Below are 71,864 nucleotides of genomic sequence, written 5' to 3'. Positions count from 1 at the left end.
GAAAACGCCCCTACTGACCCCTTCAGAAAACTCAACATTTCCTCCTGAATTAGCAGTTGTTTTTTACTGGTGCTAAGACATGCTTATGGCTTCATTTGTATGGTTCAGAAGCGGGGAAGGCTCTTCTTCATTCATCCTCCCCAAAGCACACTACCTTTAGAATACCATCCACTGGCTGGTTTTGGCACAGCTGTGGTATTTCTAGTTGAGGCAGAAAAGGCAGTGGCATTTGCAGGAAAAACCAAAGGAGGAATGGGCAGCCCAAACATCCTGTGTGGATTCAGGCCTGCAGCTGTGACTCAAGAGCATTTGGGTTCCTGCCACTTGGATTTGGATCCCTAAATGAAATCTCCTCGGCGTGAGGAAAGACAGGAACCCAACATGACAGGTCATAGGCCAATTTCTAGCTGTCACTGCCTGCAGGAAAAGGCTCCATCCTGCAGGACTCCAGCACTCAGCATCCTCAGCCAAACACAGCAAGTGCTGGCAACTCAGAAACTTGCACCTCTGCCTTGCACTAAAGACAGCACCTCTCACAATGGGCACTTACAGGTACAAAGTATTGTGGTGTGACCCCTCCATGCAGCTGGTGGACTCACCATTTCTGCAAGCCTTTGAAAAAAGACTGGATGTGGCTCTGGGTGCCGTACTTTAGTTGACGTGTTAAGGCATGGGTTGGACTCGATCATCTTAAAAGCATCTGTCTTCCAAGCCACTGACTGTGTGATTCTGTCACTGAGGGAGCTTTTCCTGCAGCCCTGGAAAAGGGCTGTGGGGGCCCTTGGCTGAGGATGGGGTGATCAGGGCTCATGGAAAAGAAGCAAAGGGCTCAAGGCGAAGGCCGAGAGGGCAGAGCTGCCCCACCGCGGCCCAGAGCCAGCCTCATGTCCTCCTCCTCAACCTGCGACCTCGGCGCTGCCCTTTTCGGCACCGGCGGCTCCTCTCGCTGCGGGGCTCCAGGCCGTGCTGGGGGCCGGGCCCCTCGTCCTCGGGAAGCGCCGGAGCCTCGGAGGCGAGCGGCTGCTGCTGTGGCCGGCAGGGGAGAGCTGCGGCTGCGGCCCCGAGCACGGCGAGCTGCCGCTACGGCCGGCTCCTGCCGCGGCTCCTGCCTCTGCTCCGGCCTCTGCTCCTGCCCTGTGCGCACAGACACGGCCGAGGGCTGCACGGCAGCTCCGTGCCGCTCCGCAGCGGGCCCGGCCGGGCTGCTGCTCTCTGCGGCCTCTGCCCGCCGCTGCCGGCCCCGCCGCACTCCCGCCTGCCTCTGCCACGGCCCACACGGGAGGCAGCACATTGCGGCCGGCTCGGAAAAGCCCTGCCCGCAAAGCGCTCGCCACCGCCTCAGGGCACAGGCTGTCGGCGTCCTCGCAGCTGCGAGCTGGCCCGGGCCGCCTGCCGGCCTCGGACACAGCTCCCACCCTTGTCTCCATGGCCGCAGCTGCTCGGCACAGCGGGCTGAGCACAGCCAGCGCCAGCAGCAGCTCCTCACGGGCCCAGGCTCCTGGAGCTCCAAGCCCGCCCAACCCCGAATTCCAGCCCTGAGGGGCTTGGCGTCGCAATGCATCCCCTGGGGACAGCAGAGTCGGCCGCTGAGCTCAGCCCGTGGCGACTCCACCAAGTGACCCAAGGAAAATTCACCAAATCCTCATCAGAGACAAGAAAAAACTCCCATGGTGCCTGACAGCCTGAAGCAACTGCCAATTACAGGTAATGCCATCCACGTGGGAAAAGAGCTTTTTTCATTAAAGCAGAGAAAAGTTACCTAAATGGAGGCCAGGAGCCAACAACAGTTATTTGGACTCATGCTTCTTCTGTTTGTTAAAAAGACCAAGAAATGGCAATCTTGCTCTTCTGACACAGCCCTCTGTTCATGATGTGAGACAGTGAGTGCTGATGTGCAGGAGCTGATGGAAGGGACAGGGATGAGAATGCAGGAGGCACAGTGCCAACCTGACAGAGGGATGATCTCTGGCACTGGAACTGAAGGAGAGCAGTTTGCAGGCAGGAGAGAAAATGGCTCTTTGTTTCACATCTTCTTTCAGTGCTGCTAAAAATGTAGCCTGGAGCAAGCTGGAAACACCAGAGCATGGAGCCCTTTCCAGGCAGGGCTGCATCTGCTGAAGGGGCAGAGGGAGCCCAGCAGGGATCAGACACAAAGCAGCAGTGGACTGAGGAGCCCCTGTGGCGGCAGTGAGCAGCCTCCGGTTCTGCTCACTGCTGGTGGCATTTTCTATTGAACCACCTCCAAAGACTTCTGCTTTGCTCTGTATTTTTAAGTGTTTTATCCCTTGGAGGGTTTTTTTTTTTTGGGGGGGGGTTTTTTGTTTGCTTGTTTGTTTGCTTTGATTTTTTTTTTTTTTTTTTGCTCGTCTCCTGTACCTTTATTTCTGCAAATTTTCCTAGCCTGTCAGCAGCAGCCCCTGTTCAGAACTGGCTCTAAAATATCAGCAAAGCAACTGGCAACAACACTAGGTGGAATCATGTGGTTCAGGAATACTTATGCCAGAACCCTGCCAGTGCCTTGTGATTTGTCAGGACCTCCTTTTCTGTGCAAAAACTAGGGATTAGCGGAGGTTTTTTTTCAAGGGCTCCTGAGAAGCAAATGTTGTGCTGCGATTCTCATGAGTGTACCCGGTAACTTCACTGCAGCACAACAGAAAGTATGCTCAGGGTAGCAGAGCAGCTGGGAGCTGGTCACTCCCTGCAAAGGGCTGGTGTACGATGTGGGAACACCACGTTCCAGGATGGGGCAGAAGGGTAATTGTTCTTAAGGCACTGCAGGTGAGGTTTGGGCTCACTCAGAGGGCAACCAGGGCTGGTGAGCACTGGAAGATCCAGCTGCAGTCCCCATCCATGTCCCTTTCAGCGCTGGCTTTAGAGTGTCTGCAGCCTGGATCCAGAGTGCCCTGGGAGGCTCCTGTGGCTGCCTTTGCACCCAGGCTGAGGATGCCCAGGAGCTCCTGAGGCCGGCAGTGGGGACCAGGGCTGGGGCTTGTGGCCTGGCAGGTGTGGCTCTGGGGGCTGTGACATGCCAGAGCGTGGATCACTGTCACTGTCCCCCGGAGCCCTGGCTAGCTCTGTGATGTTCCAGGGACAGCGGGAAGAATGAAGAACGGGTTAGGTTGGGATTTTGCCTGAGCCAGAACCTCCAGGCCAGCTGCCCAGCAGTAGAGAGCCCTGGAGGACCGAGTGAAGGAGGCAGAAACAGCTCTTCTACAGTGTAAAGTGCAGCTAATTTATCAGGAGAGGCGGAGGAATGGTTAACAGAAAAAATTCCCCAGACTGGAAAAAAAATAAAACAATCCCCAGCGCCCTTCTGCACAGGCTTTTAACATCTTTCAAAACGGGGGGTGGACACCATATCGTAACCAATAAGCGACTCTCGGGGTGTGGATTCAAGGGCTACAACAAATCAGAACAAGGGGAGGAGAGAGGGTTGGGATAGGGATTGGATCTTGGGGTGAGGGACAGGGAACTTTCTGGAACAAAGGGTAGGCTTTGGGCTGATGGATGGGCCCAAGGGGCCGGGTTGTCTTGACAGACAGGGAAAAATCCGGTGAGGAGGGAGGGAATTGCTTGAGGGACACTTGGGTAGGAGGGCATAATTCAGGGGAGAAACTAACTGCAAGAAGTCGGGGAACACTTGAACATACTGCAAGCTAACAGAACATTTGACTCGGAAACTAACGCACTGCAACACAGAAATTCAGGGTTTCAGCAGCCGAGAGGTGGCACGGTTAGAACCCTCAGGAGCTGGTGAAAACCATCTCTGTCCTTCAGGTTCCTGCTGTGTGGGAAGGAGCTGCGAGTTGTGGTGGCTGCACTCCCCCTTTGCTGGCAGGATGATCTGTACCAGGGGAGAGCAGAAAGCTGCCGTGGTGAGCAGAACATGCTCAGAGCATTCCAGTTCAGAGAATGGCACTGCCCCTGAAGGGCAAAAAGCTTGAAAGCATAGAATTCTGTGCAGAACCATTGCAAAAAATTTCTCCTCTAGAACATGCCCATTTTTGTATACTGTAGATGAATACCCTGGGTTTTAGAGAATACATGGGTTTTTTTCTAAGGTTTTTTGGGGGAACTCTCAAGTTTATTTCTATTTGCATTTTACATCCAGCATGTATACAGATTTTTTTTTCTTTTGTAAATACTTAGGGAAAAAATAACTAAGCATTTTTTAATCTTTTGGGATATTGTCATTAATATCCTTAGAAAGCAAAACTTGTTGAATATGTGTGAAAACATAGAGAGAGGGAAGATAGCATAAAAGTCTTTTAGAACAGGGCGTGTAATAAGGACTGCAGAACTGAGAAATTCCTCCAAGGGCAGAATTAGCAAGATATATCACCAAGAATACCTGCCAAGATACTTCCTTAAATCGAGGGAAATGTGACCTGCAGCCATACGAAGTACAGGCAAAGCAAATGAAAACGTTTGGAAAAGAAGGAATTTTGCCAGCGAGATCAGTCTGTCTGGATAACTGAGGGTTGCCCATCAACATTGCAGGGCATTCCTCAATATTTGCAGTGTCTTTTCTCCCAATTTCTGTGAAGTGAATAAGCTGCAGTTGTTTAACCATTAATTTAAGCTCATTGAGGAATTACCAAGCACCATGTATGTTTTTTTGTAGCTCAGCAGGACTTGAGTTTCCCAAGTCTTCTACAAAACAGAAGAGAACCACACAGCTCCTTGTGCTAATGTTAATGAAGGGTTTCATGAAAGCAGGTGAATGAGAGCATTGCATTATAGAACTTCCACATTCAAGAAAACAGGAGTCCACTTAGAATAAAACCTCTAAGGCTAGCATAACATCAGAACAGGATGAAATGAAATTACTAGACAGGAAGTGATGCATTAGAAATGAAGTGTATCATTTCTGATACATCTGCATGCATTTGCAAGCTAAAAGAGAAAAAGAAGGGCAGAGATAACAAGGAACGAAGATTTTAAAATTGCACTGTGCAGAAGAGACACACGAACCACCAGTGTGAACACAGCTGGGAGATTCATCTTGGAGATGGATTAGAGTGGAACCCATTCACTGAACGTTTCTGGTGCACATGAGTGCAAAGACTGAGGAAAAAAGGAGAAAAGGTTAGTTTCTGAAAGCTATTTAGATTCCTGGAAGCATTGTCTAGAGACCTAAAAATCTAAAGCCTCAAAGAATCTGAACCTAAAACATCCCCACATGGATTGATCAGGTATGATGGGCACATCTCTGCTCTTTTCAGAGTCAATGAAATTGACAATGAGTGTCTGGAAATTAGGAATGCCTGCCCAGATTTTATCTCGGTTACTTTAAGAGCACCTTAATAAGGCACTTCAGGAACTGAACTCTAAAGTTCTTCACCCTGCTCTATTTACTTTACATTTGAAAAGAGGCTGGTAGAAGGAGGGATCTGGCTTTAATTTCTCCCCAAATCACCTGTTGCACTCTCAGGTTACAAGTAGATGTAAAATTCAGCTAATCACTCTCTCTATCCATGAATATTCCACTAGTGAACTGACATATAGAAACATCCTTTTTCCCTTGGTACCTTCCTAAATGGTGCCCTGATGAACAGGAGACTTGCATAAATCTCACATAAAATCACCAAAATTGCTGAAATTAACACTCAATTCCACAATAAAAGCTTCTGGGAAAAGGCTTGACAGGATCACTGAAGAAAGTCAAACCTGGGAGAGAAACGTGCATTTTAGCGCTGATCAAGGGGAAAGAAAGAGAAATGCTGTAAAAATTCCAAGTGGAAGGTGAGGAGAAAGACAGGCAGCACAGGAAGCACAAGGCCCCGTCAGATGACCTGTGGAAGGTAACTTTGTGCCCCAGCTCTGTTAGAGGACGTTCCCTGTCATTGGTGCAAGCAGCTGGAGACATAAATACTGATTGATTTGGGAGCCACAGTCTTGGTAAATGCAGAGGTGGTTCAGTAAGGTGACATGAGGGAGTTCCCTCAGAGCAACTGGGATGCCTGAAAGAAGTGAACAGCTCACCACAGCCCGGCCCGCTCGGCTGCTTTTCCTTCTGACCCTCCTGGGGAGGCTCTGACATTTCCTCTTCCCTGATGGAAGTGCAGCTGCTGCCAAGGGAAAGGTCCCCATACTCACTCAGTGTTCCCTTTGCTTGCCAGATGCCCCATCTGCTGTCGCTGTCCAGGAGAGCTGCTCTGCACGGGAGGAGGAGCCCGAGGGAGAGGCTTTGAAGATGGGGCAGCTGGGATCCCTCTGCTTGGAGCTCTGTTTAAAGATACACGGACTTGCATGTGAACAGGGATTATTATATGGATTTGTACATAAGTAGCCAGCTATTTGTTCAGGCCTATTTCTGTACATATGGTATCAGATTTATGAATGTACTGTGTATCTATGTACGTATAGGTACCTGTATACATACAGGTTTTCAGTCACATCTTTGTGTGTATTTGTATCCAGTTTGTTATGTGTATTGTAATATCTGTGTTTAGATTTCCGTATGTATATGGTTGTGTAGGTATCTATTTCCATTGATGTAGTTTTGGTCTTTTTAAATAGCTATATTGGTATTTGTTTTGGTATTTGTGTATTTTTATATTTTTTTAGATGTGCATTGATGTATTTCTATATATATAATATTTACATATATATCCAGATATATTGCTGTATATTTGTATTGATGCAGTTGTACAGATATTTAGGTTGGTACTGCTGTTTGTCTATTTATAGATAGGTTTGTTTTATGTATCTGCTTCTTGAATGTAATAGGTAACATTTATTCTGTATTCACATCTGTATATTGTAGTGGTTATTTATGTATTCAGTTCTATTTAAATGTGTCTGGAGTGGTATAGTGGTGGAATTCTATTTGTAGAGTACTTGGTATTACAGGCAAATAGTGATATTTTCGTATTTGTATATGGGCTGTATGTTTGCCATAACATGCAATAAATTAAGTTGTTAATTTTCCCTTGATCTCTGTGTATAATGAGTGTTTTTAGAGGTTTGCAATAAATTAGTTTTTGTTACCAGAAGTTGTTATTTGTATCTTTTTAAATAGTGTGTTGTAACAAATACATAAATTACTTTTTTAAAATTTAACAAAGATCTGTATGGTTCTGTTTTGTCAGCGCTGGTGTAAGAAATGGTCAGCGCTGGTAAGAAATGCCATTTGTCAAGTGAGATGGATGTGTTGTAATTTGTGCTACCCAAAGCCATGGGCAGATGTAAATGCTGGAGGATTTTGGCCATGCAAATCTCCAGCCATGCCCAGCACGTGCCCCACCTGCACTCAGGCTGGGCAAGGGAAGCGCAGATTTGGGCTGGCAGCAGAGCCCCACGTGTGCTCAGAATTCGCTGCAAAGGCCTGCTGGCTGAGAAAAAGATCAGGGATACATTTCATAGATTCTATTTATTACAGTACATATATTAAAATATATATTATGTGGTGTATTGTAGAAATCCTTTAAATCAGAGGGTTTTGGGAAAGCTGCTCCTCAGTGAGGAGGATTTCTAGGCTAGAGGAATATAAAAATAAAAAGAAGGCCATGGACAGTGCCATTGCCAGAGGCCCAGGCTGTTCAAAGGAGGAATGGATCGTCCCCTTCGCCGCCTGTAGCTGATACCCCTGTCAGTAATCAGTAGCAACTCCAGGGGCAACGAGATGGGAAACCATCTCTCTAAACCAGAATGGGGTGTCTTTTACCAGATTGAGGCAATTTTACAGGGCAAAAGATTTTCAGACATGTCAAAACGTGAACTAAAAGACTTATTAATCTGGGTAAAAGTGAATACTCAAAATATAGACTTGAAGTCTGATTTTACCTTTGATTTCTGGGACCAGATAAAATGGAAAATTCACAATCTAGTCTCTCTCAAAAAGGAAGAGTCTTTGGTCCACCTTATGCCTGTCTCCAGAGCTTTAATGGAGAGCTTTGGTCAGAATGATTGTAACAGAGACTTTCTCCAACATCAGAACAGAACACCTGGCTCTGAGTCTTTAATTCTCAGGGGTGCTGGACCTTCATCCTTCTCTGGGGGGATCTCAGATTTTGTTCAGGGTGTTCTGGCATGTCCAGGGTTTCTCCAGGCAGTGTGGACAGCACCCCGAAGCCCGGAAAAGGGGAATCAGATCAGCTTCCAGCTTTGGTTGTGTTCTCTGCTTTTTCCAGGATTACCTGAGTCATTGACGCTGCAACCAGGCATTGTCCCAACTCCTCCGGGAAATCATCCACCCCCAGAATGCCCAAAAAAGTGTTTGGGATTTTTCTTGCATTCCAAGAGTTTGGGGGGGTCATGGGACATGTTCTATGGAGGCTGGGAACCAAACGGGTCCAGGAGATTAATGTTTGGGGAAGCTTTGCAAAAGAGGAGCTGCTGTTTCTGTGCTCTGCTGCTCTTCTGAAAAAGATGCGGCCGGATCTTATTCTGAAGTTGTGCAGGTGGGGTCAGCCAAGGGGGGGCTCTGGACCCGCTCTGCCTGGCCGAAGGGCTGCAGGGTCGCTCCTGTCACTGTTTGCCCTTCCCAGGAAGTCACCCCCTCGGATCGGGCTCAGGCTGGCAGTTGGCTTTGGAGCTCTGAGGACTCTTTTCATACAGATTCCTCTGCCAAAACTTTCCGGAATTTTCACCACTCTTGGCTCCCAAGCCTCTGGTTACAGCGGGTAGGGGGGCTTTGGATTTGGCTCTGCCTGCAGGGGAGCGGGCAGGGGAGAGGACAGAGGTGGCAGGGGGCAGCCAGGGCTTGAGCAGGGCAGGGATGGCTCTGCCCAGAGAGGTGGATGGGGTGGAGGTGGGAGAGCTCAGGAAAGTTGCTGTGGAGGCACAGACAGTTCATTCAGAAGCCTTGAAGCCTGTCTCATTGGCTGCTGGGCTCATGGGGGAAGGCATGCTGAGATTGCTCTTGGACCTGAGAGTTTTCCAGCTGTATGCCTGCGGGCAGGGATACAGTGTGGAACCTCTCACAGTCCATTGGAAAGCATCACAAAGTCGGGGTCTACAGCTGGAGAGCAGCCCGATTTGTATGAATCTAAAAAGATCCAATTTAGTGAATCCAGATGTGAGTTAGCAGGCTCTGGCTTTCTTCCTGTCACCAAGAACTTGGAGCTCTCCTCCCCAGCCCTTCCTAGCAGGGTTCCCAGGAAAGTTGCTGCGGCAACACTACTGCCAAGTGACGCCGCCCGGGGGCGATTTACAGACTTCAAACAAGACAGGGCTGCTATGGAAAGTGCCTAGAGCTGTTTATTTTTCAGCATCAGTCTAATTACATGATTATGATAATGGGAAGATGCTAGCAGCTCACAATCCAGGCAGCAGGCCAAAAATCAGAAGGTTACAACTTACCATATAATCTTCTTAACAAATCACACAAAGCAAAACATATTGACACTAGTTCTATCCAATCACCATAAGCACACGTAGCTTTGGTTAAAACAATGCTTGCTTATTTCAAATACAGTACCTGTTTGTAAGCCTTAAAACACAATGCACAGAGCTCCACTATTAAACGTCAACCTTCCTAATATCTTGCTAGATAAACTTTGTGCAGCTTAGAGAGCTATTCAGACAAGCATTAATACACAGGCTTATTGTTCTATTTGCCCTTGCTTTTTCTACAGTTTAAATAATTTTTTCTGCTGACCTATCTCATGACTGTTGCTTTAGCTCTACTCACAATTCTGCTGTATCTGAGGCCTGCCTTTTGCAGCTTTCCCAAAACCCTCTAATTTTATGGATTCCCTCAATTCCCCCTCTCTCTTCACCCAAAAAGAAACCTTACCAATTATGTCATTTATTACTTGCGTTTTGTGGCCTTACTATAATATTTTTGTTTCTTATCTGCCTAAAGCATGTTTTTGTTGGCACTAAGCATTAAATTGCTGTATTACAACACAGCAATTTAATGCTGTGAAGGTCCAGTCAGTGGAAAGGGCATAAATTATGCTTGACAATAGTTACAAGTCATTGTTCAAAAATCTCTTGTCGATTCCAGGGTCTTAACTCAAAACCTTCCTCCATTTCTATACCTTCATCCACCATCTCCGTGACATTTTGAGCACTGTCTGTGCATACATTTCCTACCTCTCTCTCTTGTGCGATAAAAACTTCTTGGACAGTTTTGTTCATCTCTCGTTGCACACACTGAAGGATGCAAGGTATTACTATTAATATCACTACCAAAACACCCAATACACTGAGACCGATTTTGCAAAGTTCCCTTAGCCAAGGTGCAAAGCTCCATTCTTAGGACAAATTATCTGACCAGGACCCACCATCTTCTTTAATTTCAGTTTTTGTGTGCTTTTGAGGATGGATTCAGAGTCATCAGACAGGTTCATGCAACACAATCCTTCAAATTCCTCACAACCTTGTCCTTGTGCCAGTTAAAAAAAATCAATTGCTGCTCTATTTGGAAGGGTAGAATGTCTAACACTATTAACATCGGTCAACATGTCACTGATTGCTGTGGATGTGCCATTAGTTTGTTTACTCAGCCAATATCCAAACCTATCTAATTGTTTCAATGCCATTGCTGAAGCCAGCTAGGGTAAAAACAAACCTTGGAACTTGGAGCTTTTTGGCAGGGTTCATGGAACAGCTGATTGCTGTGACAACACTACCTGTTCTTCTGGATCAGATACAGGAGTGATGAAAAGGAAAAAAAACACGGTCTAAATCGACAGTAGACCTTCCATTGCAACTACCTAAGTGGTCTTACATATTATTCAAATATTATTCAAAATTTAGAAAAAGTTTGGATTCAAATAAACACTTCCTTGCCTTACCTGTAAGATATGCTCATAACGATGTGAATGCACAATACATAATTCCTTCTCACCATGAGATCAAAAAACTTATAGGAAGAATGCAAAAAAAACTATTATAACTTTACCTGATCAGCCTCCAAGTGTAACAGAGATGCTAACAGCTTGCAGTAAGCTCATGTCTTCAAAATATCTTGCTAATGTGCAAATCAGTGCTTTTGGAAAGCTGATTGCAGATTCTTAAGAAAAGTTAGGAATCCAATGGGAGATAATTTGGGAAAGGCTTTGGGAGAAAATTTGGGACAAAAAATGGAAATGCTTGAAAAGGCCCTTGAAGCACAAAGAAACATTTTCTAAAAATCTGTTGGTACTGTACAGTTGGACTCTGATAAAAAGGCTTGTGGCTTTGCTTGTGGTAAAGCAGGACACATGAAAAGAGATTGTCCTACAACAACCATCAAACCTAAACCACATTCTATTTGCCCTCAGTGTAGGAAAGGGAAGCATCTTGCTAAGTACTGTCGTTCTCAATTGGACATCGATGGCAAAGCTTTGTCGTTAAACTGAAATAAGAGCGCGGATTATCACCGCACCTGGACACAAGCAGCGACCTCCTTACAGTCAAGTACCCAGTCAAATGGCATTGGTACCTCAGTCATTTATCCCTCAGTCAACCATCCCTCAAATGGTCCCAGGTCAATACCCTCACATACCAGGTTTGAATTGGCCCCCTCAAAAATTGATACACCTTTGAAATAATTTCTGGTATGAAAGTATTTCTACTGGAATTATCAGGTTTTATCAGCAAAGACAAGAGCTTTTGATTCTAGGCAGAGCTAGCACCAAAATTTTCAGACTTGCAGTCCTTCCAGCGGTTGTTTCAATAGATTTTAACAATAAACCAATATATTTAAATCTTGCATGTAACCTTCCTATAGCGACTCCACCAAAAACACCTATAGGTATTGCATTTCTTCTACCCATGAGTACAGCCAAGCAAAACAACTTTCCAGAGAATTCAATGCTGTCTGTGCCATTTGGAAGCTAAGGTCCTGAGGTCTTTTGGATGCAATTCTTGGACTGCAAGCAAGCAAAATTGACTTGCTGCTGGACTCACTGTAGTAAAGCAATTTACATTACAGGCATGCCGGATACTGGTGCAGATGTCACTGTAATCTCTCACATGTTTTGTCCCAGAGATTGGGATTTAGTAGCTCCTGCAGGTTCCCTAACAGGGACTGGAGACGCTACCGTGTGTTTGCAAAGTGCATCCATGATTAACATTACAGGTCCTGAAGGAAAGACAGCAATAGTGCGTCCTTTCCTTGTTCAGAAGCTTCTCACTGTCTGGGGGAGAGACGTCCTGTCCCAATGTGGAACAGAACTGGAGGTGGGCCTGCGATGTAAACCACGTCAAAACCTGCCACTTGAAAGCTGAACTGGAAAACTGATCCTCCTATACGGATTGATCAATGGCCTTTAACAGAGAAAATATTAAATAGCCTTAAATGATTGGTAAAGGAGCAATTACAAGAAAGTCACATCACACCCACAAAGAGTCCCTGAAATTCACCAGTATTCGTCATCCACAGGAAGACATTGGACTCCTGGAGGTTGTTTCGTGACATGAAGATCAATGTAGTGACTGAAGACATGAGACGTCTTCAACCTGGACTTCCTTCTTTATCAATGATCCCAAAACACTGGCCTCTCATTGTCATTCATTTAAAGGATTGTTTTTTCCACATCCCACTTCATCCCAATGATGCTCCAAGATTTGCCTTTTCAGTTCTACTCATCAATCAAAGAGAACCCATGCAGAGATAGCACTGGAAAACATTGCCTCTATAAATGAAGAATTCGCCTATAATTTGACAATATTTTTTCACACAAGTTTTGTCTCCAGTTCAACAGAAGTATCCAAGATCCGTGATTTCACACTACAGGGATGATTTGCTCATCGCAGCTCCAACGAAGCCAGAGATGGAGCAAGCTTGTCCTAGTGTTGTTACTGAAATCCAAAATGCTGGACTTAAAATTTCCATAGCCAAAATTCAAGAAGTTCCACCTTGGAAGTATCTGGGATGGAAGATGACTGAAAAAACAATTACACTGCAGAAGATACAGCTCCGGACCAGTGTCAACACCCTGCAAGACTTACAACAGCTTCTAGAAGAAATCAATTGGGTCAGACCTGTTTTGGGAATCAGCAACGATGAATTGGGTCCACTTTTTAATTTGTTGAGAGGAAGCTGCGCCATCGACTCTCCTGAACTCTAATACCTGAAGCTCGTGCAGCGCATGACAAGGTCATGGAGGCTCTCCAAAGACAACAAGCTCATTGCTGTATTCCAGAAAAGCCATTCTTTTCTGCAATTTTAGGAGGAAAGATGCAACTTTGTTCTGTCATTTTTCAATCAGACCCTTCTGAGAGAGATCCTTTGTTGATAATAGAATGGGGTTTTCTTCCCTCAAGGTTTCCAAAGACTATTTTCACAGTCTTAGAGAGGATAACACAAATTCTGATTAAGGCCAGAACAAGGTTATTAAGTTTAGCAGGTGAAGAATTTGCAGTTCTCTATTTACCACTGAAAAAAACTATCTTGATTGGGCAATGCAAAATTCTGCAAATTCTGATGATTTGCAACGAGAATTATTAAATTTTGCAGATATTGCTTCTCTTCATTACCCGGCTCACAAATTATTGCAGCAAAATTGAGTTTTAGAGAGAAACCTTTGTTAAGTAAAGAACCTTTAAACACAAGAACTCTCTTCACTGATGGAATCTGGCAGAGGTCACAAATCAGTCATTACTTGGTTGAACCAAACCAAGTTCCCAACTAAAACTTGGGAATCAGATATTCAAATAGTAGAGGGATCTCCTCAGATTGTTGAGCTTGCTGCTGTGGTTCAGGCTTCTCAGTTCTTCCCACAACCGTTTAATTTATTCACACATTCTGCGTTTGTTGCTAATGTGGTTAAAAGAATAGAAGGATCAGTTCTAAAGAATCCTAGTAATGACACTTGATATCATTGGCTTTCACGGCTTTTTACAACTTTACAATAACCAGCTAATCCACAGTTTGCTTCTCACATCAGGGCTCATTCTTCGCTTCCTAGATTTTTAGTGGAAGGAAACACGAGAGCGGACAAACTGACAGTGCTTATTTCCAACACTTTGCCAAACATTTTGGAACAAGCAAAACTGAGTCAGGCCTTTTTTCACCAAAATGCACAAGCACTTGTGCAAATGTTTCAAATTTCCAAAAGTCAAGCTAAAGCTATCATTAGTACTTGCCCTGACTGTCAGCTTGTGCAGCCTCCTGTTTCTAGAAAGAGTTGTTCAACCCACGGGGTTTGCAAAGCCTGCACTTATGGCAAATGGATGTCACTAAATAAATAGCCTTCCTTTGGTAAATTTACCAATACTCATGTTTCAGTGGACACATTCTCTGGTGGAGTTTTGGCTTCTCTTCACACAGGGGAAGCAGGTAATCATGCCTGTCAACATTTTTAGCAGAGCTTTTGCTTCACTGGCTGTGCCCCAAGAAGAAAAAAACTGACAATGATCCTGCATATATATCTCAAAAATTGGCCACATTTTTAAAGATTGGGGTGTTCGTCATATCCTTGGTATTCCACATTCTCCCACAACCAAGCATTTGCTGAGAGGACACATCAGACATTAAAAGGCAGTCTTGATCAAGAGAGGGGGGAGTCGAGGTCACACCACAGATGAGGTTAAACAAAGATTTCCATGTTTTAATTTCTTCAACAGCTCTGTTGCAGAACCTGATCCACCGATTTCTAGGCGTTTTTACAATAACACACAGGCAAAAGTGAAAGAAAATCCCTCTGTTTTAATTAGATACCCTGGGACAGGACCAATTGAAGGTCCTTTCTGATTAATCACTTTGGACAAAGGGTTTGCTTCTGTCTCTACAGGTGCAGGAATTAAGTGGGTCCCAGCAAAAAACGTCAAACCATATCGCACCTTTTGCCTTCTGGATCAAGGCAGGCGACCTGGTTCTAAGGATCAGCACGGCGGCCCACTCTCCAGGGCCGCTCGGGCCAATGACACACACAGACACCAATATGGTGGACGGTCAAAAGGCGTTTATTACTTCTTCTCATGGGGCCTTATAGTCTAAGGGGTCTCTACGTCAAAAGGGGGTTTGTCCTTCTTATCTATGGTTAGTAGGGAATGGAAAAGTACTGGGTAAGGAATGGAAAGTTACTGGCATTACTGTTAGTGGGGCCACATTCCTACTGTTAGTGGGGCCACATTCCTTAGGGTAATCTCTTATCTTAGAGGAACAAAGGGTCCTGGCTTTCCGTGACATCGCGTGATCTTCCGCAGCGCCTTTTCCCTATCTACCACATCTCCCCCCCCTTTTTCACAAATGAATGAGGTAGTCATATACATAGGTACTAAAATGAGGTATAAGGTTGTAACTTGACAAGGGAAAGGGGTTTTGGAAAACCTGAGTAAGCTTTTGCCAGACAAGTTCAGAAAATCTTGTGACTGGCAGTGTTCCCTGGTTGAATTCACAGCAACTGTCATCGGCCTATGAACAGGATGTTGGTCCGTTCCAGGCGGCTCTGAACGAACGAGACCAGCTTGTTCAGCAGGCATGGTCCGAAGGTAACTGTTAGAAACAGCATTGCCAATGGACCTATCAGGGCAGAAATCAGAGTGCTTAGCCAAGGTGATTGATTGAACCAGGACTCGTACCAGCCCTGTTGGGCTTCCCTGTCTTTCTGTCTCTGAGCCAGTCGGTTCCGGAGTTCTGCCATGGAGTCTCTCACTACTCCCGTGGGGTCTGCATAGAAACAACACTCCTCTTTCAAGGCGGCACACAGGCCTCCTTGCTGCATGAACAGGAGGTCCAGGCCTCGCCTGTTCTGCAAGACCACTTCTGAGAGTGAGGAGACCGACTTCTCTAGAAAGGAGATGGATTTCTCGATCCTTTGCAGGTCCTATCAATGGTCTCTTGCAGCTGGGACAGTCCTTGGTGCTGGGTCGCTAGGGCTGAGACACCCGTGGCCGTTCCGGCTGCTCCCAGGCCGAGCAGCATTGCGATTGTTATACCTGTCATTATTTCTCTTTTGTGGATCCGGCTGGGTCCCTCAAGAAGATGGTACATCTCTTCATCTGAGTGGTACAGGACTCTAGGAACAATCAGAACTTGGACACAGAAGTCGTTAGAGTCATTGAATTTGGGAAGGAACACACAAGGACTCACTCCGGATCGCTGGCAAACCCACATCCCCGATGCAGATGGGACTGCCCACTTATTGTTTCTCCTGTTAGGCTTGACAATTTTGGTGCAGACGTTGCCTTTCCGCCTAGACAGGGTTGCATTGCCAAAGCATCTGCCTCGGCCTGTGACTTGACTCAGGGGGATTCCTTTGCGAGGGGTATCCCATCTGCACTGGTGAGGGGCGTCAGCTGAGGAATAACTGAAGGGAGTGTTTAGAGCGACTCTTTCGTAAAAGGGGGGTTTGACATCGTAACAAAGCCAGCAGGACTCGGTTAGGTTAGGGTTGGATTCGTTCAGGGATACAAAGGTAGCTTCTAACATACGAAGGATTGGGTCTGAGTCTGACTCGGTTAAGCGGCTCATCTGAAAGGTTTCCGCTTGACCGGTCGGGACATTGCTGACCCCTGTGGGTCAGGTTTTGGGGTAGGTTATGTTTCTCCCTTTCGGCACGCTTTTAATCGCTTTGTTGGGTCCGACCGCTCGGGGTGCCGACGGCTGGAGCCTGATAATTTGCACGTTCACCCTCTCTTTTGACCCTTGAAAGACCACTGTCCACGATTTGCCTGTGGCCCAGCTAGGGTGATCTGGCTGCAAGACCGTCATGTTGTAATCAGTGCATGCCCGAAATCTAGGGATTTTATGCTGGTTTCGATGGAAGTTTCCATGAGAGAAGAAGGGTGTTTTGCAGACGATGGGTGCCCAGGTGAACTGTAAGAATTTTTCTGGTTCTTGTGGATCCCACCCAGGCCCCGACGGTCTGGCATCTGTAACTATGGTTTCGCAGCCCCAGTGCCCACAGTATCCCCATCCCGGGTGATTGCAGTAGCTTTTCCCAGGGTTTGAAGCTGGGCACCAGTAGGATAGGTACAAGTGTGTGACGTGTGGGGAATAGGGGTTTACCCTTGGCTGTCCTGGAAACAGGTCGGTGATGCGGAGCACGAAGGATGGGGTGTTTGGTGTGGTGATTTCTCTGAGTACTTTGCCACTACTAAGGTGTCGCATGACCCACCTGAAGGGCCGATGGGGGTAGTGGTCTGGGCTGGCTTGCCCTCTGGCAACAAGCCCCAACAGCAAAATCACACAGAAACACCCTTGGTGCTTGGGTCTCACCCGTGCGGGTCTCTCGGGTTCTGCCTGACGGCTTGGTGGTCTATCACTTTCGTCTGGAACCGGGATGTACGCGTCACGAGGACGTCCCACGAGCAGGTCCTGTAAACAAAGACTCGCAATTCTCGTCAGTCTCATTCTGCTCGCTATGAAGGTCCGGTTTAATCGACTTAAGCCGACACCACCTGATTTTGCCGTCCTTTTTGACAGCTGCGTACCCTCGCCCCGTGAGCATCAGCCTCCAACCCTGTTCCCACTCACCTAGCTCGTTTCTAATTACTACCTGTGGGCCCTCTTCTAGCGTTCGAGTGGCCCAGTGTTTTTGAACGGGACTGTTTGTTTCATCTCCCCTAGGGAATTGATTCAGTGCCAGCAAAGCGGTTGCCAGCACACGTGCCTGATCTCCTGGGGGAATGGCATTGGCAAAGCCCTCTGCTTTTGCCAACACTTCTATCTTGGTTTTCAGGGTCTGGTTTGCTCTCTCAACTATGGCCTGTCCGGTACTGTTATATGGGATGCCTTGCACTAACGTGATGCCCCATTTCGAGGCGAATTCCTGTACTTGTTTGGAGGTGAAATTGGAGCCATTGTCCATTTTGATCTGCTTGGGGATACCAAGCCAAGCCATGGCTGTCAGCCAGAGCTGAATTGTGGTTTTGGAGTTAGCTTTGGGGTGCTGTGTGGCTATGATTGTTCCGCTATAAGTGTCCACTGTCACTGCAAGCCATGCTCGGGGCTTCAGCAGTTCGCACCAGGTGAAGTCCGACTGCCAGATTTCTGAGAGCTTGAGACCTCTCGGGTTGACCCCGTAGGTCCAAAGGGGTGACTTCTGGCAATGAGGGCAGGTGGCTACCACATGTTTTGCGTCCGCTGTCGAGATTTCGCATCTCTTCGCCAGTGCTTTGACTCCGATGTGGAGTGACTCATGCAGCTGACGAGCTCTTTGCAAGGTCCAAACGCCTTTTGCTGCGGCGTCCGCTTTGTCGTTGCCGATTTGGAAGTAACCTTTGACTGGGTCATGGCTGTTGATGTGGATGACTGACACGGTGCCCTGTCGCGAGGAGAGTGCTTCTTCCAGCATTAGGGCTGCTGCTGATGTTGACACTCCTGGTCCTGCCATTGCTAGGCAGAGCCTTGCCACGAATATAGAGTCCGTTACGATGTTGAGGTGTTCGTCTTGGAAGAATCCGCACGCCAAAACCACTGCTGCTGCCTCCAATTGTTGCACTGACAGTGTGGGGTCACACGCTTTGACGCAGTGCCATTGCTCTCCTGCCTGCCACACTGCTGCTTCCCGGGTTTCGGGCACCAAATGTTGCCTTCTGGATCAAGGCAGGCGACCTGGTTCTAAGGATCAGCACGGCGGCCAAACAGAGCCAAACAGAGGGATCATGGGTCACACCTGACTTTCCTTGTGCATCGGTGGAACCTGCAAACTCTGATTTTATGTGGTTTATAAATGTGTCACTTGTTGGTTTCATAGAGCTCTAGTGGAGAAAGCGTAGGTTTTGTTTGGTTCATTTTTATTAAAGGTCAAAAGTCATGTTTTTGAATTGAGAAGGATATGGGAGGAGCTTAAGCCAACAATTAACTTATAAAAAGGATGCTGCAAAATCAAATGTTACTACGATGTCAGTATTGATTGCTTCTTCTAGTGCAGAGTTTTAGTCAATTTGTAGTGTAGATTTGTTTGTGGAACAACCAAAACCAAATGTCTGGGTAACCTTAGCCAAGGCAGCAGGCTCGGATACCATGTGTTTGTCTAATTCGGAACAGAAAAGCCTTTCTCAACCTGACTAGTCAGTGTGCCAGTAAAGAATTTGCCCTTGGTCAAAAAGCAATTCAATAGTAAGCCTGGTGAAATTGACAATGGCAGGAGCTCTGTATAGGATTGTAACATTTGGGAAAAAGAACTTCCCAAAGCAGTACCTGCACCCCAAGAATTAGAAATCCTTGGTCCTTTAACAATGGATTTTTGCCTTACATTTACAGTTAATGATTAGTGAGAAAGTGATCCTCCAAAGCACAATGTTACTCTCCATTGTTTTGCATACAGAAACTCAAGGTTTTGGTGTAATTATTAGGAATGTTGAGAGTTGCTTTCTAAAGCTGACCAATATCCACGACAGTTACCAAAAGGATGTTGGTTCACCTGTGTAGATAGGCCCTGGCAGGGCATCCCATGAAGGTGGCCCATGTAGCAATGGGATGCTAACTGTAATTGCGCCTACTGCCAAAGCGGTCATTAAGAAGAAACAAAGGGGAACAAGATCTGCTCGACATTATTGTGAAAACTGTAGAAGTGATTTCACGCCTTGGAAGGCTGCAAAAAGGGTTTCCGCAGGTTTGTTTTTACCCCGGCTGCCTTCAGCAATGGCATTGAAACAATTAGATCGGGTTGCATGTTGGCTGAATAAACAAACTAATGGCACATCCACTGCAATCAGTGACATGTTGACCGATGTTAATAGTGTTAGACATGCTGCCCTTCCAAATAGAGCAGCAATTGATTTTCTTTTACTGGCACAAGGACATGGTTGTGAGGAATTTGAAGGATTGTGTTGTATGAACCCGTCTGATCACTCTGAATCCATCCAGAAAAGCATAGAAAAGCTGAAAGATTTGACAGCTCCAATTAAAGAAGATGGTGGCTCCTGGTTAGATGATTTGTTCCAAGGATGGAGGTTTGCACCTTGGCTAAGGGGACCTTGTAGAATAGGTCTCCATATGTTGGGTGTTTTGGCAGTGATACTGGTAGTAATACCTTGCATACGTCGGTGTGTGTGACAAATGACGGACAAAACAATCTAAGAAGTTTTTATCACACAAGAGAGAGAGGCAGGAAATGGATTCACACAGAATTCCCAAAATCTCACACAGATGGTGGATGAAGGTATGGACATGGAGGAAGGTTTTGAATTAAGACCTTAGAACAGGCGAGACTTTTTTGGAACAATCACTTGTAATTGCTATCAGACATGACTTTTGTCCTTTGAACTGACTGGACTTTCACAGCATTAAAATTGCTGTGTTGGAATATAGCAAGGCTGAATGCGAGCAAGAAGGATGCTTTATGCAAGTAACAAGCAGGTATACCACAGTGAAGCTATGAAATGCAAGGTAGTTAATAAACGACACGGTTACAAAGGCTTCTATTTAGCCAAAACGTGAGGGGGAATTGTGGGAATATGTGAAATCAGAGGGTTCTGGGACAGCTGCAAAAGGCAGACCTCAGAGAAAGCAGAACTTTGGTTAGAGCTAAGCGGTAGATTTGTCAGCAGAAAATTTATATAAGTAGTAGAAAAGTAAGGACAAATAGAACAATGGTTTGTGTCTATTACTGTAGAATGCAGGACATTCATATGTCTGAGATGTAACACAAAACAGAACTCCCTTTGGTCATCAGCAAACAGCTTTGTTTATTGCCTTCAGCACCCACAGTCCATTTAGCCCAGTCAAAACTCCCAGGCCGAGACATCTCATTGGTCTATCTCTGTGCCCCCAGACTCTGAACCAATGCAATGTCTGTATCTTAGGAGAGCTCCCATTGCCTGGGAACTTCTGTCAGTCAGTCCAGAGGCTGCTCCGTGGAGCTGAATTGGGCTCCTCATTCTAATTTGATTGATACTGACCCACCAGTGTATTAACGCTTGGCTGGAATGACTCCCTAATCTACAGAAAAGTATCTCTAGCAAGATATTAGGAACTTCTAAGCTTAATAATTGTTATATTTGCCCAATTATCCCATCAAAAAAACCAAAAAACCAAACAATATTTAGGTAGCAGTAATTTTAATTGAATAGTTTAGAAAATATATAAATAAGGGATAATTTGGTTCAAATAATAGCACATAAGGAAAAGATACCGTGAGGTACGGAGGGCAGAGTTCTTGACCCTTGCCACTTCACGTACAAGCTTGCCAAGTGAAAATCACCCCTTGTATGCCATATGTCAATACCATCTCCTCCTATTTTCGGTTCGTCACTTTTCTGTCTCCGCCTTCCTCACCACCTTTACCACGCATGCGCCACCACTCGGTTTGGTGGTCGCACAAGTCTTTGGGGGTCGTCACTGATGAAGGCCCTGTAGTCTTCTTTGTTGTCCTTTACTTCACCTATGGGTTACACATGCGCATCAAGCCAGCACGTAGCCAGTACAGCCAATGTAAGCCAAGACTAACGTATCACTCCATCTACATATCAAGGCAATAAATCCCTTATAATTAGGATTTGTTGGGACCGAACCAGGTTCTTGCTCATTTTTAGCAACTGTATCTTCAGCTTCTTTCCTGTGGTCCTTGAGAACAGCTGCTGGGAAGGGGGGTGGAGCCCCTCCTCTCCCTCTCTTCTTTGGCATTACAACTTTTTAACTATTTATTATTCTCAAATATTAATTACTGTATCAGTATCAATTACTCTTTCAAATTTTATCAGCATGAATGATACCTATTTATCACAATAATGGAGCTCTGTGCATTGTGTTTTAAGGCTCAAAAGCAGGTACAGTGTTTGAAATAAGCAAGCAGTGTTTTAACAAAAGCTATGTGTGCTTATAGTGGTTGCACAGAACTACTGTCAATATGCTCTTGCTTTGTGTGAGTGGTCAAAAAACTTTTCAAGTAAGTTGTACCATTAAGTTCATAGCCTGCTGCCAGGGATGTGAGCTGCTGGCATCTTCCCACTGTAACAACCATGTAACGAGACTGATGCTGGAAAACAAACAGCTCCAGGTGCGTTCCTCAGCAGTCCCGTCCCTTTCGTGATTCGTACAGAGACCCGCGGCCAGCAATACTCAGCTGAGGACCAGAAGAGACCGGAATAGCCCGGGCAGTCCAGCTTTAGTGCAAGGCATCCGGCAGCCTTGAGGGTACAAAGCGAGCACAGGTCGCAGCTCCTCGTGTCCGGAGCGAGCCCGGAGCAGCTCTCACAGGCCGCAGCCCCTCCCAGGCCCAGCTCCGGGCGCAGCCGGGGCCGCTCCGACTGTGCGGGGCCACTGCCGGGGCGCTGTCGCGGCTCCTCCCGCGGGGCGGAGCTGACGCGGCCCCGGCGGCCCCGGCCCAGCCCTGCTGCGCTCCGAGCGCGGCCCCGGAGCGGCCCGGCCGAGGCGGCGAGGGACGGGCGGCGAGGGGCCGGGGGCATGGGGCGCTCCGGGAACGGGCGGACATCCCGGCAGAGGGGAGAGAGACCTGGCAGAGGGAGGAGTGAGCGGGAGAGGGGAGAGATGCTGGGAGGAGGGAGAAAATCCCAGGAGAGAGGGTCGAGCCCGGGAGTAGGGGAGATAACGGGACAGGGGGGGTGAGGTCCCTGGGAAAGGGTGGGTAGCCTTCCAAGACAGTAGAGAGCCCTGGGAGAGGGGGGAGATCCTGGAAGAGGGAGGAGTAATCGGGAGAAGGGGAGATCCAGGGAGACAAATAAAACCACTGGCTACAGCTAGGGAAAAGAGGGAGCTTGGGACAAGGGGTAGCTTAGGACTGGGGAAAACCCGAGAGAGGAGGGAGAACCCAGGAGATAGAGGACAACTTGTGAAGGGGGGGAGATCCGGAGTAGAGTGGAAAGGGCCTGGGAAAGACGTAGGAGAAGAAAGCCCAGGGCGGGGGTCCAGGAGCGGAGGCTCCTGCAGGTGGACTGGGAACCCAGAGAGCCCGGAATCACGGAGTCCTGCAGCCAGGCCGAGAACGGGCGCGGGTCAGTGCGGTTCGGGAGAGCGCGGCTGCGGGGCTCGCTCCAGAGGCAGAGGCGCGTGGAAAGCGCTGCTCGGCAGCCCCGGCGGCGCTGAGAGCACAGCCCTGCCCGGGGAGGCAGCGCCACGGGCGCCGATCGGCTTCCCAGCCAGGCCACGGCACCGCTCGGCTTCGCCACCAGATCCGCGGCAGCTCGGAGCATCGCTCCCTGCCCGGGCCCGAGGCTCACCTGCGCCAGGTGCACCAGAGCATCGCCTCTGCCTGGACAACCCACAGCGAGCAGTGCCCGGCAGGGACTGCAGATCCCCGTTTGGTGGCAGAGAAAAAAGAGCAAGGAATCTTCCATGGGAGAACATAGGCAATAGGATGAGGTGTCAGTGTCCAGTGTGTTCAGATGCACTCACAAGGATACTATTGCTCTTGGCTCAGAACATGGAAAAGAAGTGGGCAGACACAAATCAGAAGCTGGTTGCAATATCCAGGGATCAGTTATCAGAAGAAAATGCTACGCAACTGCTGGAATGCTTAATGGATGACTAATTACCCCTTGCCAAGTAATCTGGACTTTTTAGGGGCAGCATACTTATCTCTCAAAAATTACTCTAGAGATATTCTTAAGAAAATTTTGAAGAAAGGCTCATACACCCACATTTCAATGCAGTTGCTGTGGGTTTGATAAATGAAATCTGCTTTAATGTCTTGATTTTCCTAAAGATTTGTGGGGGTTGTTTTTAACACAGGCATGCATGCTAAATTTGAGAATCTAAGGTAAGGTCTTTTTATAGGGGATATGGAAGAGACAGGTCTTCAGCCAGCAATATGTCAGTGAGAGACAGCTGAGCGACGATTACTGAGAAGAAGAACAGCCCTGCAATAGAGGTGTGAGCTGCATTGCACAGCGCTTGCTGTGGGCCAGAGAGCACAAAGCAGGCTGGCCTGGTGGGCCTGAATATTCCTGCCAAACACTCTGCATCTCACCCCTTTGCTCGGGCTCAGTGCAGAACTGCAGGATTGCGGGCGCTTCCTCCCAGAGCTGCGTGAGGCGCTGGCTCCTGCAGATGTGCCCTGCCAAGCTGTCCCGGCCTCACGCTGGCCTCGCTTCCCCTGGCACAAGAGCCATGCCTGAAGGAGGCTGCCCTGTGCTCCAGCCTGCCGAGCAGCCCGGCTCCCTGCCCCGGTGCCCAGAGTGCTGCACACACTGCTGACCTTTGCCAGGAGTTGCAGGGCAGCCGGCAGAAGAGGAGGAATCCTCAGGCAGCCCAGCAACCCTCGGCTGCCCTTGATCTTTCTCTGCTCCTGGGCACACTCCAGACAGCCAATGCCTCCAGGCTGGGCTGTGCCCAGCACGGCTGCGCTTCCCCTCAGCAGCAGCCAGCTGCCACCTGGGCTCTGAGAGCGGAGGATTCGCCCACTGCCGGGAACAGGCACCCAGGGCCCGGCTGCTGCCTCTTGCAGCTCCAAGGGCCTCCTTCCAGCCTGCCTCTGCTGGGGCTCAGCCTGCTCCGGCCTCTGCCGGGGCTCTGCTGGGGCTCCACCCCAGCCAAGGCTGGGCCCGCTCTCACCTCACAGGCGCTGACAGCTCTGCACCACAGGAGACCTTCCCGAGCACCCTCTCTGATCTTTCTGCTTTCTCACTTGAGCAAGGCTCTCCTCCAGCCAAAGAGTTTATTGCATTTTGGGATACAAATCCAAGTATCCCAAATGTTCTCCAGTCACAGCTGAAGGCCTGCATCTGCACAGGGTGTTGGGCTGCCTCATTCTTCTTTTGGTTTTGACTTCAAATGCCATTGCCCTTTCTGCCTCAAATAGAAATACCAAAGCTGGCCAAAAACAGACCAGTGGGCCAGATTCCAAAGGCAGTGTGGTCTGGAGAGGATGAATGAAGAACATCCTTCTTCCCCACTTTCACACCATGTCAAAGACATTGTGTCACTTTCCACCTTTAAGAAACAACAGACAATTCAGAAGAAATTCTTGAGCGTATTCGCAGAGTGAGAAGGAAGGGAATCTTCAAGGTGACTTGTGGTTTCAGAAACTGTATTCATTTCCAATCCTACTCTGCACTCCTATTAGACAATCCTACTCTAACCCTAACCTTAACCTTAACCCTAATCCTAATCCTAATCCTAATCCTAATCCTAATCCTAATCCTAATCCTAACCTACAATCCTACTCTAAAGTGGTTGACGAAAAAATGGTCCTGATGTGATTGTCACATTCTTGTCTCCCTCCTCTTCTTCACTGAAACAATCAGCGGCACCAGGCTGGACGCAGGCTCAGCAAATGTTACAAATGGATGCTGCCCAAAGGGAAAAAAAAACAAATCAACAAAAAATAATGGACCATGAATTTACAAGCTCAGTGCTTCATAGGATTCCTCTGTCTTATAGAAGGATGCAGGAAGAGGACCAATGGGACCATCTAGACCTCCATCTTTATGCGCCGGACTTAGCCATCACAGGCAAATGTGGCCCAGAATCCCACTCATCCATTTATCCAGGTGTCTTCATCTTGCTAGGATTTTTGCCCTGCCAGTGCTCTAGAAATGGTGCTTTCTGTCCTTGGAGTTTCTTCTTTTCAGGTATCTCTAAAGCCTCACACTGGTCCCTCTCTTTGAAAGACAGGCACTGTGCTGATTCCCACAGGGAGACAGAGCAGTGGCTACCTTTCCATGCCCTGCCTCTCGTGTGCTGGATGGCACCTTCCTTCCCATCAGGGCCAGCCCAGTGGCACTGGGCCCTGCAGTTCCCTCTCTGCCACACAACCTGGCACTAACCCTGGCACAGTTCCTGTCTGCTTGAGCGTGCCTGGCAGCAGATGGGGCTGGTACAAGTCCTTCCCAGCTGTCCCTGTTTGCGTGGCAGAAACCTCTAAGGGTGGGCTGGGGGGCACAAACCAGGGCCCCCAGGAGGCTCACAGTGAGCACCCCAGGACCCCTCCTGCCAACAGCCAAATCTCTGACCCCTAGGCTGGGACTGGCTTCCTTGGGTTCCTGCACCACCATTTCACGTCTCTGCACCCTGCATTGCTCTACTTCAATTCTTTTGCCATTAGATAAAACTGAGCACACCACCAAATGACAAAAGAGGGCGACCAAAACAGCCAGAGGAGCTCTCTGACTCAGGAAATGCAGAGAGAGGTGGAGTTACTCAGTTTTGTGAAGAACAGGCCCCAGGGAGACTTTATTGCCACTTTCCAAGACTTCAGAGTGGCTTTGAAGAAAGTGAGGGACATATTTTTTAACAGGGCCAGTTACAATAGGATGTGGGTGAATATTTTTAAACACAAACAGGATCTAATCAGAACTTGTTTACTCAGAGCATGGTGTGACTCTGGCACTGGTTGCCCGCAAGAGCTTTTAGGAGCCCCATCCCTGCAACCATTCCGGCTCCAGTGGGAAAGGGCTCTGAGAAACCTGATCTCTTTGAAGATGTCCCTGCTCATTGCAGGATACTTTCACCAGAGGACCTTTACAGGGCCCTGGCAGCCCAGCCCAGTCTAGGATTCCTCATCATTTTCATTTGAAGAGCACCAAGAATGGAGGTGAGGAGGAAGGGGGCTCATCTGATGCCTTGGACTTGAGTGGAGGAGGAGCCCATGCCTCAGAACCTGTTTCACCTGCAGCCCCTTCCCATTTTACCTGCAGGAGCTCCCTGGCAGACCAGCGCTGCTCCTCGTCTGTCTGCAGGCAGCAGCTCAGGAAGTCACGCAGGCAAGGCGAGAATCGGTTGGGCTGCTGCAGCCGTGGGGTCCCTACTGTGGCTATCAGTTGTGTAGCCTGGAGAAAAAGGAGACACCAGGCTCCACTTGCTGCTTTCACATCTCTAAGTGCTCTCCCACCTCCCTTTGTTTAACCTCTGTTCTTCAGTGGCAGTTTCTGCCCTGGCAGAGACCCAGAGATCATTTTCCTTTACCAACCAGAAAACCCAAACCCGATGCAGCCACAGCTTTTCCACCATCCCACAGATCTTGCCTTGGCAGCTGATTTCATTGACTGTGCTAGTTAATGGGAACTACATCAGAAAACGCACATTTGCTTCCATAAGGATTCACACCAGCTTGAGAGGCTTTTTGGAAGAGGGACTGTGCTATACAAACTAATTTCAAGGGTTACTACATGAAAGGCATGTCTGCAGTGCTTGTTGGTCCTTTAAGCACACGTGCCCAAGAACAAAACTCATCATACCTTTTGTGCTTTTTTTGAAAACAATGGTAATTGGAAGGAAAGAAAGGGAATCCATCAATTAATCCCCAGGTAAGGAAATAAACATTTACAATCTCATCTTCAACAGAGACACATTTAGATGCCTGCACAAATGTATTGGGATGAAAATTGCTGCTTGGGCACAAAGGAGCCACCTGCAGCTCTGTCTCTCAGCAGTCTGAAAATTGCAGCTTCCCATTTTGCAGCAAAAGAAAAATTGTCATGGTCAGAAGAAGGAGAGGTGCCATCCCTATGGCCACCCTCTGCTCATTTGGCTACTCAAGTCAATGCATTAATGATAGGCCCATGCCAGAAAGGGCCTGGAAAGAAATGGGAGGTTTTGGCAGGCTCTCCGCATCACCAGGCTCTGGCTTGGTGACACAGAGAATGTGCCTTTGGCTAGGAGAGAAACACAGTGACTGAGTGTTTCAGCAGCACTGTACAGGAAGCAGAAGAGACTCAGTGGCCTTTACACTCTCATGCCCAGGTTTCAGGCATGTTTCCCAGTGAGAAGAAACTGTACAGGGAGTTAGGTTCATCTCTAAAGACCACAGTTTTAGAAACTTTGTTGGGTTTGTGTTGCCTTCCTTCATTTCTGGAAAGATAACAGCAGTTGTCAGATGCTTCTTTTCTGCTATTAAGGCCATCTCCACAGCCAAAGGACTGGAACCACTTAAAAGCCAAAGGAAAGTGTTGCCTGAGAAGAGAGTTTGTTTGGAGTTTGTTTGCATGTGGTAAGGCTTGAGTTCCCCCACTGCTGAAACCAAAACTACAGCAGATGCTGATGTGTTGCAGGCACATTTTTAGGAGGGGACCTTGGTGGAAGTAGTTCAGGCAGATGGCAATGGGCTTTTGCCCAATGGCACGCAGGACAAGGGACAGGTGAGAAAGACAGTGGGATCAGTGAGTATTTGCTCCTTACCGTGATGGGACTTTGGTTCCAGTAGGGAGGTTCTTGTTCGATCATTTCAATCCCCACGATTCCAAAAGACCATATGTCCACTTTGGGACCATATGGTTGACTTGTCAGCACTTCTGGCGCCAGCCACCAAGGAGTCCCGACTACCGAGCACCGTCTGCTCTGCTCAGGGCTGAGCTGAGTAGAGAGGCCAAAATCACCTGAGGAGAAAGCAAAACTCTGTTTCTATTTGAATTCTGTGCAATTAGGAAAGCAAGCCAAAGAATTGCCCAGTAGAAGTTGGAAAATGTGCTGTTGAATCTCCTGGCATTGGCGACTTTTAAACTCCCCCCATTTTTTACACTGTCGCCAGTAGTGTCTTTTGTTCTTTGGAAGCTTTAGACTTGTAACTCCCTCCCTCTGGAAGGGACACACACAGAGCAAGGCCACTCTTGACTGCTTGTTCCTTGTCCTACCTCTGTGCACGTTGCAACTGTGCCCTCAGCTCACAGCGGGTGTCCCTGCGCTGCCACCAGCCCCATTTAGGGGAGCTGGCTGTCACTCCAAGCAGCCCCACACCCACATCCCTGGAATGCTGCTCCTGACCAAGAATACACTGACCCAGCTTGACAGAACCATCGGTTCTGAGAAGGATGTTGTCACTCTTCACATCTCGATGGATCACATGGTTTGAGTGAAGAAAATGCAGTCCTTGCAGGCACTGAGAGAGAAAACAGAAAGAGGAGGGCCAAAATGAGTGATGTGATTTCATCCCACAAAAAAGGCAACAAAGAATCTAAAAGATTCCCTCTGCAGGGGAATGGGCAGTAATGGCAGAACACAGTGCCACTGAGAGGAAGAGCTTGCTGCTCCAGCACTTGAAGAGCAGGACCTTTCTGAGGAAAGGCATGTCAGCTTCTGAAAGATCAACAGCACCTGCTGTTATAGACTGTGCCCTGCAAACCAGCCAAGATGACTGCTGCTGCAGTGCATGTGCTCAGAAGCAAAGAGCCTTTTGGCTGCACTCCTGTCCTTGTATGCTGAGGCCTGAGAGAAATGAGTCTCTCTCTTTTTTCTTTGCTGATCATTTCAAATCCTGCCACCAGCACCTTTGCTTTCACAGGCAAGGAATGCAGTGAAGACAGACTCCAGGCAAACATTTAGAGAGGCAAGGTGGAGAACAGCAAATACAAATACATGAGCCCGAGCGAGAATACAACAGCAGGAGAGAAGAGTACTGGCACTGAGTACAGGGAGTGCAGGAGCACTGGCAGGCCTTTCACTTGAGATGCTTTTTCTTGCCCATAGCACACCAGCAACACAGAACCAAAGCTTGGCACAGGAAATCACTGCAGGTCTGAGCCCCTGTTTCCCAGACAATCCTGCCCAAGCCCTTGGAAACACAGATGGGATTGCTGACCTCCCGACTGATGGCTGCTGCCTCATCTTCATACAGAGCGGTCGTGCTGAGGATGTCGTTCAGGGTGCCTCCGTCCATGTACTCCAGCACCAGCCAGAGTTCCTCACCCACAAGGTAGCTGAAAGAAGGAAAGAAGGCCGTGGAGATGAGCATGCATGGCTACGTTGATTTTTGCCTCCAGGTTTCTTACTTCCAAATGCCTTTGTGACAAGGACAGAATCATAGCAATAGATATTCCCTCTTGGCTGTGCATTGTTTGCAATCTTTGCAGTCTCAAGGAGAAAAGCACAGCTGTGAAAAAGGAGATGTCTTAGATGGCTAGTGAGTGAAAAATGCAGTTTAGAAACAGCCCAGATAAAAAACCTGTCAGGCATGGTGTTTCTGGAAATAAGCACCTAGTCTTCCTGGCATGCCCAGCAATGGCAAAGAGTGGCAACAATCCAAGGGAAATCCATTTTAGGACGGTTCATCAGCACTTCAGAAACTTGAAAAAATCAATCCCAAAAATATGTGGAGGCAGTAAACTTCGAGGATGATGACTAGGGAAGATACAGCTGATCCAGATTTTGAATAATTTTGGAATAATTTTCAAACTAGGTGTGCCAGGGAAGACTCATGCAGAAGGGATGCACTCTCTTCTCATCCATTGGAGATGAGTAGAGAGATATGAATAAATAAAAATTGACAGCTCTACTATCTGCCACTGACCAAAGTGGGTTTTTAACCTCTTATGTTTGCTGTATGTAAATGCACACATGGGATAAGACCAGAACCACTCACCTGTCTAAAAAATTCACAACATTGGGACTCCTGTACCTCTTCATGATTTGGATTTCATTAATGCTTCGTTCCATCCTTCTCGGTCCTTGAAGATTTATTTTCTTTATGGCCACCTAAAATGACATTGAAAATCAGTAACTTGAGCAGTTGGTGGCAGGAGACAACAACGCACATGAAGCGAGTGATTTTGCAATGACACAGCTGAGCTGTAGCCCCAAAGAGCAGGGAGGTGCTCTAAGGCACCACCTTTGTTTTAGCAATGGAGAGCGAGTGAGCGCGTCCTTGTCTGAAAGGAAGCGCTGCCCTGCGTGCCTTTCTTCCGGCAGCTGAGGAGGACAAAGTGCCAAATGTATTTTGCAGGCTGGCACCAGTCTGTGCTTCTTGTGCTTTTTCAGCACGGCTCTAGCCAAACTCCAGCCACAGCTCACACCAGAGGGGAGCTGTGGGGAAAGCCCCTCAAGAGCAGCAGAGTCTGCAGGGGCTGTTGACATTTACCTCTCCTCCTGTGGCAGTGTCGAGTGCTTTAAAAACATCTCCAAAACTCCTAGAAACAAAAGAGAAGCAGAGAAAGGAGAAGCCATTTAGATCTTGCAGTGAAAGCCAGACCACACAGGAGATCTCTGCTGTAAATGCCTAAAAGCTGCAGGACTCTGGAAGCATGGAGATGTTCTGGACAATGCCTTCTGAGCACAATTAGAAATTCTGATCAGCATTGACAATCTAAGCCCAGTGCCTGAACACATTTGCAGCTTGTCTGACTTCACGCTTGATACCTGTTCCACCAGCAAAACACCTGATGCATAGTTTTGTAAAATTAGCATTGCTTGGACTCACCCACTGCCAATACTTTCCAGTTCAATGTATTTGATGATAGGATTTTCCGTCTTCAACATTCTCCCTGAGGGAAACAAAATGCAAGATGTTCACTTTAAAGCAGAGATCCCACCTTCTCGGAGATACAAATGGCAGCCCCACTGTCTGGGGCTCTGAGCCCTCCCTTTGTTAGCCAGCTCTGAGGTGGCTAACAACAACAGGAACAGGAACTGGAACAACAAGAAAAGAACAGCACGTCCACAGCACAAGTCTGGCTGGCACAGAGACTGATTTCTTGCATCCTTTGAAGTGAGAGACCTCTTGGCAGCAGACACACAGGGAAGCACAGGGAGATAGATTCAGACTACACTGAGACCAGAAGAGAATACATACCAAAGCAAGTAAGTTTTTCCTCTAGAAACATTGAGGAGAGCTGGAACTAAGAGTGCCCTTGTTTTGTTGGGAATAAACACTGCGAGATTTAGAAAAGGTTTCCCACTTGCTAAGATTAAATGCACCTGCACATCCCGAATCAATTCCTCTGAACAGATGTCAAGTTCAGAACAGGAGGAATATTGCCAAGTGTTCCCATCTTTTCCACCTTGCAGCAGTTTGCCAATAGAATGCCTTCCCAGTTGTAAACCAGAGCAGCTCATGCCAGAACCAATCGCGACGGGGCTTTCAGCATCAGGACCCTCACCCTTTATGAGCAGGCTGTGCTCAAAGACGCCCTTGCCCGTGCCCCGCGTGAAGAACCACGCTGCTTCTCTTCACCCTGACAGCGCGGATCAGTCGCTCCCATTGCACTCGCCCTCTCGGCACCGCACACCTCCCCATCTTCCCAACTCGGCATGGCGGGCACGGGCACAGAGGGACAGCAGTGCTCCTCAGGCACCCCTGTGACACAGAGAGCTGCCCAGAGGAGATGCTGACCCTCTTGTGAGTCCAGGCCATGCGAGGCAGAAGCTGGCCCAGAGAAGGGGCTGCTGCCTCAGGCAGCTCCGCGCTGCAGCAGCCGGGCAGCAGCGGGACCCTCCCAGCTAAGGAAGGCTCCAGCCTCTGCAGTCCCTGCAGCTCTCAGGGCCAGGGCAGCGAGCACAACCAGGCTGGCAAAGGCCAAGCATGAGCACTGACAGGCACTGATGGGAAGAAGCCAGAGTGAGCCTGAGCCCTGTACAAGCTTTTGCCCCCATTCAGGACACAACAGGATGGGCTTTGAGATCAGCCCCATCGAGGTGTGGATCAGTGCCCTTTTTGTCCCAACAGGTGATGGTAGACACAGAATCCCCTGGGCTCTCTTCTCAACTCTACCAGGTCTTATCTGAGAGCACAGCACTGGCAGCTGTTACAGGCAAGAAGCAGATTCATTGGGTTGTGCTGCAGAATCACAAAGGGCTTGATTTGTTCTTCTAGAGACTGATCTCAGCAGGCCTTCTACCAGTGGCTAGAACTCAAGCAGTCACAGCCTTCTGCTGATGCAGAAACAATTCCTGCTTCTGCCTTTGGCAGAGAGGGAAGCCCAGGCAAACTCCAGCCAGTCTAAGCTGCCCTCTGAGGCAGCAGGAACACCCAGAGCTCTCTCTTGCTGCCTTGGAGCAATGCCAACACTTCTGTGACCCTGAAGTGAGGAGAGCCCTTTGGTACAGCTGTGCTGACATGTGCACACAATACACTGTCCCTCAGATAAGAAAGACAGCAGACGTACTGTGTTGCTCCAGGGAGTCACCCGCCATCTCCTGTTGCAGAGCAGCAGCTGGGTCAGCATGGGAGGTGAACCAAGTGCTCAGGCTCCACGTCTTTGGCTGGGGAGCAAAGGCTCCTTGGGGCGGCATTGCTGCAGCAGCTTCAGTGTCAGAGTTGGTGTAGATCTGAGAGAAGAAATGAGTTGATGTCAGGAAGGTGTGGCAGAGATTGCCCTGAAATGCAAGAGAGATTGCCATTTGAAATGCAAGCCCTTAGGAAGCTGCTGTTAGCCACATGCAGAGCTCTTCAACTGGATTGCTTTGGATGTCCACTTGTGAAACCAAATGGTCAAAACCAAAGACTGATTTTACCCATGTTCATAGCCATTTTCTTGTTCTAAAGGATGACTGCAGCAACGACCGCTCCACTTCCTCTCAAAGACTCCTTTCCCCCTCCTAGGTCTGCAGATACATTTGCAGCTCCTCATTCTAATGTTCTACCTCCTGCCATGAAATTCTCTTTTACTGCACCTTCCTCGGGACGTGCTTATCCTGCAGCATCTCTGGATGGTACAGTTCCTGGGCCTCATGCCAGCCTCGGGGCTCTTGGTTGCCCATCACTTGCTGGAACTCTCTGCATGCTGCCAGGTAGGATTGCGAACCTTCCACCTCAAGTCAAACAGAACAAAGCAGTCAGAGACTACAGCTTGTCCCCGTCAGCCAGGAGTCATCGACTGGGAAGAAGTAAAGGACAGGAGCAGATTCACAAGGGTTACAGACAGCTTGTAGCCTGTATTCCAAATCTATGTGAGTGACCGTGTTCACCTGCAAAAACACCTCAAGAAACAAGGTCACCCGGAAGAAGCCAGCAGGAGTTCATTGGGATGACTGCTGGCTAAATGGCCAAGGGAGTAATGCCACTGTCTAGAGCATCAGCTGCGATTCAGCAGAGCAGGAAGTGTCCTTGAGAGCAGCTCTGACAGAGGCCTCATCAGGATGGCACTCAGAGGCAACACCCCACCCACCTGCTGCTCTGCACTGCAAAGGCAAGGAGGGCAGAAACCACCCCTTGGGTGACTGCAGTGCCTATTGCTATTTCACTTGCTTTTCTACATCCTTTTACTCCTGAAGGAGGCGATTAATTTTCTCTTTGATGATTTCAATTTTTTCGTCTGGCCTCTTCTTCCTTGCCTTGATCCTAGCCTCAGTTTCCTGCAGTTGTGCCGGCACCTGTTTGTCCATGTTCTGTAAACAACAATGGAAAGGACTCTCTTTCATGAGTGGAGCAGCTGCCATTCTTTCATTCACCTGTTTTTGTTGACTGTCCCTCTGCATAGGGAGATTCTTCTCTTCTTGGATGTCTTCATTCCTCCTCTTCACTGCCATGTCACTCTGAGATTCAGGCAGCTCTGCTTGTGGTTCTACCTTGATGTTCTGTGCACACAAAAGCAGAGCAAGTGACTGGAAGCTGTCATCAGGCTCAGCTTTTCCCTCTTTTTGCCTCAAAATCACATGGATTCAGCCACTTCTTTCTGCTTCCCTACCCACATCTGCTTCCACTGTAACCCTCCTGTCCCAGGGCTGATCTCTGCAGATTCCAAGGCTCTGTGCTTCCAGTGCCTGTGGGATTCCTGGCCTCCTCAGTCCCAAGAGCTGTGGTTTATGCCCTTCTTCTTGCCCTTCCCTCTTTGCCCTGGCCAGTCAGGCTTACCTGGCCTTTCTCCTGTGGCTCTTCCACCTGCTGCCCAAGCTGCTCTTCCTGCTCTCGGGCTGGGAACAGCTGTCCCTGAATATGGCATGGCATCTCTGATGAAGCAGTCTGCTCCTGCTCTCTCTCAAGAAGCACCTGCACAGAAAGCGAGAGAAGATGGGTTTCAGCTTCCCATATGACCTTTGTGGGCCAAGACTCCAAGACTGCTGGGCTCACACGTTCCCAAAGTACTGTGCTGCTGCTCTGCTGGGTCATTCTCTGTTTGAGGGGAGGCACAGATTCCAAAGTGACCCTGGCTCTACAATCAGGGGCCAACTGGGACTGAAGCTGCAAGAGCCTCTCAGGCAGCTGACAGGGAAGGTGTGGCATTTCTCAAGGGTGTGGTGAGGGCCTCCCTCTGCTTCTACCATGTCCTGTTTGTCTCTCCTGAAGGGATGCGTTTAGGTGAGCATTGCATCTTCCACTGCTTTGGAGCAGAGCCAGGAAGATTCAAATAGATAGATAGATAGACAGATCTCACTTTTATAATCTCTCTTTACTGTACTGTGGGATTTACATTCTTTGAATGGAGAGAGATATAATTCTCTCTCCTAGGCTTTTTTTTAAGGAAGTGTAGTGAGAAACTTAGAGAAGAAGAGAAAACAATTATTATCTCTACTTGCTCTTCTTGTTGTTTAGTCCATGAAGAATGTGTTATAGCGATTGTTTACTGTAAGTGATTTGTTATTGCATTTTAGTGACAGTTGTTTGGATTGATTAGCTAATTAGATAAAACTGTGTGGAGACAGTCACTAGTTTTGCTTTAGTATCTTTTTAGTATAGTATTTCCATAGTATAGTTTTAACATAGTACTAGTGTAATATAACATAGCTTAATAAAGAATTTGTTTAAACTTCTAAACCACAGAGTCAAAGCACATTTTTCGCCACCTGGGGGTCACCCGGGATCAATAATGTTCTTTCTGTCGCTACACACATCATCACTTGGTAGCAGTGCCCCAATCAGAAGCCATCCTGAACTTGCTCTCCTGTTGCTTCAGTAACCCACACTCTTGGGGTCTCTGGAGCATGTGGGTCCTTATGGAATGCAATCAGACCCAGAGCGCTGCACAGGGAACAGCACTCTTTGTGCATCTGTGCTCGGGCAAGTTCTTCTCTTGCACTTGACCACACTGATGGTGCTAAAGTGGCTGGAATCAGAAATGCAGCCCAGCCCCTCCCACCTTCTCTAATCTCTGAGGGCCAGCTGGAATGCAAGCGCATTGATTTCCTGATCAAGTCCCAAACACAAAACACACTGATTCCCTGGGCTGCCGAAAAACACGGGAGCCATTAACTTGAAAATGATGGGCAAGCCCTACTGGCTGGTCGGGCACCAGAACAGCTTGTTCTGCACAAACATCCCTGCCCCAAACTATGTGTTCCTGTGCATAAATACTGCATTATCCAGAACTGCCTCTTTGAAAACTAAAATTCTAGCAGAATTTCTGCCAGTGCTGTAAAAGGGCAGGAAAGATTGAGACAAAGCTCCCTTGCTCCCTGGAGAAGGAGAAATTGCACAAGGGTTTTCTTTCTATCAAACAAACAAATAAACAAAATAAGAAAGTGTTGCTCACACCAGTGTCTAAAGAACTTGGATGCAGTGAGGGGATGTCTGGAAGGGAAACAGCCCTTGTGCTGAGCTTTGGATCTATGGTTCTAAGGCAGCAATCTATGGAAGTCCGCCTGAAGGTGCCTAATGAGCCCCCCCCATTGTCCAGGCTAAAGCTCCCTCGGCACCTCCTCCCTGGCCTTGTGCTGCACCCCCTTGCCCAGCTCCCCTGTCCTTCTGTGCACACGCTGCAGCCCCTCCATGACTTTCTGCTCCCCAGGGCCCACAAGTGCACACAGCACCCCAGCTGTGGCCGCAGCGCTGCCCAGCACAGGGCCACGCTCACTGCCCTGCTCCTGCTGCCCCACTGCTGCTGGCACAGCCACCAAGCCCTTGGCCTTCTTGGCCCCCTGGCCACACGCTGCAGCATCTTCAGCTGCTCAAGGCCGCCAGCCTGCCATCCTTCTTGCCCACGCAGCTCCCTAGCCACAAAGGTGCCTATTTCACTTCAGAAACAGCAGGCACCATTGCAAGATGGCCTTCCTGTTCTACTACCTCCTGTTCCAAGTAGATATCAGCCACTGCCCCTTCTCACCAGCGAGGGCTCCTTGCTGAGCTCCACGTGGCCTCTGAGCTCTGGGTGCAGCCTGTCCCCGCACTCGCTCAGCAGGTGCCTGGACACAACCGACAGGGCACTGGCACTGTGCTTGTACAAGTGCAGACCCTGCAGGGCCATGACAGCCTCTGGCCTGCCCTCAGCCACTGCCCTGACAGAGTCTGCTGCACGTTCCGGGGAGGCTGAAGTGACATCAGCCTCTGCCTGCAGCTCAGCCGTGCCCTCGGTTGTTGCGGCGCTGGTGTTTCTGCGCCCAAGGCCCAGGAACCTCCGCAGTATCTGCAACAGAAGGAAGGGCAGGAAGAGAGGGACGTTCCGTGGCCTGCTCCAAGAGCGGTGCTGGGCCGAACAGTGCCAGCAGGCCCAGCCCAGGTGGGGATGGCCGCAGGTACCTGCGCTGGTCTGTGGAAGCAGCCGTGAGTGGGGTCCTGCTCCAGTGTCCCATGCTTGCCCGCATCTGGCAAAGAGCGAGTGCAGCCAGAGCTGAGGGGCTGCGGGAAAGGCCGGAGAACACGGCACAGCCCTGCACGGCCCAGGCAGGGACAGCCCCCGGGTGCCCAGGGGACGGCGCACAGCCAGCAAGGGCAGCCCCATCCCTCTTGCGTCCTGTCTGTGGGGACATCCATAGGGGCAGGGATGGGATGGGGCCAGGCCGGCCGCAGTCACCAGCCCTGCGGCCCAGATCTGCCACTCACCATCACGCACTGGCTGCAACTTCTCCGGCTCTGTAGGCTGCTGCGCTGGGGAGGCTGCAGGCCCTTTCTTTTTCTTCCCCCAAAGCACCCTGAAGAGCCTGAGCACTCGGCCTGCCATCCCGCTTTTTGGCCTCTAGGACACCTTTGAGACAGATGCCTGGGAAATCTCGGAGGTAGCAAGTCCCGCAGTCCGGCTGCAAGGCCAGCTGCAGGAATAACGCCTCGGAATCGCTGTGGGTCAGTGACGAAAGAGCCGGCTGTGTGGGGCTCCTCACAGCACAGCCCTGGCACGTCCTGTCCTGTCTAGTGCACCGAGCACTGTGGTGTTGCTTCGTCACCGCCAGCAGCCACTTCACCACGTGTCACAAAGGGCCCTGTTCCATTCCGTTCCATGGTAACCATGCTGCGCCGTGTCAGCAAGGGCCCTTGGACACGCTGCCAAGTGGGCTGCACCAACCCTGCCCCAAATGCCTCTGATTGGAACAAATCCATTGCCCCAAGTGTCTAAGACATCCTGGGACACACCAAGCCCAGCCAAGTGCTCAGGGGAGGACTCTCCACAGTGCCAGGCCAGCACAGCCCAGCTCCCTGGTGGCTCTGGAGCAGAGCAGCTTCCAGCAAGCACGGGGTAAACACATCTTGCCAAGAATTAAAACTCACCAGATAGGGGAGGTGGCATGAATGTGTGCATCAAGGCGTTTGAATTCACAGCTCCCCAAGAGAGCTTTGGGGCACTTGGCTGGACAAACAGGATTCAGCTCAGACCTGTGCTCAAAGGTGGGCAACAAACCCTGCCGCAGGTGCTTGGCTTGGTCTCTGCAGGCCCAGGCAGATGCCTAAGCTGCTCTTCACATCCTTCGCCTGCCCCTCAGCCAAGTGCAAGAACTGAAGGAAACACAGGAAGTCAAATGGAGACACTTGCACCTGTCTCTTTGGGGACTCCTGGGGAAGCAGTTTCCTTGGCAATCAAGCCCCTCTCTTCCAAGGGCACTTCCCCAAATGTGCACATTTTCTGGGCAACACCAACCCACCATTAAGTGCGGGGTGCGGAGGTTCATGGGCATCACACCATAACAAATATGATCCAGTGAAGCTAAATTTATTATTCCTAAAAAGACTATCTATAATAAATCTCTACTGTCCACACGTCTCTAGCTAATACATGATTGGTTGATCCTAGCTGTTCACACATCTAAAATAGAATGCTGCTTGGATTATCTAAGTTTTCACGCATCTTGCTGGGTTTGTATGGCCCACCCATGGCTCACTTTCTCAAGCTTGCTGACAAACTTGCTGAGTCCTGATGACTCTTTTGCTTGCATCTTCTTCAAGGATATACCGACCCCATTTCTGAATATGTCCATAATTCATTCTTTGTGAACGTGTTCAGTGTCCATTATTACAAGCAGGCTGGATTCTGCATCAGCTGAATACGGCCCTTGTCTTGCAGAAATTCCTCCACATGCAAAATATCTTCAACAGTTCCCCTCTTTTGTTTTTGCAGAAGCCAGACTGATTTAAAAGCACGGTCAATTTCCTTTTGCACACACCATAGTAAGCAAGGCACTATTAGCAGAACTGATAAAAGAATGAAATACAAAGCCAATAATATATAAAATTATTTATTCATTACATAGCCAAGAATACCTAATACCAAAGCATACTAAGTCCTTGAGCCAGCCTCTTATTCCCCAGGATTTTAGCCACTCATCAAAAAAAAGAATTCTAAACAACTGTCATCTTTTATCATGTTCTCCTTAAGCAATGACACTTGCTTGTCCATAGATTCAGAGTGCTCAGAGAGATTCATGCAACACATCCCTTCAAAATCTTCACACCCATCTCTCTGTGCTAGCAACAAAAACACTATTGCAGCCCTATCCTGTACTACAGCATGGTGTATGCTACCTACATCAGTGGTAAGCTCATTCAGTATGGCAGATGTAATGTTAATTTGTTTGTTTGTCCAACAAGCCAATCGTTTGAATTGTGTAAGGGCCTGTGATGAAGCTACTCCTGGTGTAAAAAGTGATGCCAGTAGAACCAAAGGCATATTCTACAATTCTACATTATCCTTACAGTCTCAGCCTAATAGATGCACAGTACGTTTTGGACATTTAATTTGTGCCTGATGTCAAGCATCTGTTGAATGCTAGGGGCAAACAGTGTCAGTTTCCCAAAATAGCACAGTCCTCCTCATGCTTTCTCAGGAGTCTCAGGCTAAGCTTTATCTCCACAAATGAGAAAAACTCCAGGAGGTGACATCCTTGCAGATTTTGGTTTTAGGGATACAACCATGTCCAATTGGCTCAGTATGCCATGGTATTGTAATACCAGGAAGAAACAGGAGATATCCAAGTGCCGTCATCGCCGAGTCTTCCTGATTTCTCCCTAATCAGCTCTTTAACCCGGTGGTACTCATAGAACAAACAGTAATTTCCTGGCACTGATCCCAAAATATCCAATTCCTGTGGTCACTGACTTGTAGTATTTAAACCTTGAACGATTGTAAATGCCTGAATTCCTAACGGATTTCTAGAGATGCTTTGTTTTTCACACCAAATTTCTGTGATCATCCCATTTTGATTAGTGCACCAATTTGAACAGGCCTTACTTAAGTTGCCATAAATTTGAGCTCTGGTCTAATTTCCCAATTCTTCCATTGAGTCTAAAGGAATGCCAATTAAACAGGTGCCAAATCGATCCGAAGGTGGAGCTAGTGATAGGCAGAAAGATTCTTGCCTTGTTCTGTTAGCCTATGTAACCCTCATGTTAGCTCGCTGCTCTATCTTGTATACCCCCTGCATTTCATTAATCACTCCACTAAGCAACATTGTTAATATTTTCCAGACTGGTGCCATTGTCGCCCTTGTGGTCCATCACGCCTGTGCTTTGCCGAAACTGCTTTAGCTTGTTCTCACTCCAACTCTCTCAAGTGATGTGTTTGTGGTATTGCTATTCTTACTCTACATTCTGTAGCTATTATCTTGCTCTCTAGCACAATTTGATTTACTGCAGCAATTAAAGCAAGTCTAAACTGCAATTGCAGTAACAATCTTTGCTTATATATTTCTATCAAAGATACATCTTAGAGAAAACTCTGATATCTTCTTGAGTTATGCCTTAAAAATTTAGCTAATGCCATTCTTGGGGTACTAGTGTTAAGTGTGTAAGAGCAGTTATTGCATATTAGGTTGGTAGGCTGAAATTTTTGCTTTTCCCTCGGACCACTGCTCAGTTATGTTCTTGACAAACTCGTTGCCAAGTTTTTTAGTTACACTTGATACAATGAACTTTAAGCCATGGCTTACATGCACAACTATGCAGATATCAAGCATTTTCTATCTGATTTACAACTTGTGAGGGAAGTGAAGGTCCACGTGGCTGGAATCCAACGAACGCCTTTATCTGTAAGTAAGCACATAGAACTTCTTCCTCTTCATTTGACTGTAGCTGGTCCTTGCCACACCCCTGTCCTGGACTTGTGAACATGACCTGAATGCTGTCAGGCAATTCCTCCCTTGGATTATCTGTGAGGGCATGATGCACAAGAATAGGTGCATCTTCCCTATCTCCTGTTGTTCTGAGCTAATTAGGCACAAAATTGGCTTTAGCTGTTTTTTCCTCAAGGGATAACCCTGGAGTTCCCACTTTTTGTTTTTGCAGCATGTCCTTGAACATCTGATGGGTACGCTCAATAATTGCCTGTCCAGTAGGATTGTGAGAAATACCAGTGTCACGTCAAATACCCCAAAATTACAGAAAATTGAATCTTAAGGAACACGAAGCAGGACTATTGTCAGTCTTAATTGCTAAGGGGATACCTAATATAGGAAAGCAATTGTACAAATGTTTCTCAACATGACGTCTCACCGGTTAAGAGAGTACCCTATAAAACACAAGCATAGCTATCAATGCAAACATGTACAAATTTTTCCTGACCAAATTCTTCTACATGAGTTACATCCATTTGCCATAACCGCAAGGGCTGAGTACCCCTTGGGCTAACACCATGCCTAAACCAATGCCATCTCGTTGACCGGGCAGGACAGGATCACGCAATACTAGAAGCATCAGTAAAGGGAATAGCAAATTGTTTACCCAACATTTCTGCAGATTGATGAAGAAATGCATGGGAAGTTTTGGTCTGTCAGCCTGTGCCAGTTCCCTGTACCCTCAGTGCCACCATGGCCCTCGGCTGCCCCACAGCCCTCAGCCCCAGCAGCAGCTCAGGGTCAGCGTCCCTTCGGCGCCACCGCCCCCTCAGCCCCCTCAGCCCCCTCTGTCTCACCGTCCTTCAGCAGCTCCTCAGGGGACAGTGCCTGGGGCCAGCGGCAGCTCCCACCGCTCCAGGGACAGCCGGGGCTGGAAGTGCTGCTCCGCCCGCACCGGCCGCCAGCTCGGACCCAGCACAGGGACAGGGGACACAGGGGGCACAGGGGCAAAAGCAAGAGGTGAAAAAGGCAGCCGAGGGGGGAAAGAGGTAAAGATGCAGCCTAGGCTTACACAGCTCAATCTATGCATCTAAACTTCCACATACCTCTAACTAAATAACTCAGCATATTTCTAGATCTATATCTAAGCATCTAAATTTAAGCATCTAAATGTAGGTGTCTAAATGTAGGCATCTAAATGTAACCCTAATAACTGTATAAATGTAGATCACAAAATCTAGAAATGTAACTAATTCTATCCCATCTAGAACAATAGAGATCAATTTAACTATATAGATGTATATATATGCACATATAAACACACCTCTGTAAATCTATAAATGCAACTATATGGATATAGAAAAAGAATTGTAGAAATCTATAAATCTATGTGTACACTAAGGGATTCCACCCATCTGATGCTCACAGGCTCTGCCTCTGGTCCTTCTTCCCATGAAGTGCAGCCCTCCTGGCAAGGCAGATTAGCTGGAAGTCTGGGAAGCAAAGGGAACACTGGGTCAATATTGGCCTCTCTGCATCATTTGTCCTCTTGGAAGTAACTGTCCTTCTATCAAAGTCTGTAAAAGATGAGCCGAAAGGCAAAATCTCACTGGCAATTTGAAGCCTGCTCTTCAAAGAGCCAGACTCCTTCCAAGAGTTTATAACTTCTGAAGTTTTGAAGTACCCCAATACACTGAAAGCCCTCAGTGTACTGGGATACTTTCGCAGGGCCAAGGCACCCATGAGAGCTTGAAACACAGACAGACCCAGCTGCCACAAAGAAGCCCAGCCTGGTTCTTTCTCTGTGCTGACAGAGACACCTCAGTCCTCACTGAAATGCCTGAAGCTGAAGGTGCTGGGAGCTGAGTTATCAACTAGCACCATTCCCTGCCATCTACAACCTGCTCTCTGCAGTGAGCCACAGCTCCTCCAAAACAACCGCCAGCTCTGGGATGAACAGCTCCGTGACAAATGACCAGGTAATTTTGGCTTAGGCATTTATGTATTAGCTTATGGGCATTGTTAGTGATTATAAGTATTTAGAAATAGCATCAGTTAGAACTCTTGTAGCTGCTTGTAATATAATAGAATCTATCAGCACTGTGTTGCTCATTGAAACAGTAGCATAATGAATATAATATCTATGCATCACTTATGGAAACAATTGTGTGATGAATGTATTGTGTTATAGACCCTAGCAAAACATAACTGGAAAAAAGGCTTGTGTGTAACTAAAATCAGTGTAAGGCTGTCCACTGCCCAACCTGTCCAAGTGATAAAATAACCCTGACACAAACCAGAGCACCACAGGACAATTAGAGAATACCATGTGAAATTTAGGGAGAACCTACTAAAGCCTTATCAGAGGGTGTGAAACATCAGGAGACACAAGCAGAAATAATACATGTTGACCTGATGCAAAGGATGTCATGCAGTAAAACTGAGTGCGAAGCAATCAAACTATGGAGTTCCCAAAACATCAGAAAATTCCCAAGAATGCTTGAAAAATTAATGAAACACATGAATATACTTGCCTCTCAGCAATGTAACACCATAAAGCTAACACTGTCACTTAGCACCAGGTGTTGTTTGGGTGTTAGCCCCGAGCACCACAGTGCTGCAAATATTGTCTTTTTTTATCCTATTAGTATTATACATTTTATAATTCTAAGCAGTGAATTCTGTTTCTCACAGCTGTGAAGGAAAGAGCTCCCTAACAGGACTGTAGGCAGCACCAGCTTTGCTCAAGGATGCAGACCCCAAGTGCTCTCTCTCTCCTTTAGTTCTCACTAATTTTAAGGGGTGATTTCAGATTTTCCTTGAGCTCCTGGATCTGTGACTAATGATTTCCTTGGCCTCAGAGCTTCTGCTGCTTGTATTTTTAATGTATCTCACTACAGCTATTGGCAGACTGGCACTACATGGATTTAATGCTTGGAGACAAAAAGCTCAGACTTCTACACTGACCTTTTGCTGGGCTTTTCCTCTCTTGCTTCAAGAGTCACTCAGGGTTGCCTCCAGAGCACTGACATCCTGCAGCAAACTTATCCACGGACATCAGCCCAAAACTGGGACACCTGGCTTGGTGACACAACTGCCACAAGGTCAGGTTTATTCCCTGCTCTCTTGCCCCAGCAGAGGACTCAGTGTCAGAGCCTCTGGAGAAGCGTGGAGGGCAGGGCTCAGGCAGGTTGTGCCTGTGCAGGATTTGGACTCAAGGCACCAGGAAGCACCAAGCCTGCAGACAGGAACTCAACCCTTCTCATCTCCCTCCCTGCCAGAGGCAGGCTCAGAGCAGCCATCTCACCCCTCTCTAAACCAGTGGGGGCTCTGTCCCTACCAAGCTCCTCGGGCTCCTGGGAATTGTTCCTGCGGCTCTCGGTGCCAGGCAAAGCTCCCTCTGCTGCAGCTCTGCCCACAGGCTCCCCTCCTGAAGACTCAGGGGCAACAATAATATTGCCCTTGAAGGAGAAACAGAAAGGAAGAAACCCTTCTCACCACTTACACAAAACACCTGGTCCAACAACTCCATGGCTCACACACTTAATCCCTTCTTCCTAACAACAACTCTGGGACTCAAAGCCCTTCAACAGTCAGAAAAATTGACTTCTCAAACACAGTCCAAAAGCTGTCAGAGCTGACAGTGTTGAACATGGGGGTGACACTGAACACATGGAATGGCTGCTAAGCAGGAGTCCTGCCAGCTCCTGGCAAAGGGATGTGCTCCTTCCTCCACAGCCCTGAGCACAGAAGTCTCATCCAGGCTGCAGCACACATCTCTTCCCACAGAGATGCCCAAGAGCAAGGGGAAAGAGCTCTGCAACATGGACAGCAAGACTGGCCAGTTTTCCCAGCTGAGGATTTCCCAGATGGAAACTGGACTGCAGGCAGCAGCTTACTGAGAGGACAAGAAAGCTGCAGCTGCAGTCCAGCCCCAGCCACGGCTCTGGGAGCGCCCACACGCACGGCAGGGCTCACACAGCAGCAGCAGCAGCAGCCCAGCCCTTGCTTTGCCTTGGCCTTCCCACCCAAAAGAGGCACAGCCCACATCTGCTGCTGCAACAGAAGCACCGCTGGAATGCCTCTCCCTGCACGGGACACGGGGCCTTCAGTGCCACTTCTCCAAACACTCTTCTCTTCTTTCCCATCAAACAAAGCCTCTTAGAACCTACAAAGCTTCCACTTCCTCACCACAAATGCTCCTGCATCAGGGGTTCTTCCCAGGAAAAGGAGCACCCAAACTTGGCCAACACAGGCTCACACCTTTCCATCCTTACTCATGGATGATATTTTCATTCCCTCTTCTTTAGGAAGTCATGCTTTACCAGGCAAATACTTCCTTGTCCATTCACAGCTGAACTCAAGAAGCTTTTCCTTCTCAGCCATGCAACAACATTCACAAGTTCTCAGTCCAGCCCCTTTCTTCCCTGCCCAATGCTGTTGCCCAAGCAGAGGGAGAAAACATCTCCTCCAGTGTCTCAAGCACCATGTCCAGAACTGGCGGTGGCAATTCCTCTTTCCCAGGAGTATTCCACAGCCAGCTGTGGCTGTCCATGCTGCAGAACCTGCGCTGGCAGCTGGAGTGCTGGGGGCTTGAAGTGTCTGGCCTGGCTGCAAGAATCCAAACACATTGGTCAGGCTCCAAAATGTGTCTTTGGGACGCAGAGCTCTACTGCTGCCTTGGATCAAACATCACAGGAAGCACACAGCAACCTCCGTTCCAGAAATGTATTCAGACTTCCCAGAGGATTGAAGGAGTGAGTTCTTCCTCTTAAAAATATTTATCCAAATTGACAAGTACATAGATTAAAGCATGAACTGGAAATCTGATATAGACACGCACAGAGACACACACACACACAAACCCCCTAGAATCACAGCATTGTGCGTCTTCCCAGCAGCTTTGGGATTTGACTACATTTGGTTTCTCATCACAAAAGACCACAGAAAACGGATTCACCCAGGAAGAGCCCAGATCTATAGACATGCATGCTAAACTTGTACTGTGAGTTTATTCTATAAACAGCCTTGAGGGTGAGGTCATATTCTTCAGCTGCAGCTGTTATTGGGCACACAGAGCTCATTTCAATGGCACGGCTTGATTTGCAGGGCAGACAGTCTTAAACATCTGCAATGTCCTATCAGAGTCCCAGTTTGGCTTCATTCAAAGAAAGAGGAGAGTGCACCTAACACTGACCACTTGTTAGGCAATATCTTTCACCGTGCCCTTGTATCCCTACAGAGAGTCTGTCTATAAAATATCCAGAACACCCTCCAAATCTGCAGCGAGGACAGGAAAATGAGGCAGAGAATCTTTCTGTTTTCAAGGTCCCCCTTCCTAGGCAACTTGACACTTTCTACCTGCTTCTCACTTGAGATCTACCCATGATAGAGCACTGCAGGAAAACACTTGAAAGGGTCATTAACCAGGAGCTGCTTGAAAAGCAAGGGCAGAAGCTCTTTCCCTCCCTGATGGGCTGCGGGCTGGCAAGTGCTGCTCTGAAGATGTGCAGCTGCTCCTCTCTGGAGAGGCCAGGGAAGGGTTGTGATGGTCTATGGGTACCAGAGGAACGATGAGCTCAGGTTGGCATTTTAGCTCCCTGGGAATAAGCAGAATGAAGAGCTCACAGTGGAGATGAAATTTGCCTGTTCCTGGCTCCTCTGATGAAACGCCAAGAAGTCCAGATGAAGCAAACACCTTCTCCCAAGAAGCTAGGAAAACCTCAGAATCATGAGCACCTGCACTTCACCTGGAATGGCGTGGAGGCAGCTCTAAATGCTCGGGTGAGGCAGCACTGAGGTCGTGGTATGAGAGCACTGTGTAGCAGTGAGGGAAGGAAAAGGGAAGCAAAGGGAAGGCTGGGTCACTACTGGTCTTTGGGTGTGCTTCCCTTGGCAGCAACTGTGATTCTGTCAGGGAAAACAAAAGCTTCCTGAATTGTTAAAACTTAAAATCACCAACAAAGACTCTCTAACTAGTCAAAGTTAGAAAGTGCTATGTTCATTACGCTGGCGGCCGGCACAGGGGAGGATCATTCCTGAAATGCATGACCGCTGGCCGGGCTTGGCTCGGCTTGGCACAGCACAGCAGGCTCCAGCAGGACAGGGAAGGGCAAGGCCAGCAGGGAAGGGCAGGGCAGGGCACTGGGAGCAGTGACAGGCTCTGTCCACATGCTGCATCCCATTCCTGGGTAACCATTGGGGACAGAGAGCAAGGACACTGCTCTGGCTTGGCTGGGGAAAAGATGAAAAGCGGGACTCAGAAAATAATAATTTGGACTGCTATTTTGCAGACTAGCTGGTTTCATCTCAGCATGTCCTCCTGTCTTTGGCAGAGTTGGCACATTTCTCGTGATTTGGAGTCAGCTACAGCAGCAGGAAGGGGCAGCAATTTTGTCAGCATGGATATCAAAGCCAAAGTGCTCCCCCATGGATGGATGTTGCTTTCTTCAAAGCATTTCTGGCCTACAGTTACAGTGACCTCACACTGGAGTCTTCCCAAACAGCGTTGCTATTTTCTTTCCTCAGGAATCACCTTTTCCTGTTCTTCCCCTTCTCTGGGGAGAGCTCCAATGCAAATGCCTCCTGCAGCCAACTCCAGTCACTGTAGACTGACAAAGGACATCTTGCAACGGAGAGAGATTCCCTAGAGCTGCTGTGGGGAGCTAAAGGGGGAAGCTTTGTCCTTAGTCTTGAAGTCTTGCTGGGGAGCTGCTTGTGCTCTGGGGGACGGACAGCAATGATGTTTATCCAAGCATGCAGGTTCATTTCTGAGCTTCCTGACACAGCACAGAGACTTTGGGGTTGTCGTATTGGCAAACCAATTTCAGCATGGGCACTTCTTGAAATGCTTCAATTATCCTTTTTTTCGCTTTTCTGTAGAAATATTGTCATCATCTATTCCTTCCCGAGGATCTTTTCCTGCTTTTTGGAGAGCTCATTTTTTTGCCCTCCCAGATCAGGCTAATTCCCAGGGCTCCTTCCCAAAGTGAGGTGTAGCCCATGGCCTCCAGTCTCCAGCTGGAACAGAAGGAAGCAGAGAGTTTGCTATTGTGGGAGAGGAGCTTCTCGTTCCTGCCTGCTTTCCCTTTGGGACAGGTTGGTGTGTTCTCATTTGATAAAGGCAGGTTTAAACTCTGAAGCAGTTGTGTTTCAATCTGCTCCATTCTCCAGTTCTTCTGTGGGTATCATTGGACAAAACGATCTTGGTGGGGGTTCGCTGTGGCAGCTTAAGGAAGGAGGTTGATATTTCAGGGTTGTGACTGCTGAAAGCAGCTGGTTTTCGGAGGTGTCCAGAATTGGGAGTGGCTCCTTTTCTCACTTGCCTGCAGAAAAGGAAGTTGCAAAGTGGGAATTTCATTTGTGGAGATGGCCGCCAGGGGTGTTTGCCAAGAGATGGGCTGGCAGAGAGGCAGGTCTCGTGCTAAACTGGCTGTGTGTTTGTTTTGATATTGGGGAGGGTCAGAGATGCAGACACAGACAACATCTGAAGGAACAGTGTAATTTTCTGTCATGCAAAAGAACAAAAACGAGTCAGGAAAAAATAAGCTAAGCAAAGCACCTCAGCATTATTACAAAAGGGTGCCTCTGGTTATTAAGGAAGATACATCACCAGGTACCACAATGCTTTCTCCTTCATCCAGAGCTGCACATCAGCTGGGGGAAGCTGTCCCAGCCAAGCCCTGCAGAGCCACGGCCGGGAACCGGGAAATACTGCGGTGCCTCCACCTTTGCCGGCCACGAGGCTCCCGAGTGCGCTGTGAGAGTAGCCCGGCTCCGACAGTGCTGGACGAGCAATGTGCCAGAGCTTCTGCTGGGGCACAGCTGGTTTCATTCTCCTCTTGGTTTTCTCCTCGAGCCTGCCCAGGGCTCAAGGAAGAACCAAGACCAGGTGTGGCCTTGTCCGTTTTTCCTCATGCAGAAAGATGCAGACATGCTTCACCAGTGAATGGAGGCAACAATATTTTTGACACTAATACTTGGTTAAGGAGGAGATATGTGGAACACTAGGTTGGAAAGATCATCTAGAGGGCAGCTTTGGCTCAGGTCCTGTGGTTGAGGCTTCAGTCAGGGTTTGTTATTCAGGCCTTAGTCCTTTGGTATTTTGCGGTGCACATCAATGCTGTGTAGAGCTGGAAACAAACAAGTCTGTCTTTAGCACATTTGAGACAGGGAACAGGATTACCCTGCAAGGCCAGGCTAGGGCCAAGAGCAGAAGGCCAGCACCCTGCTTTTGCCCACAGGCAGCCCTGCAGGGCAAGCAGCCACTCCTGCCCAGGGCTGACGTGCCCGAAGCTGCCTCCCCGCTGTGCAGCCCGGCTGCCTTGGAGCACAAGGAGGGGCCCAGAGAGAAGCTGCTGCCCTTTGCTTTGGAACTGTTCCTCAGAGTCTTGTCATTAATCCACAGTGTCTGATCTGTTTTTATTTCCTCTCCCAAATTTAACAGAGCTTTTTGAGTGAAATTGACTGAAGTAGCTTCTGCTGCTGGTGGTGGTGTTTTTGTCTGCAGGTGAGGGCAGGTGATTTGAACCAAGGACGGAGTCCATTGTTAACACCCCAGCTTTGCCAAGTCAGGAAAACCATTCACAATTGGGCAGCCAGTGCTGAGCAATTTTCCTAGTTTTTGGAAAGCTCCCACCATAAGAAATCCAAGAGCCCCTTAAGAAATTCAAGAGATTTTCCTCCATGAGGATACCAGCAGTACCATGATGCCAGTGTTTTCCACCCCGTTTTCTGTGTCTTTGGCACTTTTAAGATGTCCTCAGTGCCCAGCAGGAATGAAATGACCTGTGATCATGTGATTTGAGAGCTCTGTGTTGTTCGTTGCCACATGAGTGTTCATGACAAGCTGGACACACCAGCTGTGGCTCTGTTGAGTTAAATTCATCCCAATTTTGTGCAAACAGCAGCCCTGAGATGCTGAGAAGAGCAAGCGCAGTGGGTGGGTGTGCATGCACACGCCTGGGGGCTGACTGCTGTGTGGGCAGAAGGTTTTGCACTGTTGTAATTCTTCACTCTCCCAAGCTGGAGGAAGAAATCAAATCTTTATTAAATTAAAATACATAAATCTAAATGAAATGAAAAAGTATCAAAATGAATGAAACAATACCTAATAATTTATCATGGATGTAATTTAACATCTATACACTATTGCCGGCCGGGGGTCCCTGTACAAATCACGAACGGGACGGGACTGCTGAGGAACGCGCCTCGAGCTGTTTGTTTTCCAGCATCAGTCTCATTACTTGGGTCTGACTATGGGAAGATGCCAGCGGCTCACATCTGTGGCAGCAGGCAAAGAACTTAATGGCACAGCTTACTTGAAAAATTTTTTGACCAATCACACAAAGCGGAAGCGTACTGACAGTAGTTCTATCCAACCACTATAAGCACGCGTACCTTTTGTTAAAACAGTGCTTGCTTCTTTTGAATACAATACCTGCTTGTAAGCCTTAAAACACAATGCACTGAGCTCCATTATTAAGCTGAGAAGTTCCTAATATCTTGCCAGAGATACTTGTTTGAAGGCTAACGAGTTATTCTAGGCAAGCACTAACACACAGGCCATTTTGCTATTTCTCCTTACTTTTCTACTTCTATAACTCTTGTGCTGACAAATCCTATGGCTGCTGCTTAGCTCCAACCGCAGTTCAGCTTTCTCTGAGCTCTGCCTTTTGTAGCTTTCCCAAAACCCCCTGATTTGAAGGATTCCCACAACTCCCCCTCTCAGTACAACTAAAAAGAAACCTTTGTATTCGTGTCGTTTATTAACTACCTTGCATTTCATAGCTTTACTGCAGCATACCTGCTTATTACTTGCTCAAATCATCCTTTTTGCTCGCATTAAGCCTTGCTATATTCCAACACAGCAATTTTAATGCTGTAAAAGTCCAGTTAGTTCAAAAGGCAAAAGTCATGTCTGATAGCAATTACAAGTCATTGTTCCAAAAAAGTCTCGCCTGTTCCAAGGTCTTAATTCAAAACCTCCCTCCATGTCCATACCTTCATCCACCATCTGTGTGAGATTTCAAGAACTCTCTGTGAAACCATTCCCTACCTCTCTCTCTTGTGTGATAAAAACTTCTTTGATCATTTTGTCCATCATTTGTCACACACACCAATGTAGGCAAGGTATTACTACTAGTACCACTACCAAAACACCCAATCCATAGAGACCTATTCTACAAAGTTCCCCTTAGCCAAGGTGCAAAGCTCCATCCTTGGAACAAATCATCTAACCATGACCCACTGTCTTCCTTTTTTGGAGCTGTCAAATCTTTCAGCTTTTGTATGCTTTTCTGCATGGATTCAGAGTGATCAGACAGGTTCATGCAACACAATCCTTCAAATTCCTCACAACCATGTTCATGTGCCAGTAAAAGAAAATCAATTGCTGCTATGTTCTGTAAGGTTGCATGTCTGACAACACTAACATCAGTCAACACCCCAATCTCTATAATGGTCTCAATGCCTCACCCGAGGCAAGTGGATGCAGAAATAAATTTGATGTAACTCATTTAGCAGGGCCCTAGGTCTGAAATTGCTATTACACTTTTCTTTATAATGATGGGCAAATCTTTTTTCTCTGTATTTTCTCTTGATGGCTTTTTTATTGATAGGTGCTATCCCAGTGAGTTGTCTGATGCTAGATGGGCCACCCTTAATTTTTGAGGAATTCCCTGTCAGGCTTCACCTCCACCAATGAGCCAATATTCTGTTACTAATTGTCGTGGGGCTTCATCTAGGTCATCTGCTTGTCAGCAGTTTCACCCTTAGGGGACACTGGGGTAGTACAATTGCACCACAAACTTGAGTATCTGTCCACAGGATGATGGGGAGTAACATTTAACTGTGGATCTCCCTGGTACTGAAAGGCAGCACAAATTTCCATTAGAAATGAACCAAGAATTCCAATTCTTGAGGTTCAGAAGGTGCTCTAAGCAGATCAGAGGCCCAATGATGCCAGCTGGTTATGGGATTGGTCTTGTTGGCAGCCTCACACCAATATTTGTCACGATTGGCTATTGGCCATTCCTTGGCTGGCACTGGCACACTGACCAAACAGGTCACCAAGGGTTTGTCTGGGCTCAAATTGGTCAAACATATGGTGTCTGAGCCTGCTGACTTGGCTAAAGCAAGGTAAACATTCATTTTTGGTTGATCTACAGGCATATATGCACTGCAAAAGCAAGCAAGCAAGCAAAACCAACAAGCGCCAGTATATCATTTGATCAAACTCCATGTTTCTGTTCAGCTGCTTTTTGACAAAAGCTTCCCCATCTCTTTCAGTTCTCAAGCAAATCTTTTAGCACTTGTTCAGGAACTGGCCAACTATAGGGCACTAAACGGTCCCTCTGACCTTCAGTTTTTACAAACTTGGATATCTTAGAATTCTTTTGAACAAAACGGGACACCATGCTTTTGCTGAAAGAGCTCTATGATACAAACAATTTTCACAGTCTAAAGAGCAGCAATCAAACTCTAGATTTGTAGCTTTCACAGGCTGAACAGGGAATGTCTGGCATGAACTGTAGTTTCTCCGTGTGGCTCACGTCTGCGTGCTCATTTCCCTGCTGGTGGAATTGTCGGTGCGCTCTTGTGTATGAGACGGTTTCACGTCCTTCGCGGGGACCCACTTAGGTCTGGCACCTGTGCAAATAAATACAAGCATACCCTTTGCCCCAAGTGATTAGTGCAAATGGTCCTTCAATTTGTCCAAACTCAAGGTTTTTAATCAAAACGGGAGCATTTTCTTTCAGTTTTGCCTGTGTGCTGTTTGAAAAGTGCCTAAAAATTGGAGGATTAGGTCCTACAAATTATCTATTCAAAATATAAAGACATCTAAAGCTTTGCTCTACCTTATCAGAGGTGTTGCTTGGGCCACTCCCCCTTTTTTGACCATTTAAGGGTTTTAGAGTGTGGTGCATCCTTTCAACAACTGCCTGACATGTGTGGGAATAGGGAATTCCAAAAGTGTGGCAAACACTCCAGTCCATCAGAAATGTCGCCAATTTTTGAGCTCTGCATGTGGGGCCATTTGACGGTTTTTGCCTCGTGGGGGATCAGTTTGGCGAGCTCTGGACCCCAGTGACACTGACAAGGACAAAGCAAAAGATGAGAGGCGCTCTTTCTTCTCGGGACCAAAGTCGCACAGCTTTAATGGAGAACAACTCCAAGAGAGAAAGGGAGCATCCAGGAGAGGAAAGAGGATGTCCAGGAGAGGAATGAGAGTGCCCACCTCATGACAGGAGATTTGTAACCCTAGGGGAGGGGGGCAGTAGAAAGGAACTACCATAGGTCAACATACGTAAATCACCACACTGTAGTTTTCTGCATAAATTGCTGAACTTGTTGCAAACAAAATCCTAAAATTTCCCCAAACACAACCATTCAGTCCCAAATGATCACAATGAGGGAGAAAAACCACACAACCCCCCTGTATACCCAGGCACCAGGTGTCACAGGGAGTACCAACCCCTGCAATTACAAAGTCCACACACACAAGCTCACCGGGAAAGGAGTATCTCTTTATGAGGGGACAGAGTGCTCGCTTTTCTCAACAACCACTCACCATCCACCACATCAGCATCCACGCACATCATCTTCCTCAAAACATACCCACTGAAAACACAACCACAATTACATCACACAGGAAAAATTGCAGCAATAAAACAGCATTTGCTCAATTCAAACCCAGAATTTCTAGCAGGTCCTTATTGACACAGCAAATCCTTTCTGCTGGCAGCCAGACCCAAACCCAAACTGTACAGGCGTACGTTGTGCGCAGGACATCTCTGTGTGACTTAGGAACAGCCCTTCCCCTGCGTTCTCCTTACGGGTTACTTTATACAGAGTTAAACATTCCCTTTCTCCACAGTCCCAGCAGTCTTGTCTGTCCCCTACGAGGAACAGCCCAGACCAGAGGTGCCTCCAGGAAAGGAATGTCCTGGCAGTGCCCAGAGACGTCCACAGCGCGGTTGTTCTTGCTGGAGCAGAGAAGCGTTCCTGCCGCGGTCACCAAATGAGGTGGGGAATAGAACTCACCACAGTTGAAGTTAGAAGGTGGTGTGTTTATTACAGCGCCAGGCACAGGAGGAGTTGTCTCTTAAAGACGTGTGAAGAATCACTGGCTCTCTACTCATCTAAAATGAGTACACATTCATATAATTCCCAAAAAACCTAACACGTATTCATTAGGTAACACTGCGTACCCCCCTCTGTACTAAAATGTATTATAATTGAGTCCAAAGTTGCTTCACATTTCTGCAGTCTTTCACTTCAAATGGGTTGGTGGGTTTTAAAGTGGGGAATGGTGTCCTTCTGATGAAGGCTAAGATGTCTTCCTCAATTTGACCTCTTTACTTATGACCTGATGGCAGGCTTTCACACTTCTTGCCTATGCTGAACTTTCGGGGCCCAGGTGCAGGCTCTGGTCCTCTTCTTTGTCACAAAGAAATCCGCATCCCATCCTGCTTCTTTAAACATAGTAAAGACAAGCAAGTGATATATTACCCTAGCCTCAACTACCTTACCTGCAAAACATTAACTATTCCTCATTATTTCTACTCTTCTTGCTATACTCTTTCCCCTTAACTAAATCTTGCTGAAATTTTAACTCCTCCAGTTCTTTTAAATCCTTGATTCATTGGCCTCATGTCACACGCCAGCCATGTGTGAGCCGATACTATAACTGGGAAATTCCACTCCTGAGCAGGAAGTATAAAGCCTGGTTCTGAGCTGGAAGGGTGAGAAGGGTGAAATGCACATGGTTTTGATCCAGGGGATGTCCTGAAAGTGCACTGCCTACCTGCCACTGCTGCAGAGAACCACGCTCCACCTCCTGCTGCTGCTGCACAGATTTTTAGCAACCCAGGGGTTGCTGTGTATTTTTTGCTACCACAAATAATGGAATCATTTTGCTTTGGAAGTTCAGTTTTGTCCTGGGTCATTTTGGGCATGGGCCTCCTACTGAACCTGTGAGAAAAACTGGAATGGACCTGCAGGACACTCCTATTCTTATGTCAGTAAATTCTGAGAAGTGATTTAGGTATCAATAAGTCAATAAGTATCAGTCAGTAAATCAAATAATTTGGGGGAATATTTAGCCTGTGAGTTTCAGCAAAGTATTGAAAATGTCTTAGATCCATGGATACACATTAGTAAGAGAGATTGCTGGGTGTGCACATATCAGGGAAGTGATTCCCCACACACCCAGTGCTGAGATCAAGTACTGCCTCTCTTCTAACCCTGAGCTGGCAGCAGGGATCAGGCCCGGTTTGGCAACATTTATTTTGAAGACTTCTGTTCAGCAGGTAAGAATGGTCCAAATGAAACCTTTCCAGCTGTTTCCCTTTGGTTCACCTGTTTGAGGGCTAAGATTCTGTGCTGCAGGTGTCCTGGGTGTGTGCAGAGCAGAGCAGCCCCAGAAAGCCCTTGGCTTGCCCACCAGTTGTCATGCCTTGTTGCCAGGTGTGCCCAGCTCTAGCAGGAGAAAGAGCCCGCAGCGCAGTGGGCACCGTGCCCTGCCCAGCCGGGGCTCTCTGGCACAGAGCAGCAGCAGCGCCAGCACCGTTCAGCCTGCTCCTGCCTTGGCTTCCCCTGGCACACAGAAGCCTCTGGAAATCAGCACCGCCAGCAGCGTTCCCAGCTTGGAGCAGCTGCTGCTGGTGGGCAGATGCTGCCAGTTCGACTGCTTCCAAAGGGCAAGAAAGGCACAGATGTACATGCACCAGAGCCCTGGGCATGTCCAAGAAAGGGGCAAATATGTGGGGAGATTTGTTAGGAAGCATTTCAGCTGTGATGCCAACAGTGCCTTCTCTCCTGGTTCTGTGTGTTCTAGACGAGCAATGCAATGGTTGGCTCTGTCAATTAAGAAGTAGATGTTATGTGGATGTTCAAATGTGTAGTGATGATATTGTAATATATCCTCCCATTATCCTCTTTCCCCTCCCCTTTGTAATCGCCTTGGTAGTCAGGGCATTTGGGGAGGGCTGGCTTGTGACCAGCAGGCAGAGGGAAACAACACCTGACCTCCAGTCAAGGTGCAAGAAAGTAATTCCACCAATGGACAGCAGAGAAAGAGCTGACTGACAAAACTTCTGGAGGAGCTAAGGGTATAAAAGGCATAGCATCCTTTTTGTAGATGAGCACATGGCTGCTAGTCACAGAGACTCCCAATGCTATAAGTTTTCTTATTCATTCTTTGTTAAGCTTTGATAAACCTTTAAATTTTGAAAGTGAGAGTCATTTCTCACATGTGCAATACTTGGGGCCATTCTCTTGGTCTGGTTTCCTTTGCTTGTGTCCCATCTGAGTGCTCAGTTGGGGTACAGGCTGTAGGTGCTTGGGGCACTCCTGGAGTTCATCTTGGATGCCCTCAACAACAGGGTTTGGCCCATGAGGGGAATTTGTGCTGCTTTGTGACAGAGGAGAACTTCCCAGGCTCTTTTGTGTTTGATGTAGGGAAGGTTGGGTATTGCTTGGCATAAACTCACAGACCAACACAGAGCAGTTCCTTTGTGATGTCAGGGCATGGTTGTCACACTGTCGTAGTGACATCAGAAGGTTGCCTTGCTGCACAGAAGGCCTGAGTGTCAGAGCAGCCCTAGCGCTTGCTCTGATCAGGAGAACCCTCCTGGCTGCCGCCTTTTATCAGTAGGCAGGTGCCCACTGACAAGAGCCTTTTCTTTCCTAGTGTTGTGGCAAACTCTCACAACACTGGAACAATGTTTCACCATCTGGCCACGGCAGCTTTCGCTGCCTATGGGGTTTCCTTTTCCATCTATTATGTGACACACTTCACCCCTAAGTAGAGGTTTTCCCCTCTGCTCTTTCTTAGTGACTGATTTTCTGATTTTGAAACAGAAAGAGCACTAGGATGCCACTGCTTTGGTAAAGCTCCTGTCATGACATTCAGCTAAAAAGGGGGTGTTTGTAGCCACAGGGGCAGCATTTGCAAGGGAACCTGCAGGGGTTCTGTTCCCTCCATGGGAGAGTCTGTGGCAGCAGTCTCTGTCATTTCCTCAGTTTGCTGGGACAAGCAAGACAGCTTTGAAAATGTAGACTGGCAGACCTTCAGGGAGTGCCTTTTAAAGTCTCTGCAGTTGTTCTCAGAATTCAGAGAAAGCTTATTTATTTTTAAGTTTTTTTTTTGTTTTTTTTTGTTTTTTTTTTTTTTTTTTTTTTTTTTAATTGAGTGCTAAAATAGTAATTCTTTTTGCAAGGAAGTGCAAACTCTAAAGCAGTGAGTGTCTGCTCCTGAAGCCTAGGGGTGCTGCTGTGCACTTCCACAATAGAACTGCCACAGCTCAGGGGGATTTTGGGAAAGCTTTTCTGGGCAACTGTTTCCTGCAAGTTAATGAGAATTAGTGCATGTAAGTGATTGGAGGAGAAAAAAAAAAGTACCTGAAGGAGAGGATTTCAGAAGCTGTTTTATGTGTCTGGTAGAACAGGAGCATTAAGTGTTAGAGAACAATTTGCATATTATTGATCATATTTGTATTCATTTACCTGCTAAACAGGCTGCAGTGAAGGCACAAGCAGGAATATTTTCGGGATCTCTTGCTGGCTGTGTGAGTGAAATGTGTCTCCTGGAGGGATGTTGTGAAACGGGAAATCATCTCTGTTTGGGTTGACTCATTCTGTGGGACTGAGCAGCCCAGGCAGTTTTCTCACAGCACGTGGTTCATTTCCCTTTTGCACTACAGGTCACCTGACACGTGCATTAAGCAGTGCTGAAGATCCTGAGGTGAATGAGAAAATAACATTTCATGTCCCTGCTGTTTAAGAGTTATAGAGGAAGATGTGAGCTTGGCCAGTAGCACTAGAATATAGAGGGTGAGCAAGGAAGGCCGAAAGAAAATCCATTTTCATGCCAGAACCAAAAAAAAAGAAAGGCACAGGTAAGTATTTTTAAATTTCCATCTCAGAGTTTTGAAAAGCTGAAAACCTAGTTTTGCAAAGGGAACCATGCTTTCTAACACCAGATATGAAAAATCTAAAAGGCAGAGCATCTCTTCTGTAAATGACCAGGTCCCTGCTAGTCATGGAGACTCTCAATGCTGCAAATTTTTCCTTATTCATTCCTTTGTTAAGGTTTAATATACCTTTAAAATGTTAAAAATGAGAGTCATTTCTCACATGTGCAGTACAGTGGGCCATTCTCTTGGTCTAGTTTCCTTTGCTTGTGTCCCATCTGAGTGCTCAGTTGGGGCACAGGCTGTAGGTGCTTGGGGCACTCCTGGAGTTCCTCTTGGATGCCCTGAACAACAGGGTTTGGCCCATGAGGGGAATTTGTGCTGCTTTGTGACAGAGGAGAACTTCCCAGGCTCTTTTGTGTTTGATGTAGGGAAGGTTGGGTATTGCTTGGCATAAACTCACAGACCAACACAGAGCAGTTCCTTTGTGATGTCAGGGCATGGTTGTCACACTGTCGTAGTGACATCAGAAGGTTGCCTTGCTGCACAGAAGGCCTGAGTGTCAGAGCAGCCCTAGGCCTGCTCAGATCAGGAGAACCTTCCTGGTCAATGCATCTGTCTGTAGGCAGCTGCCCACTGACTAGAGGCTTTTTTTGTACATCTTAGAAAAATTGCACTAATGCCAATAATGAACCATCTGGCCACTGCAGCTTTTGCTGCATACTGCATTACATATTCCATTTATTACTTTACGAACTTTGCCCATAAGTAGAGGTTTCCCTTCTACTTAGGTTAGGGTGTATCCTAACCTGGCTTTTGTATGTCTTCCTACTCTTCATTAGTGACTGAGTGCCTGATTTTGAAACAGAAAGAGCATTAGGATGCCATTGCTTTGGTTAAGCTTCTGTCGAGTCCTTAATCTAAAAAGGAACTGAACTGTAGCCACATGGGCAGCATTTGCAAGGGAACCTGCAGGGGTTCTGTTCCCTCCACAGGAGAGTCTGTGGCAGCAGTCTCTGTCATTTCCTCAGTTTGCTGGGACAAGCAAGACACCTTTGAAAATGTAGAGTGGCAGACCGTCTTGGAAGGCCTTCTTAAAACTCTGCAACAATTATTCCCAGAATTCAGGGAAAGCTTCTTTCTTTCAACGGTTTCTCTTGAAAGGATCTGACTGTCTAACTTGACCCTATACAAAGTGCGAAAATTGTGATCTTCCCTTTGCAATGAAATGCAAACTCCAAAGCAGTGAGTGTCTGCTATTGAACCCTGGAGCTGCTGCTCTGCTGTTTCACAAAGAAGTGCCAGAGCTCAGGGGGATTTTGGGGAAGCTTTTCTGGGCAAGAATTTCCAGCAAGTTAACGAGAATTGGTGAATGCAACAGATTTTTTTTTAAAAAGTACCTGAAGGAGATGATTTTAGAAGCTGTTAATGTGTTTAGCAGAACAGGAGCATTGAGTGTTAAAGAAAAATCTGCATTTTCTTGGTCATGTTTATAGTCATTTACTGGCAAAACAGGCCAAAGTGTAGGCAAAACCAAGAATATTGACCTGAACTCTTTCTGGCTGTGTGAATGAAATGTGTCTCCTGGAAGGATGTTATGAAATGGGAAATCATCTCTGTTTGGGTTGACTTCTTCTGTGGGATTCAGCAGCCCAGGCAGTTTTCTCACAGCATCTGAAATGGGAAATCATCTCTGTTTGGGTTGACTTCTTCTGTGGGATTCAGCAGCCCAGGCAGTTTTCTCACAGCATCTGATTCATTTTCCCTGCCCACTACAGGTCACCTGAGGCGTGTATTCAGCGCAACTGATCCTGAGGTGAGTGAAAAAAGAACATTTCATGCTCCTGGTGTTTAAGCATTGTAGAGGAAGCTGTGAGCTTGGCCAGTGGCAGTAGAATATAGAGGGCGAGCTAGGAAAGCTGACAGAAAATCTATTTTCATGCCCGCAAGAAAAAAATCAAAGGAAGAAAAGATAATTTATTAATTTCCATGCCAGAGCTTTGAAGAACTACCAATCCAGTTTTGCAGAGAGAACGTTGTTTCCTACAGCAATATAGGGTGGAATATTTCCCTAAGGGCATGGTTGCCATGTTGTCTTAACTTGCATTTAACTAAGAGCAAATTCCTGTATAGCTGAATTATACCATTGAAGTTAAGTCAGAGTACCATAGAATTCTATTCCTAACAAATCTTATAATATCTACATATAAGATGTGGTTTCAGAAGAGGAAGAAGCTCTTGAAACGGTGGATGCTGCAATTGAAGCTGTAACCTTTGTGGCTGAGGAGCTGCGTGGGCCAAAAGGACACAGGGCTGGCGGCCTTGAGCAGCTGAAGATGTGGCAGCGTGTGGCCAGGGGGCCAAGAAGGCCAAGGGCTTGGTGGCTGTGCCAGCAGCAGTGGGGCAGCAGGAGCAGGGCAGTGAGCGTGGCCCTGTGCTGGGCAGTGCTGCGGCCACAGCTGGAGTGCTGTGTGCACTTGTGGGCCCTGGGGAGCAGAAAGTCATGGAGGGGCTGCAGCGTGTGCACAGAAGGACAGGGCAGCTGGGCAAGGGGATGCAGCACAAGGTCAGGGAGGAGGTGCTGAGGGAGCTTTAGCCTCGACAGTGGGAGGCTCCTGAGGGGTCTTCAACATGTCTGCAATGCATTGAAATATTTATCTACTTTTGGACTGGACTTCCTCTCCCTTTTTTGTTTTTATTTTTTGCTTTACTTGGAGGAGAAGACCCAATTCATTTTCTCTTTTTCCCAACGCAGGTTCTTTTAGGAATTATTTCCTGCCCTTACACAGCACTGGGAATGGTTCTGCTTGAAGTTTTTATTCCAAGGTGTCACTTCTGGGGAACGCAGTATTTTTGCATGAGAACACATCATTCTGTGCAGGGACTTTGGTGCAGAAGGAGCTGTTGTGTTTCTAGGCCAGCCACTATGGCCTTACAGATCACCTTAATATTAGCAGTGCCCGTGCCTTTCTGCAGTCCAGGCAATCAGTGTGTGTTGTGTTTGGGAATTGAGCAGGAGATCAATGCTTTGCATTCCAGCTGCTCCTCAGCAATCACAGGAGCTGGGAGGGGCTGGGCTGCAGTTTGGATTCCAGGCACTTTAGCACCATCAGTGTGGTCCTGTCCAAGACAAGACCTTGGCCGAGCACAGAGGCACAAAGAGTGCAGTTCCCAGTGCAGTGCCCTGCGTCTGATTGCATTCCATAAGTGTCGATTTTCATTTTTTCTCTTGGCGCTGATTTATGACCGGAGATAGCTCAGGGATGCCACTTGCTCGGTTTCTCGGCTGTTTAGGCTTGTAAGTTTTCTGTGAGCTGTCTAGGTGGCCTGGAAAGGCCCAGGGATGGCCTTGAAGAGCCCGGCGCTTCAAAGGACGAGGAGAGACTTCTGATCTTGTCTCGGTCTCGGTGTTTATTAATTGTTTATCTAAAAGATTTTCTTTCAGCCCGACAGAGGTCTGCACAGCAAGTCAGCCATGGGCACACTCCGCAAGCCCCCGGGCGGTCACTTATCTTTATACCCGAAGTTACGTGTACAATACTTATCATTTTTCCCCAATACCTTCTACCCTTATTAACCGGTGCACTTCTAGTAATAACCAATCCCAAAGTGCCACCATCACCACAGAAGATGGAGGCCAAGAAGAAAAGAAGAAGAACAGGACACGCCCCAATTCCTCCATCTTACTTCTTTAGACCCCCCTGTACCAAAATCCTAAACCCTGTGTTTTACACTCTAATTAACTTATCCCTTCACCATACACCCAGTGAAACCTTCCCAGTCCTCATACAGGCGTCGTCTCCTGTGTCGGATCAAAGTCCAGCCACCAGACACTTCTGGCAACATTCCAGGACTCCCGAGCCCCCCAAGCGTGGTCTCGGCCACTCTGCACCTCCATCCTGAGGTGCTGAGATCCCACATCTCCCCCTTCTGTTTGCACTAGGAAGACTTCTTTTGCTATCCGATTCATAGCGTGTTTTAAACATGCAAATATGCATGGGACGACAAGTATGAGGACTAGGAGAACTATTAAAGCATAGAACCCTACTCTTAAAATTCCTCTCCAAATGGGAGAGATGTCAAAGAACTCTACCCTTAAAATTCCTCTCCAAATGGGAGAGATGTCAAAGAATTCTACCATACATTTTGCTTTGGCTGACTGATAGGTAAATTACCCCCATTGCTTATTGCAATGAATGAAAGAACGATGCACATAAGCATCATGAAATTCATGGCTTCACTTTTGTGTGACATCATTGTTTTGCTTTTCATTCAGGACCTTAACAGAGAATTCCCCCAAAGTCCTTAGTTTCTTTTTATTTCTCTTCCGAGTCGTCTTGGCAATCTGAGTCTCGACTCCTGTCTGAGTACTCGTCTCTTTGTTTTTTGGATCTTTGTTTCTGGGATCCGCGTTTTCATGTTCTCGCACTCGAAATGGTTTCACATGTCGTGCCGACACCCACGTCAGACCTCGATCTGTGGAGATACAAGCGAAAGCCTTGCTCCCCACTAGGTGGCGCTGTCACCAGCATCCCCAGCTTGGATGACAGCCTGAGCTCGACTGCCCCTCGTCCTGTCGACTGCCGTGTTCGTGATCTCATTTGAGACTGTGTCTGCCTGGCTTTTAATTCAGCTAAAAATGGAGCTTGAACACCAGAACGTCTCCCTTGAAGGGAAGGGACTGGGACTCCGAGGGTTACAACCAGAAGCACCAACTTTGAAGAGGGTGTGGGGCCCCTGGGACATAGGATCCCGAGCACGGCCCCTCCTCGCCAGAGATCGGGCTCGCCCCCGCCCGCGCTCTACTCTCTGCGCATGGGTGCTCTCCGAGCCGCTCCCTGTCTCTCCCGAGCTGACGTCACTCTCTCCCCCTCGTTCCACCTCCGAGGCCTCCCCCCGTCGGTCCGTCCCTGACTCTGTCTCCTCCTCCTCTGACGCTGTGTCCCTGGCTCCTCCCACCGGCATGTGTGCAGCCCGCCCCCCACTGGCACCCGGGCCCGCCCCGCAATTCGAGCCGACTTTGCTCCCGGGTTGTTGCGAGTTTTGCCCGCTGCGCGCGTCTCCACTACTCTGCCGGCCGGAGCGGCCGCCACCCCCGGTTCTTTGCTGACAAAAGCCGCGTCTGCACTCGTGTCTCCCTTCTCTGTCTCTTCACCCGCGCTCCCCGTTTGCTCCGCCGCTGCCGCGCCGTGCCCCCCGCGAGGAAGCGCCCCCCCCCGATCCCTTCTCTCCCCCCTTCACCCCCCCTTCCGATCCTGACTCCCCTGTACTCTCCGGAGTTTCAGGATGCTTTAGGAGCTTCCTGGGGTTTCTGGGTTTTGAGACCGGGGCTTTAATATTATATCCTGCTCTCTTTTCTCGAGAGCCCTTTCCCCCTGGCTTCTTGAGGCCAGAGCTAATTTTTTCCCAGAGCCTTGCTCCCCCCCTCTTTCCGAGGGTGCCGCAACTTTTCGTTGCTCTTCCAGTCTTTTCGACTGCTCCGATACGCCTTCCAGCATTATCCTTGCCGGCGAGAGCAGCTTTAACGCTGTCTCGTCCTTTTTTGTTGCTAAGAAATATAAGTGCCTATTGATTTCCTGCCAAAACCCCACTTCAAATAGCAGGCATGTTTCGGCCAGTGGGTAGTTAAGCCTTGCCCATAACAACAGCTGTTTTAATTCTTTCTTTGGGATCCCTTCTGTATATGCTTGAGCCACGCCTTGTAAGGCGGACAAAATTTCCCGTTGTTCCTGGGAGAGTGTGCAATTATGTTCTTATTTTTGACCTTCTCACCGAATCTGTCGTCAGAGCTGTCCGAAAGCTCCCGATCTCCGCCCCGCAGGTCACAGGAGAAGGATCCAGAGGCGCCTTCCGGTTCCGATCCGGACTGCTCTGCTACGAACTGTCTTCGGCAGAAGCTGAGAGATGTAATTCTCAGTGACTGCTGTTTTTTTTTTTCCAGACTCTTCTGGCCATTTTTTTTTTTTTTCCTTCTTCTTTTCCTTTTTTCTTCAGGCTTCTCTCTGCAGGAGCTGTCAGTGCTCTCCTGGGAACTCGTCCTAGATCGGAGCTGCCCTCTCGGCTCTTCAGCTCTTCAGCTCTTCAGGGCTGATCCCCCCCCAAAAGGGTTGGTGGGGGGTGCCCACGCAGCGAACGCCACTTGTAGATTTCAGTTTTTCTTTTTGCTGATTTATGTCCGGAGATAGCTCAGGGATGGCCTTGAAGAGCCCGGCGCTTCAAAGGACGAGGAAAGACTTCTGATCTTGTCTCGGTCTCGGTGTTTATTAATTGTTTATCTAAAAGATCTTGTTTCACCATACACCCAGTGAAACCTTCCCAGTCCTCATACAGGCGTCGTCTCCTGTGTCGGATCAAAGTCCAGCCACCAGACACTTCTGGCAACATTCCAGGACTCCCGAGCCCCCCAAGGGTAGTCTCAGCCACTCTGCACCTCCATCCTGAGGTGCTGAGATCCCACACATAAGGACCTACACACTCCATATTCTTCAAGATTGTGGTTTATTGAGCAACAGGAAAGCAATCTCAGGATTGCTGCTGATCATGGCAATGGCCACCAAGTGTTGATGTGGGCAGCAACAGAGAGGACAATAAAGACAGATCATAGTAATGACATCTATCTCCCTATCTTTCTTCCTGTCTATCTATCTATCTATCTATGTAACATTTACATAATTGAATCTTCCTGGCTCTGGTCCCAGGCAGTTGGAGGTGCAAAGCTCACCTAAAGCAGCATCCCTCTCAGGAGAGGATTAGAGACATGTTCCCTCGACCGATTCTGAGCAGGCAAAGTTGTTTTCATCCTCCAGCCTCTTGTGCCCTGAAGTCCCCAGTTAATTCTTTAAATTTCCACCTCTCCTAGAGAGGTGGAACAATTCCATGTTTAGGTGGTGTTTGGTGACTCTGCTCATACGTGCCATGCATTACATGACGCATGGTTTCCTTCACTGGCATCCCCAGGGCTGTGTAAGTGCATTCGTTCATGGGGCCTTAGGGGAGTCTCTGTTACTGCTGGTCAGAATTCTCAGTTGACAAAAGAGGGAGAAGAAACACCTTGGTCCTCCTGCATATACTGAGGTGGCCATAGAGGCTCTGTGACCTCCATCAGAGATCTTTGCACGCATCCTCATCTCCTGAATGACCAGGTTTTCTAACAAGAGTGTGGGATGTCAGAAAGGCAGGAATGCTGGTACAGGCCTGAAGAGAACTCCAGAAGTTTCACTCACAAGGAGTGAGCTCACCCAGGAAGCCACCTGCAAAGCCAGGATGGAGCTGTGGGACAGGGCAGGGTGTCAGTCACTACTGAAAGACAAACAGGACATGGCACAAGCAGAGGGAGGCCCTCACCACACCCTTGAGAAATGCCACACCTTCCCTGTCAGCTGCCTGAGAGGCTCTTGCAGCTTCAGTCCCAGATGGCCCCTGATTGTAGGGCCAGGGTCACTTTGGAATCTGTGCCTCCCCTCAAACAGAGAATGACCCAGCAGAGCAGCAGCACAGTGCTTTGGGAATGTGTGAGCCCAGCAGTCTTGGAGTCTTGGCCCACAAAGGTCCTATGGGAAGCTGAAACCCATCTTCTCTTGCTTTCTGTGCAGGTGCTTCTAGAGAGAGAGCAGGAGCAGACTGCTTCATCAGAGATGCCATGCCAGACTCAGGGAGAGCTGTTCCCAGCCCGACAGCAGGAAGAGCAGCTTGGGCAGCAGGTGGAGAAAGGAGAAAGGCCAGGTAAGCCAGATTGGCCAGGGCACAGAGGGCAGGGCAGGAAGAATGGCATAAACCACAGCTCTTGGGACTGAGGAGGCCAGGAATCCCACAGGCACTGGAAGCACAGAGCCTTGGAATCTGCAGAGATCAGCCCTGGGACAGGAGGTTTGAAATGGAGGCAGAGGTGGGGAGGGAAGCAGAAAGAAGGAGCTGAATCAATGTGATTCTGAGGCTGCAAGAGGAAAAAAGCTGAGCCTGGTGGCAGCTCCCAGTCACTTGCTCTGCATTTGTGTGCACAGAACATCAAGGCAGAGCCACAAGCAGAGCTGCTTGAAGCTCAGAGTGCCATCATGCCACTGAAGAGGAGGAACAAGGAAGACATGGGAAGAATTCAAGAGGAGAATCTCCATCAGCAGAGGGGCGATCAACACAACCAGGTGAGCGAAAGAATGGCAGCCACTCCACTCAAAAGGCGTCCTCTTCCTCCTTGGTTACAGAACATCAAGGAATACCTGCAGGCACAGCTGCAGAAAACTGATGCCAGGATCAAGGCTCTGGAGAAGAGGCTTGAGGAAGACATGAAAATCGTCAGAGAGAAAGCTATCTGCCTTCCTCAGGCTCTAGAAAACCAAGTGAATGAAAGAGGGATGCAGTCACTGCTGTCACCAAACTGGTGGTTTCGGCCCTCCTTGCTTTTCAGTGCAGAGCAGCAGGGAGTGGGGCCATGCCTCTGAGTGCCATCCTGCTGTGGTGTGTATCACAGTCACTCTGAGGGACATTTCCTGGTGTGCTGAATCTCAACTGCTGCCCTGGACAGTGAAACTTGTCCTTTGGCCTTTGGGCCAGCAGTCATCCAAATTGATTTCTGCTGGCCTGTTCCTGCTCCCCTTGTTTCTGGAGGTGTTTCTACAGTGGAACGTGGTGATCCAGATGGAAGACTGAAAGAAGCTGTCTGTATCCTCTGTCAATCTGTTCTTTCCCTTTCCTCACAGTCGATGACTCTGGGCTGACAGGGACAAGCTGTAGTGTCTGACTGCTTTGTTCTGTTTGACTTGAGCTGAAAATGCTGACATCTCACCGGGCAGCCTGCACAGACTTCCAGAGAATGTCTGGCAATGAAGGACCCCAAGGTTGGCATGAGGCTCAGGAACAGTGCCCACCACAACTGCTGCAGGTTGAGCACACCTACGCGGGCTCTGGCACTAAAGCTGCTGCCGCAGCAGCATCACCTCAAGGAACGCATACTGTCAAACCTGAGAACTCGAGCTCGGGCAGTTTGTTCATCTCCAATGCTGCCAGCAGCATGGCTGCTCCAAAACAGGAGACTGAGGAGAAGTACCTGGAGATGCTGGGTATGTCTGGGCTGTTTCTTGTCTGAGGGACAGTGTGTTGTGTGCAGGTGTCAGCAGAGCTGTACCAAATGTTCCTCCTGAGTTTGGGCCATTTAGGACTCCCCAGAGGAAGTGCTGTACTCTGAAGGAGCAAGAGAGAGCTCTGGGTGAAATGGACTGGCTAGAGAGCTTTGTCTTTTTGGGAGGGAAATTTTTATTGGGCTTGTTTTGGTTTGGTTTGGTTTTTTTGTTGTTTTGTGGGGTAGTTTTGGTGGAGTTGGTTTTTCTCCATCCTGAAGGAGCTGTTCTGCCTCACATGTCTTGCTGATGTCATTTTTATGACTGTTACTGTTACCATAATGAAAATGCTATCTTTTTGTCAATAAGAACTCCTTTGAAAAGAAGTACATCAGGTTACAGGACCAACAGAGAGCACTAGGTGTTTTCCATGTGCCCCCAAAGAAAAAAAAACTGCTGAAAGGTAGGGAAGATGTCCTTCTCTCCTGGAAATGAATCTCCCCGTGCTTTGTTTCCTGTCAAGAGAATTCTTCAAAGGACTGTACAAAATCAGTCTCTGTGCCTACCATCTGCACTACAAGGCTACCTGTCCTGTTACGAAGATGAAAGAAGAAGCTGTCTTTAGGAGCTGAGGCACTAAACTCCAGCACTCCAGGGACAGGCCCGGTGCCATGCACTTGAGAGGAAAAAGCATCATCTGCCTTCTGGCAGAGCCCTCCTGCATCCTGCAGGTTTTAGGTATTTAGAGCAGAGATCTCCTGTGTGGGCTGGCTTTCACTGCAAGATCTAAATGGCTTCTCCTTTCTCTGCTTCTCTTTTGTTTCTAGAAGTTTTGCAGATGTTTGCAGAGCACTTATCAATGCCACAGGAGGAGAGGTAAATGTCAACAGCCCCTGCAGACTCTGCTGCTCTTGAGGGGCTTTCCCCTCTGGTGTGAGCTGTGGCTGGAGCTTTGGCTAGAGCCGTGCTGAAAAGGCACAAGAAGCACAGACTGGTGCCAGCCTGCAAAATACATTTGGCACTTTGTCCTCCTCAGCTGCCGGAAGGAAGGCATGCAGGGCAGCGCTTCCTTTCAGACAAGGACGCGCTCACTCGCTCTCCATTGCTAAAACAAAGGTGGTGCCTTAGAGCACCTCCCTGCTCTTTGGGGCTACAGCTTCAGAGTCCTGAATTCTCGATTCTGGCTGCCAGCAAATCCATCGGAAAGTTACTGGTAGTTCCTTAGCCACCTGCAGTGCTGCACTTGGGAACTGCACATAGGGAGAGATCTGCAAGGTGCCCTAAAAGCCCTAAGCCCAGCCCATAGCCCAAGATGGATCCACAGAATATTAAGGCATGGATTACTTCTTCTGATTCCTAGAAAGAGTAGCAGAGAGTGTGGTCAGAGGTTTGTGGGTGATAGCTGAGACACCACTGTTACCAAGTGGACAAGGCAAAATTTCAGTGGCTCACGTGTCCTGTAACTGGCCCCCAAGGCAGCAGAGAAATGGGCTGTTGGAATGTCAGGTCCTAATTACTGCAGTGCCTAATCACAAGGCAGTTTGGCACAGCTCAGCTGTGCCATTGCAAAAATCATTTGCTCCATGCGCACTGTTGTGCGTTGCCACCAACTGCTCAAGGCGTCTTTGAAAGGCAGGGACCTATGTGAGTCATTGGAGTTTCCTGAAAGGAAGAAACCCCAGGGACAGAAAGCACCATTTCTACAGCACTGGCAGGGCAAAAATCCCAGCAAGATGAAGACACCACAATCAACAGATGACTGGGACTCTGGGCCACATTTGCCTGGGATGGCCAGGTCCTGCACATGACAATTGGGGAACAGATGGTCCCACTGTGCTACTTTCTGGGTCTTTCTAGCAACCAGAGGAATCCTCATCAAGCCTGTGAACACTGAGCTTGGAAAGTCATGGATCATTGTTCTTGTTGTTTTCTTTTCTTTTTTTTTAATTTTTCCTGTGGACAGCATCCATTTGTAACAACAGCCAAGCCAGCATCCATCCTGGCACCACTCATTAACTCAGTCCAGAAGAAGTAAGAGACAAGAACATATCATGTCAAGATGTCATCTCCATAGCCAATTTGAGTAGAATTGTAGAGTAGGATTCTAGAGTAGGATTGTTGAAGAGTTTTGTCGGATAGGGTTATAGAGTAGGATGAATTAAATAAAGTAATTAAATAAAATTTCTGAAACATCAACTCATTTGGAAGATGATTTGGAAAACGCCCCTACTGACCCCTTCAGAAAACTCAACATTTCCTCCGGAATTAGCAGTTGTTTTTTACTGGTGCTAAGACATGCTTATGGCTTCACTTGTATGGTTCAGAAGTGGGGAAGGCTCTTCTTCATTCATCCTCCCCAAAGCACACTACCTTTAGAATACCATCCACTGGCTGGTTTTGGCACAGCTGTGGTATTTCTAGTTGAGGCAGAAAAGGCAGTGGCATTTGCAGGAAAAACCAAAGGAGGAATGGGCAGCCCAAACATCCTGTGTGGATTCAGGCCTGCAGCTGTGACTCAAGAGCATTTGGGTTCCTGCCACTTGGATTTGGATCCCTAAATGAAATCTCCTCGGCGTGAGGAAAGACAGGAACCCAACATGACAGGTCATAGGCCAATTTCTAGCTGTCACTGCCTGCAGGAAAAGGCTCCATCCTGCAGGACTCCAGCACTCAGCATCCTCAGCCAAACACAGCAAGTGCTGGCAACTCAGAAACTTGCACCTCTGCCTTGCACTAAAGACAGCACCTCTCACAATGGGCACTTACAGGTACAAAGTATTGTGGTGTGACCCCTCCATGCAGCTGGTGGACTCACCATCCCTGCAAGCCTTTGAAAAAAGACTGGATGTGGCTCTGGGTGCCGTACTTTAGTTGACGTGTTAAGGCATGGGTTGGACTCGATCATCTTAAAAGCATCTGTCTTCCAAGCCACTGACTGTGTGATTCTGTCACTGAGGGAGCTTTTCCTGCAGCCCTGGAAAAGGGCTGTGGGGGCCCTTGGCTGAGGATGGGGTGATCAGGGCTCATGGAAAAGAAGCAAAGGGCTCAAGGCGAAGGCCGAGAGGGCAGAGCTGCCCCACCGCGGCCCAGAGCCAGCCTCATGTCCTCCTCCTCAACCTGCGACCTCGGCGCTGCCCTTTTCGGCACTGGCGGCTCCTCTCGCTGCGGGGCTCCAGGCCGTGCTGGGGGCCGGGCCCCTCGTCCTCGGGAAGCGCCGGAGCCTCGGAGGCGAGCGGCTGCTGCTGTGGCCGGCAGGGGAGAGCTGCGGCTGCGGCCCCGAGCACGGCGAGCAGCCGCTACGGCCGGCTCCTGCCGCGGCTCCTGCCTCTGCTCCGGCCTCTGCTCCTGCCCTGTGCGCACAGACACGGCCGAGGGCTGCACAGCAGCTCCGTGCCGCTCCGCAGCGGGCCCGGCCGGGCTGCTGCTCTCTGCGGCCTCTGCCCGCCGCTGCCGGCCCCGCCGCGCTCCCGCCTGCCTCTGCCACGGCCCACACGGGAGGCAGCACACTGCGGCCGGCTCGGAAAAGCCCTGCCCGCAAAGCGCCCGCCACCGCCTCGGCCTCAGGGCACAGGCTGTCGGCGTCCTCGCAGCTGCGAGCCGGCCCGGGCCGCCTGCCGGCCTCGGACACAGCTCCCACTTTTGTCTCCATGGCCGCAGCTGCTCGGCACAGCGGGCTGAGCACAGCCAGCGCCAGCAGCAGCTCCTCACGGGCCCAGGCTCCTGGAGCTCCAAGCCCGCCCAACCCCGAATTCCAGCCCTGAGGGGCTTGGCGTCGCAATGCATCCCCTGGGGACAGCAGAGTCGGCCGCTGAGCTCAGCCCGTGGCAACTCCACCAAGTGACCCAAGGAAAATTCACCAAATCCTCATCAGAGACAAGAAAAAACTCCCATGGTGCCTGACAGCCTGAAGCAACTGCCAATTACAAGTAATGCCATCCACGTGGGAAAAGAGCTTTTTTCATTAAAGCAGAGAAAAGTTACCTAAATGGAGGCCAGGAGCCAACAACAAAGTTATTTGGACTCATGCTTCTTCTGTTTGTTAAAAAGACCAAGAAATGGCAATCTTGCTCTTCTGACATAGCCCTCTGTTCATGATGTGCGACAGTGAGTGCTGATGTGCAGGAGCTGATGGAAGGGACAGGGATGAGAATGCAGCAGGCACAGTGCCAACCTGACAGAGGGATGATCTCTGGCACTGGAACTGAAGGAGAGCGGTTTGCAGGCAGGAGAGAAAATGGCTCTTTGTTTCACATCTTCTTTCAGTGCTGCTAAAAATGTAGCCTGGAGGAAGCTGGGAACACCAGAGCATGGAGCCCTTTCCAGGCAGGGCTGCATCTGCTGAAGGGGCAGAGGGAGCCCAGCAGGGATCAGACACAAAGCAGCAGGGGACTGAGGAGCCCCTGTGGTGGCAGTGAGCAGCCTCCGGTTCTGCTCACTGCTGGTGGCATTTTCTATTGAACCACCTCCAAAGACTTCTGCTTTGCTCTGTATTTTTAAGTGTTTTATCCCTTGGAGGATTTTTTTGGGTTTTTTTTTTTGTTTTTTTTTGGGTTTTTTTTATTTTTTTGGTTTTTTTTTTTTTTTTTTTTTTAGGGGTTTTTTGTTTGCTTGTTTTTTTTTTTTTTTTTTTTTTTTGCTCGTCTCCTGTACCTTTATTTCTGCAAATTTTCCTAGCCTGTCAGCAGCAGCCCCTGTTCAGAACTGGCTCTAAAATATCAGCAAAGCAACTGGCAACAACACTAGGTGGAATCATGTGGTTCAGGAATACTTATGCCAGAACCCTGCCAGTGCCTTGTGATTTGTCAGGACCTACTTTTTTGTGCAAAAACTAGGGATTAGCGGAGGTTTTTTTTCAAGGGCTCCTGAGAAGCAAATGTTGTGCTGCGATTCTCATGAGTGTACCCAGTAACTTCATTGCAGCACAACAGAAAGTATGCTCAGGGTAGCAGAGCAGCTGGGAGCTGGTCACTCCCTGCAAAGGGCTGGTGTACGATGTGGGAACACCACGTTCCAGGATGGGGCAGAAGGGTAATTGTTCTTAAGGCACTGCAGGTGAGGTTTGGGCTCACTCAGAGGGCAGCCAGGGCTGGTGAGCACTGGAAGATCCAGCTGCAGTCCCCATCCATGTCCCTTTCAGTGCTGGCTTTAGAGTGTCTGCAGCCTGGATCCAGAGTGCCCTGGGAGGCTCCTGTGGCTGCCTTTGCACCCAGGCTGAGGATGCCCAGGAGCTCCTGAGGCCGGCAGTGGGGACCAGGGCTGGGGCTTGTGGCCTGGCAG

The sequence above is a fragment of the Ammospiza caudacuta genome, chromosome Z (assembly GCF_027887145.1).
Source record: "Ammospiza caudacuta isolate bAmmCau1 chromosome Z, bAmmCau1.pri, whole genome shotgun sequence".
In the NCBI taxonomy this organism is placed as follows: domain Eukaryota; kingdom Metazoa; phylum Chordata; class Aves; order Passeriformes; family Passerellidae; genus Ammospiza; species Ammospiza caudacuta.
Note: the sequence above shows the minus strand (reverse complement) of the source record.